The sequence below is a fragment of the Lactuca saligna genome, chromosome 4, assembly GCF_052625555.1.
Source record: "Lactuca saligna cultivar CGN05327 chromosome 4, ASM5262555v1, whole genome shotgun sequence".
NCBI lineage: Eukaryota > Viridiplantae > Streptophyta > Magnoliopsida > Asterales > Asteraceae > Lactuca > Lactuca saligna.
In genome coordinates, this window is record NC_136420.1 from 130,370,961 (window position 1) to 130,443,049 (window position 72,089).

The 72,089-nt window shown below is 37.5% G+C and overlaps 1 protein-coding gene across 1 annotated transcript; it reads right to left on the reverse strand.

Annotated features, from left to right (window-relative positions):
• Positions 1 to 24,162: 24,162 nt before the first annotated feature.
• LOC145042814 (trimethyltridecatetraene synthase-like) lies at positions 24,163 to 26,071 on the reverse strand. Its single transcript, XM_078991296.1, has 2 exons — positions 25,088 to 26,071; positions 24,163 to 24,993 (listed from the first exon to the last, which is right to left on the reverse strand). The coding sequence occupies exons 1-2, from the start codon at positions 26,057 to 26,059 to the stop codon at positions 24,364 to 24,366; spliced, it is 1,602 nt and encodes a 533-aa protein (XP_078847422.1). The 5' UTR covers positions 26,060 to 26,071; the 3' UTR covers positions 24,163 to 24,363.
• Between the last annotated feature and the right edge of the window lie 46,018 nt (positions 26,072 to 72,089).

Sequence of the window (72,089 nt, forward strand, 5' to 3'; positions counted from 1 at the left end):
CTTTAATGCAAGCGTGTTCTGTACAGTATAGACACCAAAAATAATGTATATCAAAATAATAAGATGAGTCTTGAATGCGCTCCATCTTCTCAAAAGCTGGCCTCGGTACTTGTCTACTGATGACCTGAGAATACAAGTTATTTTGAAAGAGTTTATCAGCATTAAGCTGGTGAGTTCATAAGTATTTTAGTGTCGGTATTTGTCATCCAAAAATGTTTGAACATGTATCAAGTATAAGTTTGTAAAATGTATGTAAAGGTTTGTAAGTGTTTGTAAAAGTTTGAATCTCTCAGAAAAACCTATATTTTCTATTTAAGTAGCCTTCTACCAAGGCTTAACTGTTTTGTATGCTCGTTTGATGTAAAAGTGTGTAATTTCCCAAGTGTGACTATCATTTAACAAAATATAGTTTGTACATTAATGTTTAAGTGAGGTTATCACTAAAATATGTAATGGGTAAATCATTGTAGTACTGTAGTTTTGTATTATAAGAGCTACTGCTGTACTAACTACCTTAAACCGGATTTATATTAAGGTATAATGTGATAAATTACACCATGCTATCGACTGGTAACAACGACATAATGAATGGTCGTAATAACGGAATGACGTTTGGCACCCGCAGACCTGCAGGTCCGGCTATAGCTAGCAGCAAGGTGTAGGATAGTCAATCCAGTATAGATCTATACGCAAACTCACGCTCTCCCTCCAAGAGAATTCTGGCTACAACTCGGGCTATGACATTTAAGGCATGCTCCGACACAGTGGATCACAATTGTTAACGTGTTCATGTATATGTAATGTTTCTCGTTCTAGTATAGTTGTATATGTTTTGTTTCTAGTATAGTTGTATATGTTCTCTTTCTAGTATAGTTGTATGTGTTCTCGTTCTAGTATAGTTGTATATTTTCTCTTTCTAGTATAGTTATATAAGTACTCGTAGTAATAAGTATTAACTCATGAATGAACTGACTCATTTATCTAGAAATTGTAGTAGTATGATCCTATGTTACCCCGATGGTAACTTACTGATGATGTATTGATAAGTATGAATATGGAAGTACTTTTATGTCTATATATGTATATTTGATATATAATTAATATTGAAACGAACTTCGGACGATTACCCGAAATCCCACCAGACCACATCTCAATGCGCGAAAAGGAAATAGGGTGGATAGCCTTCCTAAGCCTTTTAAACATTTCTTATATATCTATACATATATGGGCATGCAATTTATAAGAAGTAAAAAAAAGTTTAATAAAAGCATTTGATAAGTAAAAAGAGTTTGTAAAACATTTTGAAGTGAAACAGTTTGATAAACAGTTTGAACATTGATAAAATCATTGGTTTTCTAGTTATTAATCACATGTGATTAATGTAATCACATGTGATTGATGTAATAACTGTAAGTGTTTAACTTGTATCCCCCCCATAAAGTATTTAAAACATTTAAAAGCAATTTAAAGGTTAATTAAAGGGGTATGAACTCACTTGTGGTGAGTAGATTGGATTGATGTATCGGGTACCGTGCTAGGTGGCAAACGGAGACTTGTTCACACGCATGAGCCTAGTTATCATATATGAGCATATATATAACTAATTAGCCAAATAATAACTTAACAAAATAAGTTGAGACACTTAGGAACATGTAAACACTTTGTATAAGTGTTATAGGTCCTAATGGTTGCATCTAAGTTGATACGGGACAAGGCAAAAGAGTTTGAAGCTTCAAAAGACCTTGTATAAGAGTTCACCACCCAACAAACCCCACCTTTGGAGTTTACGGCCGTGAACCCATGAGTTTACGGCCGTGAACTCCTCACTTGGTGGTTTTGGGTGTTTTGAAGTGTTATATTGATCCTAGAATAAGCCTAGCTTTGTTGCAATAATCCTTGAAGTAGTTTAAGGCCTTAGAATGCTCCTTTGGGGAGTTTACGGCCAAAGGACCATATCCCCTAGAGTTTATGGCCGTAAACTCCTATCGGGTGTTGGTTTTAATTCTTTTAGGTCACTTGCACATGTAGGATAGCTTCTATGTTTTTGATTTAGGCTAAAGGGGACATTAGGCACACATTTATGCCTTTACTTGGAGTTTACGGCCCAAGAGATGTTCCTTGGCCGTAAACTCCCTTTAAGGGATGATTTTGATGTCATTTTCTCCCCATTCAAGTTACAAGTATCCAAGGTTATTTGTCTTAAGGCCTTAGGGGTGTTTAGGGCACTCTTAGCCCTTGAAAAAGGGGTTTACGGCCCAAGAGCATATCCTTGGCCGTAAACTCCTAAAACTAGATGATCTTGAAGTGTTTTGGTGTCCAAATTAGCTACAAGCATTAGAGGGTAAATGCCTTAAGCCTTAGGGGTCATTTAGGGCTCACTTTGGCCCTTGGAAATGGTGTTTACGGTCCAAGAAACTCTTGGGCCGTAAACTCCAAAAATGTTGGTGTTCTTGAATGATTTCTAGCCTCAAATGTTTATACACAATGTCCTTAACTAGTTACCTAACAAGGAAACGGGACTAGATAGCCTTTAGGCTTTGTTTTGGAGTTTACACCCCAAGAACGTTCTTGGGCCGTAAGCTCCCGGATCTTGTATTTTAGACATGTTAACGGTGTTATAAAGCATATAACAAGCATTAAAACATATTTAGGAAAGTAGACTCACAATCCGGGATGAAAACCCGAAGATCCGTCAGAGAGAAAATGGCTTTTCTCTAGTTGGAATTGTGAATAATGAATTAATTAAATTCAGAAATCTATTTATAGTCCTGAAATATTTTGACAGAAAATATTTTTGTTCCGGAAGTTGGACTATAACATTATGAAACTTGGAATGTTCAAGTTTCACAAATCCAGGAGCATCAACTCTCCTGATAACTCCTGAAACGTAAACCCTAATGTACACAAACTTGTTTGGAAAAGTCTAAAAATCACTGAAACTGGACTGGCTTCTATTGAATAGATATTGTTCGTACAAGTGGAAATTTCGGGTTGTCACAGACAGGTTGAATTTTGAATCGACCTCATATCGGGAGCCACATCAATTGCCAATTCACCCTATAGGTTAGCTCCCATTGAAATTCAGAATTTATCCAATCAAATTAAGAGAATGGTTGAGCAAAGGATTCATGAGACCAAGCTTTTCACCCTGGGGAGCTCCAGTCTTGTTCGTCAAGAGGACAGATCCTTTAGAATGTGCATTGATTTTAGGGAATCAAATAAGCTCACTGTCAAAAACCGATACCCGCTTCTTCGGATTGAAGACCTATTTAACCAGCTTTAAGGAGCTAGTTATTTCTATAAAATAGATCTAAGAACCGATTATCATCAACTTCGAGTCCGAGAAGAGGCCATTCCAAAGACTGCTTTCCAAACTCGATTCGGTCATTACGGATTCGATGTGATGCCCTTCAATCTATCGAATGCCCCTATTGTATTCATGGACCCCATGAACCAAGTTTTCCCAGCCATTCCTAGTCAATCTTTTAAATAATTTCATCGATAACATACTCGGCTACTCACAAAATAAGATCAAACCCTCCTAACACTTACGACTGGTTTGGGAGGCATTGGAGCCAGAGAATATCGCGAAGGAAGCATTGTGTGGATTTGATAAAACTCTTGAAGTCAACAAGACGAAGATTTTTATTACAAAAGTTGGATTGGGCACTACCTGGGTGATCCTCGATAGATTAACCAAACCTACTCTCTTCCTACCAACAAAAGAATCGTACAAGATGGAAAGATTAGCACAGATCTATACCAAAGAGACCGTGAGACTCCACGGAGTGCCAACGTCTATAATATCTGATCATGATAGTAGATTTACCCCCACGATCTTTGGCAGTGACTCCATAAGGCAAGGGGAACACAAATAGACATGAGCACTGCTTACCACCCTCAAACCGATGGACAAAGCAAATGAACCATCCAAACGCTCGAAGACATGCTCCGAGCTGGTGTGATTGATTTCGGAAAGTCGTGGGATACCCAAATTCCCTTGATTGAATTCTCATACAATAATAGCTATCACACAAGTATCAAGGTTTCTCCATTCGAGGCCTTATATGGTCGCAAATACAGATCGCCTCTATGTTGGGCTGAGGTGGGTGACATCCAACTGGCAAAATGGCAATCACCAAGCAGCACAGTTACGGGACCAAAAATCATTTGCGAAACGACAGAGAAGATAATCCAAATCAGATCTCGACTTCAAGCATCGCAAGACCGACATAAGAGCTATGCTGATAAACGATGAAAGCCTTTAGAATTTCAAGTCGGGTATCGGGTGTTATTGAAGGTCTCTCTCTGAAAGGGAATGATCTGCTTTGGGGAAATAGGGAAAACTGAACCCGCGATACATTGGACCATTTGAGATTCTTGCCCGAATTGGTCCAGTGGCTTATAGGCTGCAGCTGCCTACAAAACTCAGCAACGTACACCTTGTGTTCCACATTTCAAATTGAAAAAAGTGATTATCCGATGAAACTCTCATCAGTCCTTTATAAGATATCGAGATTAGCGTGAATCTCCTATTTATCGAAGAACCGGTCGAGGTTATGGACAGGGAGGTGAAGCGTACAAAGCAGAATCGCATTACAATTGTGAAGGTTTAGTGGAACGCTAAGCGTGGACCAGAATTCACATGGGAATGCGAAGAACAAATGAAGCAGAAGTACCCTCACCTATTCTCTTATTCGTGAACCTATGTTTCAAAAGGATTTCAGGACGAAATTCCCTCTAACGGTAGGATGATGTCACAACTAGTATTTTGCTAGGATATTCTATGCTCATGTAAACGTTATCTATGATAATACTTGTAACTCTAACTTGATGATATGCACTATGTTCATTCTATGACGATAAGATTCACTAGTGAAATTCAATACCTAATACAAATCATTTCAAAGGGTCAATTATGAGTTGAAAACCCTAGATATCCCGGTTCAAGTTCATTATAGACTAGGATTTTCTAATTGATCCTAATGGACCAATAAACTTTCAACTTGACTACTTTGGACCTAGGAACCCTAATTGGGCTCTAAATGGGCCATATTCATAAAAATTTCTCATTTTGGGTCATGTGGTCATAAAATAATCCATTTTATACCTATTAGGCCTTGTTGGGCCATAACAACTCCAATAGCCCTAATGGGCCATAAACTCCACTCCTTTTATTCTAATGGGTTGTGAACTCCCATAACGGGGCCCAATGGGTCGAGAGCTAGTTAATTAGGCTACATAGGATCATGACCAAACATGTAAGGACCAAGCTACTCATCCTTCCTCTCTTCTTAGCCTCTCTCGGCCCAACTAGGTAAAAAAAAGAGAAAATGATTAGTTAACCTAATGCATGACACCTCATTTTTATTTAGAGGGCAACCAAGCTATTCACACACCATGTAACAATGCCTTGTCATGTCTCCATGCAAAATCCCTTCTTCTCCTTTCTTCTTCTACTCTCACCCAAACCACTCATCCCACCACCTCTCATTTTCTTTCAAGCACTTTTAATACTCTCTCAAGAGCTCCTCTCTACTCCTTAAAATTTTGTGACCTTTGGAGGGTGTTTCTAAGAAGTTTGCATCAAGTCCTCATCCATAATTGGTAATTTACTCTTACTCTAACAAGTTTGACTTCAAATTTTTTTTTTAAATCTTGTTACTCATTTGCTCCAAACCATGGATCATATTTCACTAGGACCATCTAAGTTCAAAAATCATCTCAAGAAGCTTGCTAGGATTGAGAATCACATCATCTATTCTTCAAATCGAGAAAAACAAAGAAATGTGAGTTCATAACCCATTGTTTTCAGTTTTTACATGTTTTTGGAGGGAGAATACGAGTATTATGTGTAGATCTAAGTATTTATGCATGTTATGTGTGATTTTCTTGGTTTATGTTGTGAATATGTGGTGAAACTTGATAAATCTCAAAAGTTTTAACAAAAATGGGTGAGAATCATAAACTAAAAAACTACAACACTCTGGTCATCATACTACAAAGATAAAAGTGTTATACATGCTTAAGATGAGAAAAAAAAACAAAAATATTGTATAAGGATCATTTTTGACCAATAAACAGAAGTTTGAGAAAATTGTGTCACTTTCGGTTTTATAAGGATCAAAAAGGTCACATTTGTATAAAAATGAGTTTTTATAATGATCTTTTTCAAAGGGCCAAAAGTGTAAAATTTAGCATTATGGGCCTCAATTTGGGCCTTGCGACTTTTTGGGCCCAAATTGCAAAAATATTAATTTTTAGGGATTTAAAATGCCCTTGTTTTTAATAAATGGATTAAAAATGTTATTTTTTATAAAGATTGGGCTGAAAACGTTACTCTTTTCAAAATAGGATTAAAAATGTGATTTCTTATAGAATGGGCCGAAATTAACAATATTTTATTAATTGGGCCAAAAATTTCCATTTATATGTATCTGGGGCAAAAATGTTAATATTTATGATTTCTGGACCGAAAATGAAAACTTTTAACCTTAAGGGATTTAAATTGTCAAATTTTACAAAAAAAGTGACTAAAACTGTATATATTTAGTCTAATGGGCCAAAAATGTCCCTGTTACAAAAATTAGATATTTGGTTATTTTGGTAAACCTCGAACAAAAACAAACCAACGAAATAATAACAAATGGACGATATACATCAATAACATGATGTTGGGCCTGATACTTTCATTATATGGCTAATGGGCCCTCGGGGCTCATTTAAGTGTATATTGGGCCTAATATTTTCCATGACATGTTTATTGGGTTGGTGGCCCATTTACATGTTAATTTGTGCCTTAGTTACGGATCACATGTTCATTGGGCCTTAGTGACCCATTTACATGCCTATTGGGCCTAACTTACCCTTTTACGTGTCTATTGGGGCTTAGTAGCCCATCTACATGCTAATTGGGCTTGGACCATACATCACTTACTTTTAGATTTGAAAACTTACAACATACACATAAACATTATACATGGTGAAAATCATAACAATCCTGAAAAGTTGAGGATCTAGTAAGACTTGTCGGTTGGCACCTTTGAGTGTACGATCATAGTCTGTAGTTATAACCAGAGTTTCCTAGAGGGAGAGTGGGATTTTTTTGTATAGATCTATATGGGGTGACCCTCCACGCTTTAGTTGTTCGCTACAACTAGATTAAGCCAGTCTAGGGTGACAAACCTAACCTAAATCAAAACCTGCGCCTGAAAACGCCAAGACAGACGAATTAGTCATTATCAAGCATGGTTGTAACGGATCACTTAGAGACTAACTTCATCAAATATTTCGGTATATTTATACAAATCTAGACGATACTAAAAACATACATACATCGATACTCGGTCTTGGAAATTTTATGATTACAATACTTTTATAAGCAGAAAATATCGGATTTTCTAGGATAAATACATTTATACATTACGTTCTACTTACAACAGAAAATACAGGGTTTTTATCTGGATTACATTTTTGTTTATTTATACATTTCCAAAGCAACAAACACACATGCATTAATACTTGATTTTGACACATGACTTTCAAACTACTTTACAGAAAATATCATATTTTCTGGTGTTTTACGAACCATACAAAACTTTTCAATCAAACATGCTTATGAACTCACCAACATTATATATGTTGATGTTTTCAAAATAACTTGTATTCTGAGGGACTCATTAAGCAGAAGAATCAACAAGAATATGGGATTTTGTTTTGTGTACTGTTAAACATCATACATTGAATGTTTTGGTCATGTAATTTAAAAGATTGTACTTGATGTAAACAATGATAGTTGTATTATATTATGCATGGTGATGATGATGTTATGTTTCATTTATATACACTGTAATGATATTTAAAGATGAAGTCACGCTTACGTCCCCGGACATTGCCGTGGTCTGGTTAGGAGTGTGACACATTCGATCGATCTTCACAGCCCAAGTTGAACCTCCTTCGCTTCTTCTTTTTCCCTTGGTCCACCGCCTCCATCGCCAGCTTCTAATCCTCACACTCTTTAACACTTACGATTTTTAGTCCTCAACACACAAAACCTCTGTTTCTCCCTCTTCCCATTTCTTCAGTCTTTGTTTGTTTGTTATGATGACATCTTCAAGTAATGATTCCTAATTTGCTTGAAAGAAGCTAACACTAAATACCATAAACTGTGAACCCGATTAGGTCAATGTTTATTCTAGAATTTATGAGACTTACATACAAAGTAAATTGATGCATACAGAAGAACATGGTGTAAAATTCGTTCTTAGCAAATTGGTGCATCTATATCATGGATTAGGACATCCGACACCGTTTCCTGTGACTTCTTCTTTCAATATGAGGGCCAATTTCCCGTAAGTATTCACCATCATCCCCTTTTCGAATTTGGAAGCAACTATTGTCGAGTGCTAAGCGTCTGTGGTTGCCGACTATGTGTACAGAACTGTTTGAATTTGGAAATTGGATGTTTGTTGATTATCCCCAGATTCCTCCAAAAAAAAAAAAAAGGTTCGTCCATCAACACCGTCGACGACTAAACCGTTCATCGACCTTTCAAATTGTGTAAAAATTTCAATTTCAAGGTTAGGTTTAGATGAAATTCGATTTTTAATTATGGCTCAATTTTCGATTTCAGGGTGATCTACCAAATATACCCTTTATTATGTATTATTATGATCTTTGTGGTGATTATTGTTGAAATTTGGACCGAAAACACCATCATGTCTGCAGCCACTGACCGTAACATTTTTTATGTCCCTCAACTGTAATCGATGTTAATGGTGTTGGTGAATGGAATTTGACTAGTTTTGTTGACATTATATTGTGGCAAACTTCAGTGGGAATAGTTGTTAAAATAGAAGATGATGAAGATGAATCATTTTATGGCTTTTTATTTGCTTTAAATTTACAAAGATATAAGGTAAAAATATTCATTTACATCATTCTTCATTTATCAAGATTCACAGTCCACTTTTCTTTGATAAATGATTGAATATATGGTGGTTGTTTAATCCAAGATTGTAATTGCATGATGGAAGTCAAACTATTTCTGCTATCAAAGTGTCATTAAAAAGAAATAAAAGAAAATTTAAAATCATATTTAGGGGAGAAATTCAGACAGTTTATCAAAAAAGAAAGAGATTTTGTTTATACAATACTTACTCTAGATATTGTGTATATATTCAGTCATTTTTTTTTTCAAAATAGAAACAGATTTTGCTTATACAACACTTACTCTAAACATACCTCATCCCAACAACATTCTAAACAGAAGGGTAAAATGGTCGTTTACTCACATTCAGACAATTTATAAAAATACACACTTTGTGTATACGACACATACTCTAGATATTGTGTATACAAATAGATATTCTAGACAGACGTCATCTCAAAATCACTCTAAACAGAAGGGTAGAATGGTTATTTGTTCTCATTCAGTCTAAAAAAATAAAGACAACTTATTCATTCCAAAAGTGAAACAAAATTTGTTTATACAACACATACTTTAAACATGCATGATGCATCATTCACTCACCTCAGCATCACTGTAAACAGAAGGGCATAATGGTCTTTTACTCATATGAATAACTAGAATTATTAATAATTTAATACCTTCTTATCTTTTTTCTTATGAAATATCAATTTCTAATTTTTGTTTTATGTTGACAAGAAATAGAAGGGAAACGGCTCAAGTGAAGAAGCTATAATTTACCTGAAACCAGAAGATGAAATATTTCATAATGTACCGTTGTCTTTTTCTAATTATCTATTTAATTTTTTTAACTTGAGGAATTCTGATTTTTTTTATTTGTTTTTTATTTTTATAAATCCATTAACTAAAGTGCAACATGGTCCTTCTGCTTTCCCTTGCGCACCCAACAGGTCACCACCAATGAGGTAAGTTTTAATATAATAAAAATTAACTTATTTAAATATATAAATAATTTATATTAATATTTCAGATTTTCAACAATGCAAGGTGGTTCCTTTTTTTCCATGACATCAATGACTAGATTCCATTTTGGAGAAAATAGAATGTTTATTATGTTAGTAAAGATGTTTAAGAAACGGATATTATGAATCGTAACTTTTTTTGAAATAGTTGGTGTGACAACTCGAAATTTCTATCTTGTGCATCCATTCGAATCAATCAAAGTCAGACTTGTTTTTGGCTATCTTTTAGCCTTGTTTAAGGTCTGTTTGAGTGGTATAAGCCTAGTACCTTCAAGCTTAAAGTGTTAGGATGTATCGTATAAAGTTCAGTATGCAGCAAACAAGCCGGAAACTCCATTCATAAGGAGTTTACGATCGTAAACTAGAGTTTACGGCCGTAAACACCTCTTTGGCCGTAAACTCATGCCCATATATGAGTTATGCCTTCATTTCTAGTCATTTCTTACACTTCCAAGTCAAGAAAAGTCAACTCTCTCTCAACTATCATCAAGCTTTCACCTTGATCTCCCAAAATATAAGAATTCCTTCCATTTTAATTGTTTTTATCCTTCTTAATGTTGTATCACCCATTGATTTCATCCATACAAATCATGTTTTTGGGTAGATCTTCAAGTGTTCATCACTTTCACCAAGAACAACTACTTGTTCTTGGACCGTGAACCCCCTCAAAGCCTCCAAAGTGTAAGTATTTCTTCCATCTTCTAGTTAGGCTTGATAAACACCTGATTTTTGGCCTTAAAACATCATTTGGAGCATGAACACCAAAATTTTATGGTCGTAAACCCTTGCATGGCCATAAACCCTTGTTGGTTCATGTTTTGGCCTTCAAACTCATGTAAGTCCAAATCTAGGGTCAAGAATAATTAGGGAATGCTTGTTAGGGCTTTAGAACACCTCTTTTGCAAGCTTTTCAATGAGTGTATAGCCGTAAACTCCATGACCGTACACTCATAGGGCAAAAAGTCTCTTTGGCCGCAAACACTGGTCGTGCACACATGTGGCCGTACACACACTAGTGTGGCCGTAAACCTATTTTATGCAACATTTGGTACTTGTAACACTTCAATATGAGTGTTTCCTAGTCCCCAAAGTGGTTTCCTTGTATGATTAGTTGTTTACACACTAATTATACACATATATGTGTTAATATATGCTTATTAGCATCCGTTGTGCTCAAGACTTCACTTAACACGTAGCATCCTACAATCAATCTTTCAGTTAAACCACTCACTGCAGGTGAGTTCATACCCCTAACTAACCATTTTAAATGATTTTAACTGCTTTTACCGGGGGGGGGGGGGGGGGAGGGGGGATACAAGTTGAAACATTGTAGTTATTATATCAATCACATGTGTTTAATAATTGTCAAACAAATAGATTTCTTATACTTCAACTGTGTTATCAAAACAAACTATTTCAAAACTCTTTTATATGCTAAATTCTTTATCAAACTCTTTTAAACATATATATTTTCAAACTCATGTCTATTCAGATATAGTTATATAAATAAGATTGAAAGGACTTAGGCCTGTTAACTCGCTTTATTTCTTGTTCCTTGTTTGGTTGTGGACTTAGGGTAACCGTTGTTTGTCCGAAGATCGTTTGAATTTTAGATATATATTATGTATATTTGTATAGACATCAAGGTTTCTTACATCATTTCAATATCTTTGAACATTCGAAGGTGTACAAACATAATCAGTTATTCACACAACATCATGAGTAAGCTATAATAGATATAGTTTAGGAGAATTACAATTCATTATTTCTAGTACAATAAAACATACAAAAGTCAGTTCATAAATGAGTCAGTTCAAACATACTATAATGAGAAACAAGGAGGAACATACTATATACTATAATGAGAAACAAAGAGGAGCATACTATATACTATACAAAGAGAACATACTATACACTATACAGATAGAGCATACTATACATATACAAGAATACTATAACATTAATGTGAGCTACTACTTCATGGCATGGTAACATTCAGCCGTGTCATGTTTTGTAACCAGAGTCTCCTAGAGGGAGAATGTGAGTTTGTGTATAGATCTATACTAGATTGACCATCGTACACCTTTCTGCTAGCTATAGTAGGACCTGCAGGTCTACGGGTGACAAATGTCATAAAGTTTTCGACGTCTTCGAGCGTCTTGTTTACTACTAGTCGATCAAGTATGGTTACAATCATATCACATTATAGCTTAATTAACAGTTGATTTAAGGTAGTTAGTACAACAGTAGTTACTATATACAATACTACAATACTTTATTATTTTTCCCATTGCATTCACTTTGTGATCTTCTCACATAAACGATAATGTAAAACTATATTTTGGTAATGATAGTCACAGTGGGAAAAACACTCACTTTTTCTAAGGAACAAACATACAGAACAATCGAGCCTTGGTAGAAGGCTACATTTAGTAGAAAATATAAGATTTTCTAGGAGAATACAAACATTTACTACAAACTTTACAACAAACTTTCATTACAAACATCTACAAACCTTTACAAACGCTTTTCTTCAAACTTATACATCATTGACACTAAATACTTATGAACTCACCAACGTAAATGATGACAGTCTCTTTCAAAATAACTTGTATTCTCAGGTCACCAGTAGACAAGTACAGATGATAGGTTTTGAGAATACGGAGCACTTCCAAACTCGTCTTTATTTTGATTATTCATTTTTGGCGTCTTACTATTTTTTGCACAGAATACACTTGTATTGAATTATACTATTAATGCAATGGATGATGTTGTTGCTTGTTTTCTATTATGCATTGTTATGATACTGTACATTACATCCTCCGCCCCTGAATGTTTCCATCTATTCGGTTTGGGGGTGTGACAGATTGGTATAAGAGCATTGTTTATAGTGAATCGAGTATATCAACCCATAAAAGATATACAAACTATAAAACATCGGGATTAAATTACTCTGACTAAGAGTTTATACTTTTAAATAATAAAATATTTAATTAAGTATACATACCTACATTCATACTAAAAATGGTGTTGCTAGGACAGAACAAAAGTATTGCGATTGTTGGGCAGAACAAGTAGGCTTAGAGACATATAATATGATTTGGGAGTGATATAGCCTGATCAACTATATTTTTACGAGAAGTGATTAGCATGTGCCTAAGAATATTTGTTTTATTGCAACAAGTCTAAAAACTTACCAACACTACTACAATGAAAACATTAGAAGAGAACATAAATTTAAAAATACTATAGCAGTATTTTGTGTTACTATAATTACTTATTTAAGAACTAAAAAGGTCTTTACTAGTAGGTCTATTGTTGCTAAGTGAATACGCTAAGGTTATATGTGACTAGGGTGTCATAGACATAGAATCTGTGATCTTTGCTTTATTTCCTGTTCCTTGTTTGGTTGTGGACTTGGTGTTAGGGTCACTTATTCGAAGGTCTATTCTATTTTTGGTTACATATGACTGGTATACACTACGCAAGTATTGAAGTAACTGGTAAGAATCATTCTATAATTATCTTCCGTAGTACGTCTATAAACTATTTCTTTTATCCGTATTCTTGTAACATCCCGAGTCTAGGAGTGCAAGTTCGGGGTTCAAAGTGTAAATTTGAAGGTCAACTCGGCGAGTTCATGGGTGGACTCAGCGAGTAGGGTTGCAACTCAGGCCGCGTGTTAAGTGGCCAACTTGGTGAGTCCAAAGTTGTACTCGGCGAGTAGGCGATGTGCAAAGAAAACCCTAATTTTGGGGGATGAGCCCTATATAAACAACATTATACCCTCTCCCCAGCCCCCTTACCTTCCCTTGAAGTCTAGAAAACCCTAGAAACGTGATTGTGAAGGATTTGAGTGCATTTGAGCCTTGGAGAAGAAAGTTGGAGGAAGATCTTGGAGAGTTAGGAGGCTTGGAACAAGGGGCTTTGCTTAGATCCATATTTCCTTGCTGTTGGGGGCTTCTCTTTGAGGTATTATCTCGTTTTTAGGCTTCTATTCATGTAGATTCATCATTTTTGGGTTGTATGGAAAGTTTGGCTTGTGGTATTTAGAGTTTGTAGGTTAGATCTGTGGTTGCTACCTCAAATTTGGAATGGAGAAGGTCTAGAGTGCATTAAAGTCTCGGTTATTGAGTGATTGGTGAAGCCATCTTGTCCCAAACCCTAGCCCTAGAGTGTAAAATGCCTAGATCTCTTTGGATTCACGTAAAGTTTGCCACTTTACGTGATGGAAGGGTTGTAGAAGGGTAGATCTACGTTTTGGATCAATTGCATGGCCTGAAAGGCTTCTGTATGGGTTAAGAACAAGTGGTACTCGGCGAGTCACAAGGGTGTACTCGGCGAGTTGCTTGAAGGCGGGTAGGAACTCGATGAGTTTGAAGAACAACTCGGCGAGTCGGTTGAAGATAGCCTTGGACTCGACGAGTCTGTTCTTGAGGTCTTAGCCTTTCTTGGTTAAGTTAAGAATTGGTGAGTCAAGGGATGACTCAGTGAGTTGAAGGAGGGTCCTTTTCAGTGTTGGGGGACTCGGCGAGTCAGCGAGCTGACTCGACGAGTAGGGTCAGCCAGAAGGTTGAATTTGACTAAGAGTTGACCAGTTGACTTCTAAGGGTATTTTGGTAATTGTTGGCTTTTGTTTTGAGTTCAGTGTGGGTGCTAGCCAGTGGTGGAGATCGTGTTAGTGGTCGGAGCATCTTGATCTTATCTTTCCAGTCAGCAGTTGCGAGGTGAGTTATCCTCACTATATCAATAGGGTCTAAGGCACCAAGGCCGGCCCTTTATTGGATTGTAATCCGGGTATTGTTGTTATGTTGCTGTTTTACTATGTTTGCATCTTGGTAGTTAGGATGGTATTCGTTAGAGACCTGGTTAGGGTCGGTATCCTGGTATATAGGGTGATGTTATGCTAGTGACTGGTTAGGTCGGTATCCTGCTTAGGGTATGTTATGTTACCTGCTCTGCTAGATCGGTTGATTGAATATGAATTGTTATATGATTGTTTGTTTATGTGCACATGGTTGTTGACTGGGTTGGGTTGAGGCGGGACCTACTTTGTGCTGTAGGCCAACATACCCAGGGCGGACCGGTTATTCCGAAGGCTCAGCGAGCGATCCAGATAGGCTGTAGTCCCCACGAGGGTGGACCAGACGTGCCGAGGCTTGGAGAGTGGACCAGGCCGACTGAAGGCCTGGTGCGGGCGGACCAGTCATACTGTAGACTCAGAGAATGGACCAGGTGGATTGAAGGCCCGGTGTGGGCGGAACAACCACCCTGCAGACTCGATGTATATGGCTAGACGCAGAGGGTGGACCAGGTGGAGTGTTGGCCGGTGCGGCGGACCAGTCACACAGTAGACCCGATATGCATGGCAGTTCTGTGATTCGATATGATATAGCATGTTATGTGTGTGGTATACGTGGTTGGTATTTTGGGGGCATCTCACTAAGCTTTCGGGCTTACAGTTGTGGTTTAATGTTTTTCAGGTTCTTCAGGAGACCGTGGCAAGGCAAAGGCGTGATCGTACTGCTCCTCGTGTTTATGTTTTATGATATGGACCTGGGAATACTCTGATAATAAATGTATTGAAAACCTTTTTGTAATAACATGATTAAAATGGGTTGCTTTTGAAAAGTTAAATTTTGCTGAAATTTTTGGTCGTTACAATTCTCGTGTAGATGACATGGATGGATTCCACCTCCCCGGTGACCCTTACTTCCCAAATCAAGGAAATGTTGGTTGGCTCAATGCCGAAACACAAGAAGAGCCTGCAATCCCCTTAGATGATGACTTCACCAAGAACTTTTCGGAGGATTCTGGTTCGCAGGGTCCTGCCCATCCTGGTTTGCAGGATTGCTTGCAATATGGAGTAGGGAAGGGCAAACGCTGGCCGAGTCATGGAAGTTGATGCCGATGCGGGGGTCAATACAGTTTTCATTTGCCATCTGGAGACTGCTTAGGGAAGGTCCCTGAACTAGAATGCGGTATTTCAGAGAGAACTTACCGCGACTGAGGATGAAGTCAGGGGACTACGAGCCCATCAGGCGACCTTTGAAATGCACATGCGATACATGGAACATCTCTTGGCAAAATCGAGGACTCGTCTGAGCAGCTCTCGTCGCAGATAGAGCCTACTCTATCTTCTCTTTTGGATATAACTTAAATCTATGTAAAAGCTTTAGTTTTAATTTCCTGTCTATGATAAGACTTTGAACTTGTTAACCTAATATGTCTTAGTAGTGTCAAAATTTCCCTTTTATGGCTTGATGTAAGTCCTACCCCTAGGTCATTTTTTCCAAACTTATTATATCATTTTTTCCAAATGCTTTCATCTTACTATTGTTCGGTTCTATTTCAATCATACTCTCATCTGTTTTGTTGGACTATGGCGATTTAGTCCATGGACTACTCTCATTATACTCTCAATTGACTCTTACTATCATCAGCATCTTTATAAACTTTTAGATAAACAATGCCTCCACGTAGAGGGACAAGGCGTAATCCTTTGATAACTCCAACTCCACCTCTTCCTCAATATGATTCTGCAGTTCTTCAAGCTGCGATATCTGTGGCTGTTTCGGCAGCTGTAGCGCAATTCAACACTAGCGGCGGTGGCGCTGCTGCTCAATCTGCATAAGGTGATGCTCCAGTGCGTGCTAGGTAGTGCACATATAAAGACTTCAGCAATTGCAAGCCCATGTCATTTAATGGGACCGGTGGAATCATTTCGCTCTCGCAATGGTTCGAGAAGATGGAGTCGATCTTCGAGATATGCTCCTGTCCGAAGGGGATCAAGGTCAAATTTGTTGCCTGCACTTTCTCGTACAGAGCCCTCACATGGTGGAATAGCCATGTCAAGTCACTAACTCTAATAGTGGTTAATGTTATGGGCCTGGAAGATCTAAAGAAGCTCATGATTGAGGAATATTGCCCGAGGGGCGAGGTTCAGAAACTTGAACAAGAACTCTAGAGCCTAACCATGAAGGGCTCTGACGTGGTCTCCTACACCGCCAGATTCAACGATCTGGTGGCACTATGTCCGGGAATGGTCCCAATCGAGGGAAATAAAGTCGAAAAATATATTTGGGGGTTGATGGCTCCATTCCAGGGGAATGTCCTAGCTTCAAACCCCACTACTTTTGATAATGCCAAGCGACTGGCACAACGACTTGTGGACCATGCAGTCTGCACCTCGGCAACAACAACAACAACACTGGCCACCGCAAAACCTTCCAAGCCCACTGACAACAAGCAGAAATACTGGGGTAACAAGAAGAGCAAAGTGGCATAGAACCCTGCCAAAAAGCAGCTGGTCGTGGCTATTCATGTTGCAGTAATACCTACTGCCACGACGCCTGTTTAGGACACACATTGCGTATTATTAAAGCCCCTGCCATAAAAGAATATGACACACATTTGCGTATCATAAGTCAAACAGGATGAAGTTTTTCCATATATACCAACATCTTTCTATCTTGACTTTCTCTATAAACAAACAATCAAACAAGATGAAGTGATTTCAAAGAGGTCATGTGAGTTTCATCTTCATACTAGACTATGCTCGAGCTATCTGATTACTATCTAGAAATTAACATACACACACACACACACACACACACACATATATATATATATATATATATATATATAATCAAAAACGAAAATCAAATAAATGGTGAATGGATCAATGAATTACCAACATAGGGTGCCCTTGGTTAATAATGGAATTACTATTATCGAAGGAAGGGACAACGTTGGCTGGTAGGATTTCGGTGACAAGGGAAGAGGTTCCGGTGGTGGTTATTTATGCAATAATTCTCTCAAATCAAGGAGACTGTTTCAGTGACACAGATTTTAAACAAAGAAAATTAGGGTTTGTTTATCTTCTAAGAAAGGGAAAGAGGAGGATGTTAGATTACCAGACGGAGGTTCTTGGTGGTGAAGTCAGAGAAAGGGTGCGCGACGATGAGTAGATAATGGTTCCATCGAAGACGAGGCACATGGCCAATGGTTCCGGCGAAGGCAGACTTGAATGTTAAGGTTTTGTTGGTTGATAAAGATCATTCGATGATTCTTCAGGTCGACGACTTGTTGGTGTAGATGATAACTTGATTTTGTAGAAGATAGACTCAAGAATGAGAGAAATAGATACATACCGGTGGCGGTGGATCTTGATTTCTGTAGTTTTCGATGGCGTGAAGGTTGTCTAGGGTTTGAGCATACCCATCGTCCCAGTCTTTCTTTGTCTTAATGAAGACGAAGGCCATGGGGCTTTTCTTTGGTAATTGGAAGAGGCCCAGGGGGGGGGGGGTGTTAATTTTTGGGATCCAATAAGCGGGTGAAATCCCGCCTTAAAACGCACGTTTCATTTAAAAATTATAAAGCGACACACTTATATGACATATATTTTATGAAAGGTGCCGTTAACATTTCCTTTTTTTCTTTTCTGACACTAATTTTAGGGCATACACAAATGCGTGTCCTATATCCTTTAAATTTTGCAAAACCGACACTATTATTTAGGGCACGCACAAATGCGCGTTCTCTTTCAATGCGTGTCATTGTTTGCGCGTCATTAAAGAGCTGTTTTCTAGTAGTGCAAATTTAAAAAACCCAGCTATACCGAGGCTTTAGGAACCAAAAATGTAATTAACTGTAAATATTAACTACAACAATAATAATATATGATTGTTGAGAAGTGAATGAGAATTATCTATAATGTTTTTTATATGATTGTTATTGTAGGAGTTCCAACTGCTTCTTAAACTTCCAAGGGGTCAACCATTTATTGGGAAAGTCAAACTTCATAGTGTGGCTTTTGTTGATGAAGCCCTTTATATAATTATGCATTTTAGTTTATATATCATCTCCAAACTCAGAAGTGTTAATACAAAACACACAAAAATAGCAATGTACTTTCTGTTCTCTGTTAATCATAATATCTCACTTTTAATTTACCTTCTACCCCCTGCAACGCAGGAGGAATCTTTTCTAGTTACAATTAAAAATATCTAAGGTGTTGTTTGTTTTTTTGAAATCAAAATGTCTGCAGTCTGTGGACCACATCTGCAATCCTCTGCGGCAGAAGAGGTGGACCAAATGTCTGCAGTCTGCCATAAGAAGAATGTTTGTTTTTAATGTCTGCGGGTTGTTAAAATAAATTGAATTTTTAAACTTAATTTCATGTCATAAATATTAAAAATGCATTCCAAAAAATGAAACTGCACGGTGGCCCATGTTTTTTTTTTTTTTTTGGTTTAGGGTAAAATGAGGTCTGAAGATATTTGAAGACAGTGACCCATGTCTGCGCTAAGAAGACCTCGCGCAGACGTTTTCTGATCTGCGCACTTCCAAAAAACAAACAATATGTGAGGGCATATGTATGCGCGTTGTCTGCACGGCGCAGACAAAAGTGGTTGCGCAGATCTTCACACAAAAAACAAACAACCCCTAAGTACATGATAGATCATTAGATATTTAACATAATTAATTAATTAGTAAACAAATATTTAAAATCAAAATATAATTAAAAGGATAAAATCAAATACAAATGAATGATGAGGGATTAATATATTAGTGTGCATGGTCTCAACAACCCTACTTATGACTTGGTAGTTAAGAGTCTATTTAACATTGTTACGTCTTTCTCCAATTTGTCATCCTTCAAACCCCTGTTAAGTGTTTGGATTAACAAACTCAAGTATCGTAGGATATAGAAAATGAAAGATTTAAATTTTTAGTACACTAAAATATCTGACATCAAAATTTAAAATAATTAAGAAACAACAATTTGAAATTAAAACCAAAGTTACCCCATTTCACATATTTATCTCATTTCAGAATCCATGTATTTTGAATGGAAAGTACATTTCTATTTTTGCATTATTTCACAAACAAAATAATAGGTTGCTATTTAACGCCAAAAAAAAAAAAAAAAAAAAAAAAAAAACTTGCTATGTGTGGATCAGATCACAAAAAGTAGACAATGATAAGTATCGTAGGCTTTTGGGAGTGGTCACAGCCAATCCATCGAAAAAACGTTGTCGCCTCTGCGCCACGTCAGTTTTACCATCAAACCACTAGACATTGAAAATGCTTATCACTCCACATCATTTATATTTATATTTTTTAATTTTTTAACATTAGATTAAATAAAAAATATAATTATAAACTTAAATAATTATTTTACTAATTAAAACTTCAAATAAACATATTATTAGTTTCTAAAATTTAATAAACATATATAATTATATATATTAGAGGGTTTAATTTAAATCAAATAAATGTGAAAGCGTATAACAAGATTAAAAGAGATAAGTTCAGGGACCAAATTTGTAATTTAAATTAAAGAACCCATTTGTTTTGGTCATCTTCTTACACCCGTTTTCTCAAAAACGGGTCCATTTTTTTTTTAATATTAAAGGGAAAGGGATACAAATACAAAATGTTCAAAATAACTGCTGACATTTTACTCATATCCCATTTGTTGTTTTCTTCTGTCTTCTGATTCACGTCACACACAAAACACCAGCTTTTGGGACGGTGTTCACGCGTCTTCGATCACGCCACCTCAATATCACGCGTCTTCAAGGACGTCCACTCCGGATAGTCTTAGTTTGACAATTGACAATTCGACACAAAAATATATGACAACGGAGGGTATAACATTGGTTTAACCTCTGATTAATCGATATCTTGAAATGTTAACCACTTCTAATAGTTTTATTTATTATTATTTTTTTAATAAATTTAAAATTTTATTTAAAATGTTCTATAAAACTTTTTTTATTTAGTTAGTCATTTTATTTAAACACACGTCATATTACAATTCGTGTGTTTAAAAACCTGCAATTCCTATTTTGGTTTAATTAGATTGGACATTGGTTTAATTGGATTAGACAATTCCTATTTTGGTTTAAATAGATTAGACAATTATGTCAACCGTTTATTATAAATGAAATATGAAAAAGAAATGAATTATAGTTATGAAAAAAAAAACATTGAAAATATTTTATAATCGTTATAAAATTTATGTTTTATAGCTGAAATATTATTTATCTAACCTAATTAATTAGTAAAAAAATAACAAATATTTAAAATTAAAATAAAATTAAGAGGATATTAATCATGATATTTTATTATATTGGAATACCCGACATCAAAGGGTATAAACTTTGATATTTCAGAAATACCAGATACTTGATGGTATAAAGGTTGGTTGCAGAATTAGAGATTGAGATTTCGATATACTAAAATACATGATACTAGAGGGTATAAAACTTAACATTTTAGTACCTTGGAATACTCAACATCTGATGGTATATAAACCTTGGCGTTTCAATTTATTGAAGAGTGTTGCTATTATGACACTCCATAAACACCCTATGAACACTTTTATTAAAAGTCAACCTATAATAAACTGTTTATATTTTACTTTTCCGAAAAAAAAATACAAATTCAATAAATAAAGCAATCTTAAAAATAAAAAAGATGTTTATATGGAAAAATAAAATATCTTTTTAGCAATCCTTTATTGAAACACTCAATATTGGGTCGTAAAAAGCTTTGCTATAATATCACGAATTGAGATTTTAGTATGTTGAAATACATGACACTAGAGGGTATAAAGCTTGAAATTGAAAATACCTAATAACAATGGGTATAATAAACTTTAATTATTATATATATATATATATATATATATATATATATATATATATATATATATATATATATATATATATATATATATATATATATATATATATATATATATATATATATATATATATATATATATATATATTTGGGCAAGTCACATAAATAACCAAAAATAGGAGGCAGTATAGAAGTGTAGTTTTTAGTCACTTTTTTATGTAAAAAATGATAGACATTTCAATATACTGAATACCCGATATTATATGGTATAAACCATTGGCTGTAGAATGAATTTTTGAGATTTCAGTATATTAAAATTAAGGGTGCTAAATAGTATAATTGTGTCGTGTTTTTGTCTAACACGACACGACATGACACAATAGTGTTCTATGTTATACGATACGATACGATGTTGTGTTTATTTTCATTAACACGAAATGATTCAATTAAAAAACGACAATACACACACCACAAAATAATTAAATTATTAGTTTATTTAATGCATACTTAATCATCTATACCACGACAAACATGAAAAACATGATAACCACATGCTAAATCGTATTAATTTTGTGTAGAATTTTGAATACGAACACGACATGATACGACATCTTATTTTTTAAACTTGATACGAAAAAAAAAAAATGAACACCAACACAAATTTGTATTTTGATTTGTTCTTAATTTCATTTTTTTCATTTATTTTTATCATGTCCTGTCATTGTCATCGATTGACATTTCAATATACAAGGTAGGACAAAATATTCTATCGTGTTTGTATATGATGTAGTTCAGAAACTAAGTTGCCCTATATGTAACAAAATATTAAAAAGAAAGTATGTTGAGATTTACCGTGAAAAAATGAAACTAACATTTCCTTTTTGTAGGTCATAAAATTATACAAAGGAAAATACATAAAGTTTGACATTTCAATATATAGAAATACATCACACCGGAAGATATTGCACTATTTAAAATAGTTCAAAAAAATGCAAAATTTCTTTTGAATACTAGTCTTAACTCTTAAACACATTTTTTCTAATGTTCTTGCTATAATCAATTTGGTGGGTTTTTTGTTAGATGCATATCTGTATATATTTTATATTTAGTTTGTATTTGGTTGGACTGTTCAATATTGTATTTAGCCCATTATGTATTATTGTGGTATTAATATTCGTGAGAGGCTCAATGCCAATTCATGGGAAAATATTCACTCTAATCTTTTTAATTTTTGAAAATGTAGGAGGGATCCTAAGAGGCCTTATTTTCTGTAATAGAGAGATTATTTTATTTGTTCACTAACGACCTTTCTTTTGAATTGTTAATAGTTCATCTATTTGTCGCCTTTGTGTTTTGATTTCAAGAAAATAGGTGGAATAAGGTGATGGGCAATTGTTAATATGAAGCTACAAATGGACGGTAATTCTATTAACAGTTTTGAACAAAACTAAGTTTTCCCTTTTACATCATATATCAAAAAATATACGAACATTAGTATGCTGTTTTGATAACTCAGTACAACTTTATACCCAACAACAAGGGTATAACACTAGTTAAGACTGAGAGCGTTAGGATCCGACCTATTCATGTTATTTCCCCCACTATCTTCGAGCTAGCCCAAAGCAACATTTTCTTCATGGTTTCCTATCTTTGAGAGATTAGCATAATCTTAATCGTCATCAACATTTACAGATTTCATATTGCAAAGTGCTACACCTTAATAAGAAAAAAAATACAATGATATGTAAAATGAAAGCACGATGTTATACTACACATGACCTGTAAGCATGGATACTGGCTAGATATTTTGTTGCAAATCTTGTTCGATAACATCGAGGTGATAACGAGGAAGTTATTGATTTTTATTTTCCCCCTTAATAGGTAACCTCGATTGGATTAAAAAAGTTCCATAGAAGGTGTTATGCTTTATCTGGAGAGAAAAGTTCCGTAGAATGCAATTTACAACAACTCTTGCTAAACGAGGTGTTTGTATTTCATCGACACAGTGTTCACTTTGCGATAGAGGTGAAGATGAATAAGCGTATCATCTCCTAGTTAGTTGCTTGCTTTCCACTGCTTCTCTCGATTTGATTTTCGATTGGTGTGATATCCCTCGACAAATATTCTCAAATGTTAGTGAATTATTAGACTTTGGAGCGAGATGGAAGAACTGTCCAAAAAAATGAAAGAAATTATTGACAATTCTACGATCATCTCTTACGGTGAATTTGAAGAGCCAGAAACAATAAAATTTACATCCCTACACATACATTTTTGCTACATCAAACAATTTACATTATATATATTATATTCAATATTTTTACTATAAAAATATCTTCTTCAAATTCTCAAAACATTAAAAAAAACATCAACTAGAAACAACCCAAACAATTCCTAATTAAACATGTAGTTTTGTATCTATCTTATTATTATTACTATTTCCTTAAGTTTTAATTTAATGTTAACGAAAATTTTAGTTTTTAGCTAACTTAAATTGTTTAAATAAAATAAAAAGAAATGTGTCATGACAAACCTTATCCTTTGCATGGCCAAAAAAAAAAAAAAAAGATACGTTTTGTAAGTTTTGCATCGAGGTAACTTACAACGAGGTGGACATCGGGACCACGGCGTCACTCCACCGGCCTAATACATGCGACTCCTATAAAAACTAGGTATGCAAGTGACAAATGCATGTAATTATAGGTGTATACTATATAGCTACAGGGCAATATATACACACTTAAAACTAAAAGTTGATCACAAAGAATACATTTTGAGTCCAAGCCTTGGGTGAGCGACGATTGAAAGTGGGGTCTCTTTAGGTGTCGAGAGCCCAAATACTTCTTTCATCTGCAACTCCTCCTTCGTCATTATACCCGGCAGTTTCCAATCAAATCCATGGAGTAAGTTAGCCAAGTTTGTTTCGATAATCTTCAGCCCTAAACTATAACCAGGACACATCCTTCGACCTGCACCAAAAGGTAGTAGCTCCAAGTTATAACCTTTCACATCGATTTCACTCCCAATGAATCTATCAGGAAAAAAATCCAAAGGTTTATCCCACAACTCTTGATCTCGTCCAATTGTCCAAACGCTAACGAAAACTATAGTATCTTTTGGAATGTCATAATCAGCTACTTTACAATCTTCTCGTGTTCTTCGTGGAACTAATAGCGGGACAACCGGATGCAACCTCATCGTCTCCTTCACGATTGCCTTGATGTAATGAAGGTCTGACATGTCCTTCTCTTCCACCCATCTTTCTCGACCTATAACCCGATCCAGCTCTTCTCTCGCCTTTTCAAGTATTTCCGGGTTTTTTAGAAGTTCTGCCATCGCCCATTCTATTATTATCGTCGAACTTTCGGTTCCACCTGCAAGCATATCCTGTGAATGTTTAAGATTATTATTAACTAAAATGCGCATATTTCAATGGGTTTTCTTTGAAGTTTTTGAAGTTTGTATCAGTTATATACGTTACCAGTGTAAACGCTTTGATGCCATGCCGCTCAAGCTTAACTTCGAGAGCTGGATCATCTGCAATCTGCAACAGCAAATCAACCATGTCTGCCGGAACAAAAGTCTCCGGTGGCTCAGCCTTCCTGCGTGCGTCGTGCTCGTTTAAAACATGTTCGAGAAACCCGTCGAAGTTCTTGCTAACTGTTTTCATCCTTTTCACGTATCCTTGAAGGTCCATGAAAGACATCCATGGTATCCAATCCCCGATGTTAAGCACTCCGTTCAACAAGAACATTTCTTCGAACATCGTTTTAACTTGTTTGCTGCTCATGGTCAAGTTTCCGGCCACCGCTTCTTCCAAATAACGCTTCCCCAACGCCATCCGACTGATTATATTGAAACTCACCGTCCACAACAAATCTTTCAAGACAATCGACTCGCCTGACGACTTGTGCACCACCTTCAAAAGCGACTTCATCTCCTCCACTCGAATGTACTCGAATGAATCCAACCTTTTTGCACTGAACAGCTCCACGATACACAGTTTACGGGCTTGCTGCCAGTAGGAACCGTACGGTGACCAGACGATGTCGGAGTAATTATAGGTGGTGTATTTCCCGGCGGCCATTTTAGGTCGGCAGATGAAGTTAGAGTCCATGGTTTTCAGGAAGACTTTTGCCATCTCGGCGGAGGAGGCCACGACGACGTGAAAGGAACCGAATTTGAGGTGCATGATGTCGCCGTATCTATGAGTGTGTTCATGGATGGAACGGTGAGGAAGTGATCCCATGAGGTTGAGGTTTCCGATGATGGGCCAGGGTTTGGGGCCGGGAGGGAGGTTGGGTTTGGTTGGACGGCGGAGCTGGCGAGCAAGGTGAAGGAGTACTACCGTGGCTAGCCCCACAACTGCATAAATTAAGGAAGATGCTTCCATTGATGTGATGAAGGTGGTTGTTTGATGAGGGTGTTTTTTTATAGTTGAGTAAGCTTCCATTGATGTGATGAAGGTGGTTGTTCGATGTGTTTTTTTTATAGTTGAGTAAATGGTGTATAATTAAGTGATTAACTCAACGAACAAGTGAAAAGATAATATATTCAAATATCTATAAACGGCCAAAGTACTTTATTTAAAAAAACAATTTTTGTATAGTTAACATATCGATCACTATTGTGAGAGTATTTTCAATACGTCCTTATGATTTGGTTAATATTACATTTTTTACTACTAATTTTTTTATTCAAACCTTTTTATAGTGTGTTTTTGTTATGATTTTAGTTTCCCCTTACATCTAAAAACCTAAATCTCCTAATCCTTCAATCGGAGATTCGCTTCATCATTTCTTTACTGCAACCACTCTCCACCCTCAGTCCTACATCAAAAATAGTGGTCATCAATGCTTGTCGGGAAACCCATAATCCCGCTAAGATTAGTACATGAAACATTTGTTGATACGGTTAAAATGATTAATTGGTGTGAGTATCGAACAATACCAATAAATATCACATCAAAAAATGTCATAATTTAATAGTGTGGTTATAAAATCGCACCAAAAGACAACCAAAGTCGCACCGACAAACATTACAACATTACAGGAAGAATACATAACCTTACAAACAAACAAGGAACCACACAAGTAAATATTTGCACCATAAAATATGAAACCACACCACCTAGGAAAAAAAAAAAAAAAAAAAAACTATTATTCACCACACATGTGGGACGACTTATGTGTCCTTCTTGGAAAGGTAGAGACAACATTTCTTCTACCTCTAGTGGAGATTAACAACCACTGGTTTTGCCTAAACCATAAAATCTCAATATAGATATTTTAATCTAGTTAGTTAATAAGAAAATCAAAAAGAAATAGAAAAATACCTTTTGGATATCGAATTTTGATTCTTTTTATTGTTGGATAATGAAGTAAAAGAGATTTACCTAGAATACGAGCGACAAGAAAACATGTTTGGGAATTTAAAGCAACTTATCGGCCATAACGATATATAGACCTAAATAATAGTGTCACTCATAGAAATCTAAAAATCATATTAACTGAAAAAAAAACCCCACAAACCAAGAAACTTACAATGGTTAAGTGTCACAGGAGGGAAGGATCGTCGTAGTTTTTGGCTAGGGTTTCTCTGTATTGGAATATTGGGAACGAGAAGAAGATGACTATTTTTGGAATCGAGCGACACATATATTGCTTTATGTTTTTGAACTTTGGAAAGTCTAACAAAAAAAATGGATAATGAAAATTTTGAACTAAATAATGCATTTATCGGTACGGTTATAGGAAAATCACACCAACAAATGCATTTGTTAGTATGGTTATAAGAAAACCAGACCAACAAATAATTGGCACGGTTTTCATATGATTGCACCATTAAATGTATTTATTTGTGCGGTTACGTAACATTCTAATTTTCAACCCAAATTTTATTCTTTGAAAACTAATAAGTAATTCCTCCAATGTCTTTTTCATGAAGACCAGAGTAATAATTTAACATTGTAAAACAATAGTGTTAAAATTGCATCAAAGTCTAGTTTTGGAAAGACTTAGTATTAGACGGGTTTGAAAACCAATGAAGTGTAGGCAATGGATCCAGAAGTTTGAATGAAAGAAAAAAAATAGTATTGTTCCTAAAGGGGCCTTACATTTAATATATTATATAATATCATAAAACCTTATATAAATAAAAATAATTTTATAATAAATAATAGAATGGTTAACATTATCTTTTTGAAAAAGCTAAAAAGTGCTACAAATAAGTTATATATTTGTTAATTTATAAATTACTTAAAACAATAATAACTTCATATAACAAATGATGATGTGTATAAAATCTATGTATTTGTTTTTTTGCTTGGTTTTATTAAAGATTATAATATATTAGCATGTTTATTATCAAACATAAATAAAAAAGAGTATCAAATAATTAACTCATGAGTTAATGACTAAAAATATTAAATTCTAATGGTAAAAATATAATTGCTTAACTTTGAATCATAATACTTGAATTATCTAAATTATTATATATTGAAGTATAAATAAGTTAAATGACAATAAGACTAACCAACAATAAATTTAACATTACACTTAATACAACATTTAAGTATTATTAGTTAAAATCCTTTTGTGTAACACCTGTTTTGTATTGGAAAGGATTTATGCATGGACTCGACGAGTTGGGAGGTCAACTCGTTGAGTAGGTCGTGAGAGTAGGAAACACAGAACAAGACCGACTCGACCAGTTGAAGGTCGACTCGGTGAGTCCGAGCTGTTTAAAGAAAACCCTAAATTTTAGGATTGCCCCCTTTATAAACGTCATTATCCGCCCCAGTAGCCTCCCTTAGCACCATAGAAGAACGTTTACGGCCGCACACCCTCTTGTGAGTAAAGTAAGATCAATTGGGAGCTTATCCTTGAGTCTTTGGGTAGGATTCCAAGCTTGAAGAAGTATCAAGGGGGAAAACACTAGATCTAGCATCTAGTTCGTCTTGGGCATTGATTTGAGGTATGAACCTATTACCTTAAGCATAAATTCTATTTGAGAGTTGTGGCCAACTTCGAGGAAATGGAAGAAAGCTTAAATCTATCTATCACAAGGATATGGTTCCAGATCTGGACCTTCTTAGGCCCCAAATATCATAAAGTTGCATCTTTTATTGAGCTCATTCCCTCTCCATGCATAAGAACCTTGTTTGAAGGATAGTGTTGTCGTTATGGCCATGTGAGGTTATGCATGCACATAAAGTTTGCAACTTTACGTGATATCTTCACTAGGAGAGTATGGATATGTAGGCTGAAACCTTAAATGTCACTGGAAATAACCGATTACGTGAGAACTCGTGAGTCCCTCTGGTAACTCGGCGAGTCGAGAGGGTTCACGGCCAAGCGTTCACGATCAAGAGTGTACGGTTGGTGGTTTACGGTCGTAAACATCAAGGAACTCAACGAGTCCTTCGGGTGAATGGCGAGTCGATGAGTTAAGAAGGGAACCCGATGAGTGAATGATTGTACACGACGAGTCAAGGTTAATATGGATTGTTGACCTTGACTATAGACTTTGACCTTGACCAGGGTTGACCCTGGGGGTATTTATGGAATTTCGCTAAGTCATTTACTAGACAGTTTGTGAAGAGCAGCATAGGACACACCTGAATTCAGTTTCTGATTCAGCTTTGTGAGGTGAGTTTTCTCACCATACCAATGGGTTTAAGGCACCAAGGCCGGCACGTTTTGTGATAGTTAGTTTACTTGTTACATAGAGGTGTGATATGTATGTTTGCATGATATGTGGTCGAGATAGCCTTTGTGGCTAACGGTAAAGATAGCCTTATGGCCAATAGTATAGACGACCTTATGGCTAATGGTAGATGGTAGAGATAGGCTTTGTGGCTAATGGTAGAGATATCTTCATGGCTAATTGACATGTGATATGTGATAGAGGTAGCTTTATAGCTAATGTGGTATGTATTTTGTGTGGGGTATGCTCTGGGGGACTCACTAAGCTTTCAACTTACCATTTGTGGATTTGTTTCATGTATATCAGAGTCTAAGGGTAAAGGCAAAGCATGATGATGCGGTGTGCATTGTATCTCTCTCTTCCGATATAGTTTGGGAGACACTTAGATGTTTTGAAATTTATGAGGATGTAATGTTGATGGTTTTGTAAACAAATATTGGAATCTTCATTTTTTTATGAATTATGATCGATTAATTAAAATTGAAAATTTTCTTTGTAAAATTTGGGTTGTTACAAGTTAGTATCAGAGCCTTGGTTTTAGGGATTCGGGCATACCCTCAGGTGTTTCAGGACTCAAACTAAGGATATGGTAAAATTGTTTTCAAAAATAACATAAAAAGCTTTTTGAAAGAAGGGAAAAGATGAGAGTGTGACACGCGTGATCATCCGAGCCGAGTAAGTAATTCCCCAATGTGCTAGCCATGTTATTATGATATTTGAGCCTTGTTGATTATATGGAACTTGCTATGTGTATGCTTTTAAAATTGTATATGGTTAGGAGTTTATAGCCTCAGAATGATTAATTTGGCCTTATTTCTTGTTTCTCGTTTGGTTGTGGTCCTAGGATAGAATCTTTTATTCGAAAGTCTATTTGATCCACTTCTGTGTATAATTTTCATGTATAAAGGCAACCTGTTATGATTGGTCAGTTTGATGTGGGTAGAGAAAATCTTAGAACATCCTAAGATTTGGGTTATGCGTTGGGTAGTAGTACATGGTATATTTGGGGATGAATTGGAGTTAGCAGGTCTAGTCTTGAGGAAAGGTACAGGTAGGTGTGGAAGGTAGTATTGGGCCCGTACTACTGGAAGCACAAGACCTGTACCCTGGCCAATGTTAGATCTGACGACTTCAAGGAGGACCGGTGTGAAGAGATCTGTTTTTTTTGGAAATCCTGATAGCTATGATTTGTGACATTCCAGTTCATCATGTTGGTGACATGTTTTGGGGCGGGAGGATCAGGATCATGATCTGGATCCATGAATGGATCGGGTGACACTACGGACTCCATAGATGAGAGGTTGCGTAAGCTTATTATAGCCGAGCATACCAGGGGTATCCTTGACGCTACCCAATCATTTTTGGGACGGTCAAGGAGGGCATAATGGAGATCATGGAGGAGAGACTCAAATCATTCAGGACTGAGATTTTTGCAGGCCAGTTGGGGTCCCGAGCTCCTTCGTTTCGGGAGTTCAAGGTGTGTGGGGCGCCGAAGTTTTTCGGGGTCAGGGACCATAGTCAGCCAACATTGGGTGGCGGATATCGAAAACGCCCAACGCACGAGTTCTTGTCCGGATGTGGCAAAGGCAGGTTTTGCTTCTTGCATGCTGAGAAACAGAGCCTGAGATTGGTGGGGCGAAGTTACTAGACAGGTGGGACTAACCGGGGTGGCTAAGATGACGTGGGCCGAGTTTGTTTGGCAATTCGATCTGGAGTTTGCACCACCCGTTGAGGTATAACGTTTAGTTCGAGAGTTTCATGATGTGCAGCAGACCACCGAGACTGTGGCGGAGATCACTACCAAGTTTTGGGAACGAGCTTTGTTGATTCTAAAATACGCTATTGATGAAGAAATGAGGCGGACCCGATATCATTCCATGCTGAGGGACGATATTCGGGAGTTTGTGAGCTTTACGGGGTGTAAGACCTTGAATGAAATGGTGGAGAAGGCTTGGGAACGGGAAATGGAGCTGGAATCCCGTATGAAGCGGAAGCCTGAGTAGACTCAGGCAACGGTAGGGCATGCTAAGAAGCCTAAGACGTCAGAGGCTTCCATCAAGGGCCAACAGGGTCGGGGCCGATATTCCAAGTGTAGCCGGGTACACAATGGAGCTTGTAGTATCGTAGGATCGGGATGTTATGCACGTGCCCAACACGGCCATATGAGCAGGGACTGCCCCACGAAGGGCTTAATCTATTTTCACTGCAACCATACTGGCCACAAGCGAGTCAACTGTACGAAGTTGCAGGGGGAGATGAGGAGCAGTGGCGGGGCTTGCGCCCGCTACAATGAGGATTACCGATGGTTGCCCTGCTAAGGTAGAAGCTCCAACAGTGAAGATTCGTGCATTCCATCTGACTACCAAAGAGGCACGTGCATCGCCAGATGTCATGGATGGTACGTAATTACTATTCCCTACTCTATGTATCTGTTTCACTTATACATATTATATGCTTGTATAGGGACCTTTTTGGTCAATGGTATGTCTGCTCAAGTCTTGTTTGATTCGGGTGCAACCCGATCATTCATATCTCTTGCGCTTAGCAAGAAGTTCTGGGAAGCTTCGGTAACTTTGGATTCCCCGCTCGAGGTGGAGATTGTGGATGACCGCACCGTTAGCGCTACGAGGGCATATCGGGACTGTGTCCTGAATGTACTTGGTGAGAGATTTCAAGTTGATCTCGTCTTGATACCGTTGTGAGGGCTGAAAGTGATTATCGAAATGGATTGGTTGGTGGCCAACGGGGCCATGATTGACTGCGAGCATCAGCCGGTGAGGGTTCAAACCCCAAGTGGGGGAGAAGTGGTGATACATAGTGATAGGGCATCGCAAGGCCCGATCCTCTATTCGGCTGCAAAGGCCAGGAGGTCCCTACAACAGGTTTGTTCGGGATTTATGGCATATATCTCGGATACAAGGTTAGAAATCATGAAAGATGTAGGCAGTGTGCCCGTTGTTCAGGAATTTTGGGATGTTTTCCCCGAAGAATTACCAGGGGTACGTCCGGAAAGGCAGGTGGAGTTTCACATCGACTTGGTGTCAGGTATCGCCCCGGTACCAAAGGCACCATATCGGTTGGCACCAACCGAGATGCAAGAATTATCTACACAACTTTAGGAGCTATTAGATCGAGGGTTCATTCGTCCGAGCAGTTCCCCGTGGGGAGCACCAATCCTTTTTGTGAAGAAAAAAGATGGATCCCACCTGATGTGTATCGATTATAGAGAGCTAAACAAGCTAACGGTGAAGAACCATTATCCGTTGCCAAGGATCGATGATTTGTTCGATCAGCTGCAGGGTGCGTCTTGGTTTTCCAAGATTAATCTTCGGTCTGGATACCATCAGATGAGGATTCGGGATGAGGATATACCGAAGATGGCTTTCAGGACTTGGTATGGGCATTATGAGTTTGTAATGATGCCATTTGGGTTCACCAATACCCCAACAACGTTCATAGACCTCATGAATAGGGTGTGTAGACCAATGTTGGATCGTTCGGTGATCGTTTTCATTGATGATATCCTAGTTTATTCTAAGACTAGGGAGCAACACAGACAACGCATAAGGGAGGAGCTGGAGACCCTAAGGGCAGTGAAGTTGTATGCCAAGTTTTCCAAGTGTGATTTATAGCTACAAGAGGTACAATTCTTGGGGCATATCATCAGCCAGGAGGCTATTTCAGTTGATCCAGCCAAGGTTGAGGCTGTGATGTGGTGGAAAGTACCAAAGAATGCATCAGAGATTCATAGCTTCTTGGGTTTAGCGAGTTATTATTGGAGATTTATTCAGGACTTCTCCAAGATTGTTGTGCCATTGACACGACTAACAAGGAAGAATATGATGTTTCGGTGGGGCACAGATCAGCAGTTGGCCTTCGAGACCTTGAGGTGGAGATTGTGTGAGGCTCAAATCCTTGTTCTACCAGAGGGATTAGATTATCTAGTGGTGTACTATGACACATCGATTTCAGGGTTAGGTACAGTACTGATGCAAAGAGGGCACATGATAGCATTTTCCTTGCGACAGTTGAAGCCACATGAGGCAAATTACCCTACTCAAGATATGGAATTAGGGGCAGTGGTGTTTGCCCTCAAGATTTGGAGGCATTATTTGTATGGAGTACAGTGTACCATGTACACCGACCACAAGAATTTGAAGTATTTGATGGACCAGTAGAACCTCAACATGCGATAGAGAAGGTAGTTGGACGTGCTGAAGGATTATGATTGTGAGATCATTTACCATCCGGGGAAAGCCCATGTAGTGGCTGACACTTTGAATCGTAATACGGCGGGTTCCCCGATTGGGAATGTGTGTTTGAGAATAACGGTGATCTCTCCAATGTTGGAGATGATCAGAGAGGCGCAAGTTAAGGGTGTGAAGAAAGAGAATTGGAAGATAGAAAGAATCCAAGGACAATATCCTTTGTTTGTTAAGGATAGTCATGGTCTTTTGATGCAATGTAGCCGGGTGTGGATACCAGTGACTGGGGGGGGGGGGGGGGGGTGAGACAGAAGATATTAGAGGAAGCGCATAAGTCCAAGTTTTCTATACATCTAGGAGCTACGAAAATGAATAGGGACTTGAGGCTGAGTTATTGGTGGCCCTGCAGGAAGGTCAAGGCAGAGCATCAGCGGCCTCATGGTAAAGTCCAGGTGCTACCCATTCCCATGTGGAAGTGGGAGGATATCACAATGGACTTCATTACGAAGTTGTCAAGGATGGCGATGGGTGTGGATGCTATATGGGTGATTGTGGATAGACTGACGAAGAGTGCCCATTTCATTCCTGTATCAGAAAGTATATCCGTAGAAAAGTTGGCGGATATTTACATGCGTGAGGTAGTGGCTAGACATGGGGTTCCTGTGTCGATAGTATCTGATCGTGATGTTTGGTTCACATCCAGATTCTGGAAGAAATTCCACGAGGAGTTGGGCACTCAGCTACATTTTAGCACAGCGTACCACCCCCAGACCGACGGTCAGAGTGAGAGAACAATCCAGACACTGGAGGATATGCTACGTCCATGCGTGTTGTATTTTGGAGGGAGTTGGGATACATATCTCCCACTGGCAAAGTTTTCGTAAAATAACAGTTATCATGCCAGTATCGATCGAGCACCGTTTGAAATGTTATATGGTCGGAGGCGTAGGACCCTAGTTTGTTGGGATGAGGTTGGACACTGGGTCATGGGAAGAACTGAGGTAGTGCTCAAGACTATGGGGTTGATTCAGCAGATGCACGATCGTTTGCGGGTCGCATAGAGCCATCAGAAAAGCTATGCTGACTGACAATGATCAGATCTTGAGTTTCAGATAGGGGATTTCATGTTGCTGAAGGTGTCACCTTGGAAAGGGATCATTAGGTTTCAGAAGAGGGGAAAGCTGGGTATGTAGGCCCGTTCAGGATCACGGCCCAGATAGGCAAAGTGGCATATCGCTTGGATCTGCCAGAAGAACTTAGACATATTCACAACATGTTCCATATGTCGCAACTTCGGAAATATCTCACAGACGAAGCTGCGGTTGTCTCATTAGGTGATATCCAGGTGGAAGAGAGCTTGAACTACATTGAGAAGCCCGTTGGCATCTTGGATAGGAAGATGAAGGCTCTTCGAAATAAGGAAGTAAGACTGGTGAAAGTGAATTGGCAACATCGGAAGGGCTCCAAACGGACATGGGAATCGGAAGAGGAGATGCGAGTACATTAACCCAATTTGTTTGAGCTAGAAGACTTCGAGGACGATGTCTAGTTCAAGTTGGGGAGACTTGTAACACCTGGTTTGTATTGGAAAGGATTTATGCATGGACTCAGCGAGTTGGGATTTCAACTCGTCGAGTAGGGTCGTGAGAGCAGGAAACGCGGAACGGGACCGAATCAAAGAGTCCAAGCTGTTTAATGAAATCCCTAAATTTTGGGATTTCCCCCTTTATAAATGTCATTATCTGCCCCAGTAGCCCCCCTTAGCACCATTTACGGCCGTACACCCTCTTGTGAGTAAAGTAAGATCAATTGAAAGCTTATCCTTGAGTCTTTGGGGAGGATTCCAAGCTGGTCGAAGAGGTATCAAGGGGGGAAACACTAGATCTAGCATCTAGTTCGTCTTGGCATTGAACTGAGGTATGAACCTGTTACCTTAAGCATAAATTCTATTTGAGAGTTGTGGCCAACTTTGAGGAAATGGAAGCAAGCTTAAATCTGAACCTATCACAAGGATATGGCTCCAGATCTAGACCTTCTTAGGCCCCAAATATCATAAAATTGCATCTTTTATTGAGCTCATTCCCTCTCCATGCATAAGAACCTTGTCTCAAGGATAGTGTTGTTGCTTTGGCCATGTGAGGTTATGCATGCGCGTAAAGTTCGCAACTTTACGTGATATCTTCACTAGGAGAGTATGGATCTATAGTTTGAAACCTTAAATCTCACTGGAAAGAACCGATTAAGTGAGAACTCGTCGAGTCCCTCTGGTAACTCGGCGATTCGAGAGGGTTCACGACCAAGGGTTCACGGTCAGGGGTGTACGGTTGGTGGTTTACGGCCATAAACATCAACGAAATCGACGAGTCCCTCGGGTGACTCGGCTAGTCGATGAGTTAAGAAGGGAACTCGACGAGTGAATGATTGTACACGACGAGTCAAGGTCAATATGGACTGTTGACCTTGACTATAGACTTTGACCTTGACCATGGTTGACCCTGGGGTATTTATGGAATTTTGCTAAGTCATTTACTTATTGTTTATAGATAGTTTGTGAAGAGCAGCATATGACATACCTGAATTCAGTTGCGATTCAGCTTTGTGAGGTGAGTTTTCTCACCATACCAATGGGTTTAAGGCACCAAGGCCGGCCCATTTTGTGATAGTTAGTTTACTTGTTACATAGAGGTGTGATATGTATGTGTGCATGATATATGGTCGAGATAGCCTTTGTGGCTAACGGTAGAGATAGCTTTATGGCTAATGGTAGAGACGACCTTATGGCTAATGGTAGAAACATCCTTTATGGCAGATGGTAGAGATAGCCTTTGTGGCTAATGGTAGAGATATCTTCATGGCTAATTGACATGTGATATGTGGTAGAGCTAGCTTTATAGCTAATGTGATATGTGGTTTGTGTGATGTATGCTATGGAGGTCTCACTAAGCTTTCAACTTACCGTTTGTGGATTTGTTTCATGTACATCGGAGTCTAAGGGTAAAGGCAAGGCGTGATGATGTGGCGTGCATTCTATCTCTCTCTTCCGATATAGTTTGGGAGACACTTTGATGTTTTGAAATTTATGAGGATGTAATGTTGATGGTTTTGAAAACAAATATTGGGATCTTCATTTTTTTATGAATTATGATCGATTAATTAAAATTGAAAATTTTCTTTGCAAAATTTGGGTTGTTACATTTTGGGTTGTACTACTTAATAGATAAGTTGAAAACTCATACTAGTTTCTTATGAATAAGGCTCAAGATATGAATTTAGCATATTTAATTCCCTATATAAAAATATATTTTGGTATACATTTATGATGAATAAACTTTTTACAAAATAAATCACAAAATACAAAAGAATTTTATAGAAATGGTAAAAAAAAATCACATTAATCCAAAACTTAATTGTTTTTATAGATTTCTAACGATTAAATGACAATAAGACTATCCATCACGAAATTCAGCATTATATTTAATTCACTAGTTAAGTATTATTAGTTACAAATCTTTTGGATTGTACTACTTAATAGATAAGTTGAAAATTCATAGTAGTTTCTAATGAATAAGGTTCAAGATATGGATTTATCTTGAATCACATAAGTTTACAGATAACGATTATAAAAATATATGCATTTACACTTGGTTTATTTGATTCATACTCTCTTGAACACCAAAAGTTCATTCTTGGTGGTTCAAGCTTAAAAGGTAATATTATCAAGAGTTGAACTAGCATTCATCTAGTGTTGGAGCTTGTTGGTGAACTTTCTCTAGATGGAATCTACTTTGGGTTGTTGCCATCATCATCATCGTTCAACCTCTTGTGAGGACCAAAGGACAACAAAGGTTGTTAATCTAGATATTTCATGTTCATGTAATATGATGCTTTGTCGAAATCTATGTTGTTCAAATTTTATTTTAAAGTCTTCCGTTGTGAACTCAAAAGTTTTATGTTTTGAAACTTGATATTGAACACCATGTTTCCATCAAGTGGTTTGAAAGCCTTATTTACATGCATGCATAGATTTTATTGATGAAATGAAAATATTTGGTTTTTGGAAGCCATTAACAGTTTTGATGCTTGTATGAAAAGTTCGTGCGTGGCTTCTTTGGCAACATGCAATGCTAGTTTTAAGAGAGAAAATGTGATCAAGTTTTTTTGACTACATGAATTTGACCACATTGATGTTCCCTTAGAAAAACAAAATATTATTTGATAATTTTTGTATGATTGTATGTGCATAAACAAGTCATGAACCATGCATTGTGTGTTCGACTTTTGATATGGTTGTAATATTATTTATTCATTCAAATGGTTTGTAATAGTAAATAGGAAACTCTTAATTTTTTATCTTTCAAATATTAGATTAGTTTTTAATCTAGTATAAGTACTTTATGATTTAACAACAAACAAAGATGAAGCTATTTTGAAGATCGAAAAGAGTTGAAATTTATTAATTTTAATAGCAGTGGAAAACACAACCTTTTTGTGAAGTGTTGCATCAGATTCTATGAAGATGAAGCAACTGCCCCAAATGCAACCTTTTTGTGAAGTGTTGCATGTTGTTGGAACGTGTTAAAATTAATTAAGGTTGTAAAAGTCACTAGGTGGAAGTAAGGTGGTTGACTCGTTGTAAAAGTCACTAGGTGGAAGTAAGGTGGTTGACTTGGGTTATGTGACTAATCGGTCTAGGCGGGGATTAATTGGCGCTCAGGAGGGGACCCTTAATTTTATAGAAATTTATTTTTTTAAATTAAATATTACTTATATCCTAAAAAATATTAAATATGACAAATTTTTATGATTATTTACTTATTTTGTTATGATATATAAAATTTATTCAAAAATTATTATATTTTAAGAAATAAATATTTGAAATTTTGAAAATTTGAAATATTTAAAATTTTCGGATATTTGAAATACTTTGAAAAAATTTTAAATTTTTAAAAAAAATTCAAAGATTTAAAAAGTTGAAAATTTTGATAATTGTGGCCGTCTAGGAGCGCCCAGGACCGCCTACGACCGCCTAGGACCGACTCCGCCTAACTTGACCGACTAGCATTAATCGTAGATAGTAAGAGGGTGTCGAGCGCCTAGGCGGCCGCCTAACTCAATTTATACAACTTTGAAATTAATAGAGAATTCATCATCTCGCATAAATTGGATGTCTTCTCAAATGGGAGCTTAAACAACAAAAAATCTTGAAGATTTTTGGTCCCTAATGTCCCTTAGGAAAAGGACTTGATATTTCATGTATGACTCACATGAAATATCAAATAGTTATGGCTTTGTTTATGCACCCATGTTTGTGTGATGTATATTGTTATATTGTTTGTGTGTGATGTATATTGTTATATTGTTTGCATGGATGAAATACGAATTTGCATGCTAGATAACCAAAGCAACTATATACATATCATCATGGAGTTTTTTTTCAAAGACAATAACTTTAAACATAAGATGCTAAAAATGGATTTTCAAATAAAAAGATTTTATTCTAAAACTCTTCATGTCTTTGAAATTTATCAAAAAAAAAAAGGGATAAAATAGAGATTTTAAAACTCATGAGAAACTCCATGTTTAAATAATAAAGGATTATTAAAGGACTAAAATTGGTTCCTAACACACTAACTCAAAAGTTAATACAATATATTAAAAGTTGAACTAAAACGAACCAATAAAATAAAATGTCATTTTTCTAAAATGTACAATGTATTATTGAATGCATTCAATATACATGATACAATATGCTTTTAAAACTATAATTATAAAACATATAAATCCTTTAAAATGCAAATCTATGTTGTCCTCTTAAAAGACACTCACTCGTTACTTATATGGTCCTTGTAGGATAAATGTCACCTAACCGCTTGGATTTATCCTTTGATGTGCAAGGTAGTTTTGCAATTCTAATTGAGGTAAATGTCACCTAACCACTAGTGATGTACTGATTCTACATGCCTTTTAAGATGGATGACTTGATCGAGAATCTTTTGTGACAAATGTCACCTAAGCATTAGAGACCCGGTGCATAGATGAGATCAAACATGCCAATTAACTAAAGGTTGCTAAGGATCCCATGCAACTAGGAATTGCATTTGGATGTAATTGGTAATCGATACCTACCTTGTTTAAATAAATAACAGGATAAAGGTCACCTAACTGATTATTTGATTTGCAACGTTGGATCCTAGACTTTAATTAATAAACGTTTAGATAAACAAAAGGGTATTGATTATTAAAGAGTTGAAACATCGAAAATATTAAATGAAATTTGTTAAATTTTATGGATGGCCCAAAATTCAAACCACTGCAATGATTACCTTCGATCAATCCTTGAGAAAGAGAAATTTAACCATACGAGTTTTCTTGACTGGCACCAAAATTTGAGAATTGTTCTCATGCCAAAAAAGAAGGTGTATACGCTTGATGCTCCTATCCCTGTCGAGCTTGCTCCTACTCTCAGGGATCCTTACAATACTTGGTTAAAAAATGTAGCTGATTCAATCAAGATTATGAGCCTTATTCTATTCACGATGATACCCGACCACCAAAAGGATCTGGAACATCTCTCAGTATAATACATCATCACCCAATTGAATGGCATGTTCGGATAGCAAGCAAGGATGGAACGTTTTAAGACTATCAAAGCATTACATGGGTGTAAGATGGGAGAAGGAAAAAATGTGAGTTCACATGTACTCAAGATGAAGATTCATATTGATCATCTGGAGATACTTAGTTCTCCCACTTCCAGTGAGTTGGCTACGGACTTGATCCTCAAATCATTGACGAAATCGTATTAAACCTTCATCATGAACTAAAACATGAATGGTTGGGAAAAACCTATCTCAGAGTTACATGTGATGTCGAAAACTACTGAGAAGAACATTCCCAACAAAGCCACTCATGTTCTCTTAATAAGTCAAGGAGGAAACAAGAAACCCAAAGCCAAGAACTTCAAGGGTAAGGGTAAAAGGTTGCCCAAACCCCATAGCCTAAGAAGAAGGAGAAAGTGGTTGAAGAAGACACATGTTTTGAGTCTGGTCTCATTGGCCATTGGAAAAAGAATTGTCCTACTTACCTTCCAGAGTTGAAGAAGAACAACATTGAGGCATGCTCTTCAGGTATCTATGTGATAAACTTAGAACTATATAATTTTTCATCTATACTTGGTCATTTGATATTGGATGTGGAAATCAAAATTTTAATTTGTTACAGGGGTTCAGAAAGAGTAGACAACTGAAGACATGCAAAAACGTGGGAAATACAGAAAGTGTTCACACTCAAGCTTTAGGAAATTATGATTTACTTTTACTTAATGGCCTATATTTCACATTGAATAATGTTGTTTATGTACCTAGCTTGACTAGGAATATAATTTCAGCTGCATGTTTGAAACAATCTAGTTTTAGTTATCGTTTTAATGACGAGTTTTATTTTGTTTATAAGAATGATATATTTTATTTTGAGGCTAGACCTATTAATGGGATATATGAAGTAAAACTATATATTTCATTAAACAATAGTTCTATATATCGTGCTAACACTAATAAACTCAAACATGATTTGAGTGACTCTTATCTATGGTATTTTCGTCTTGGACATGTTTAATCATAAAAGTGACCCTCTTAAACTTGACCTACCACAACCCCTTGAAGATCTGCAGTCAAGTAACGTCAACAACCGCATCTGAAGTCATCATCATCAGCAGTTCACTATCTAGTTTTTTCTTAGTTTAGCTTTGTATCTACTTTCCTTAGAATACTCTCTTTTATCCAGTATGCCTTGCATGGCTATGTTTAGATGGATGAACAAGTGTAACCTTTGAGTATCTATATATATAGAACTCAATCTTTCTCAAAAATATATACATCTTCTGATAACACTTCGCATCTTAAATCTCATATCTTGTGTTATTACTCTCATCTCTTTCTTACTCTCCAAATTCACCATATCACAACTAGATATCATCTGTCTTTGGAGCAAGTCATTATTGGCTTAATAATTAAGTTTGATCTCATTTACTAACTTGGTTTGAATGCATTCCTTGTTAAGAATCAACTTATGTGTATACTTGATATAACACCCGCTGTCATTTATATTTCCTTACATTTCCACACTTAACTCTTTGATTATCTAACTCTAACTTATTATTATTGTTGAGCTTTTATGATCCTTTGAGATAAACTATTCCGCAACTATACTTGTTCTAACTTTTGTTCAAGTGTGTCTCAAGTTTTTCTCTCAACAATCGGTATCAGAGCCAAAGTGGTTCCCTTTTGAAGAAAAACTTTGATTCTCAAAAAGCCTTCTATACCACTAAAGCTCACTTCTTAAATAAAAAAACAAAAATTTTCAAAACAAGGAAATATGGCACATGAAATCTTTTAATGTATCAAACAGTGTTGGTGGTTCAAATAGAGCACCAATACTTGTGGCAAATGAATATCATCATCGGTCTCAAAGAATGGAAAGATATTTAAGGAGACTTGGAAGAGACATATGGAGATCTGTAGAAGAAGGGCCTCATGTTCCTGTTCTTACTCCAGTACAAACCGATGGAGCCATAGTCAGACTAGGTGGAGGTCAACCAGTGTTGAATCGTCCCACCAAGGACGATCTTGACAAAATGGAAAATGAAGCTATTGCCTTTTATGAGATTTCTTGTGGAGTTGTGCCTGACAACTTCGACATAATCATAAATTACAAATCTGCTAAGGAGACCTGGGATGTTCTCAAAAATCTGTATGAAGGAACTGGACAAGCACAAGACAAAAAGCTTACTACTGCACTCAATGAGTTTAACAACTTTAAAGCTCATGCATGTGAAATTTTGGAGGATTCCTTTAAAAGGTTTAATCTGATAGTCACAAAGCTATCCAATGCTGGCACGATCCGAAGCAACCATGAAGCAAATCTTCAGTTTCTAAACGGTCTAGGAAGACACTGGACAACTGCCAAAATGATTGTCCAAGGGGATAGAAAAATATACAGACACACACACACACATACATACATACACACACACACACACTCTCTCTCTCTCTCTCTCTCTCTCTCTCTCTCTTTATAAGCTCTACGATGAACTGTAAGCTCAAGAGTCTACGGTACTCAAAGACTGTATAGACTTCAGTCGTCCACTCGCTCTCATGGCTCAATCTACTCACTCTCAATCATACTCCACTACGTATGACATCACTCTGCAGTCATACAAAGCAGACTCAGAATATGATGACGAAGAAGAATTTTAGAATGCAATTGCTCTCGTCATCCAACAATTCAATCGGTTACCACCTTCATTCCAAAATAACCAACAGTACAACAAACCACCTTTCAACCGAAATCCCAACTCTCAAAACAATCACTCTCGGTTCACTAAAAAACCTTACCCACTATCGCAGTCTCAAAATACACAACCCAAGGAGGCACCGCAGTCCATTCAAACTACGGACTCTGGTACCCATTCAGAAGATAAAAGTGATGTTGTGATATGTTGTAAGTGCAACAAAGAAAATCATTTTGCCAAAGATTGCAAGGCAAATGTAGTTAAAGATAGAGCATTCTATCTCAGGATGGTTCAAGAGTTGGAAGAAAGAGAAAAAGGAAGAACTTATGTTGCTAAAGTGAAAAGAGACCATCAAGCTTGGTCCTAGGGGGATAAAGATGAGAACATTAGCAGCATCAAAGGAAAAGGAAAGATCTGTATGATTGCAACTGCTGATGAGGATGGATCCACAAAGACGGATAAGAATTACTGCTATATGGTTAAAGATGGGACACTCAGCATCGTCGAACAGGTAAAACTTAAGATCCAAACTCTAAATTATAGCATGCATGATTGTTAGCCCTTCATAAACAACCTTAATGACACATGTGTTGCCGTCCTTACAGAATATAACGAAGCATTAGATGAGAAGAACATTGCAACCCAGGAGATGTTTCACGTAAGAGGACCACTTGACAACAAAAGACTCAAAATGGCTATGTTAGAAAAGGACTTAGGTTTAGAGAAAGATGCAAGAATGTTGAGTGAAACACAGTTAGAAATAGCTTTGAATCAGAGAGATTTAGCTTAGAGTGAGATTGTACACTTAAATCTTTTAATAGAAAATTTGTTTAATGAAAGTGACGCCATCGAAAATCTTGTTAACAATGGGACTACTGATAATACTTACAATTGGAGTTGGTCCAATCGGTACTCTACCACAACAGACTCGTCACCCCGATATGGACCATCCCTACATCCCTCGTGATCGTGAGTTTATGTTTCCGGTCAATAACAAAACATTTCCTGAAGATATCAAAGTTCACTTTGGTAGACTTCATGATCTGAGTAACAATTGTGTTATCGAAGAAATTCTTCCTGAATTCTCTAATCCTATAGATAGCACAATTATTCCCAGTTCTCAGACTTCATCTATCGCTGATGAGGAAATTGTCTTGGAAGGTTCCGAAGTCTCAATATACTTCCCATCTATGTCGCCAGACCGCAGTCTCCCTTACTGCAGTCATGAACAATAGTCTGCCCATCTATCTTACGTCAATTGTCATACCAATGTACCCTCTTAGTAATATTTTACGGTTGTTCAAGTCCCCAAGAAACAGACCATTCAAGAATACTTTGACCATTCAATCAATTCATCAGGAATTACCAATCGAAAATTTTGAAGTTGGTCAATGTTCCCTGAATCCTTAACTACCTAGTTCGGATGAATCAAGTCCTCGTTTCTCAAAATTACCAACTGTCTCAAGGAAACCGCAACTTAATGTCACCGACTGTGGTTCTCCTAAAACCGAGGCCAGAAAGGCTTTCAAGGAAGAGATTCAATCTCGTAGGAAAAAGCGGGAAAATCTTTCAAAGCAAAAGCAATTTGTCAAAATTCCTAAGTCTAGAAGTCCAGAAAAACTTGTTTTCTCAAATTATCTGTCTACAAACTCTGCAGTCAAGAAAATGAAGAAAAAGGAATGTACAGTTTCTAAATCCATTCCAAATCCATCTGACACAACAAAAAAGAAAGTTAAGTCTTTTCGAAGTAATGGTTTTCAAATATATTCATTAGATTATCCAAAATGGAAGGGTATTTTGCCAACTCCAACACTCTTAAAGTCACATCAAAGTTTTAAGAAACCACTTCACAAAAGGTCTATGCGTGCTCTTACATCTGCAAAAGCCACTTTTTCAAATCATACTGTCAGACCTCACAACCCTCGGACTGGACACAAGCAGATTACCTTACAAAGACCACTGACTAAACAAGAGGTCAAACCAAATGACCAAAGTCTAGTTTGCAAATGTCAATCTCAAAAGTTTTCTTCTCATGTCAAATCACGCTCTTTTCAAAAATCTCGTATCTTTTTGCAAACACACAAAAATCCAAAAAATCTCAAACACCCAGGACTAGGTCTAAAAGTTGACACAAAACCTATCCCTGTAACCTGGTATCATGCATCAATTAAGAATTATTATGCTACCCCAGGCTCCAAACTCGTTTGGGTGCCTAAAATAACTGTATAATTCTCAGGCTTTGTGCAAGGAGGACCAAGAAGAAGAATGGTTGATCGATAGTTCCTGCTCCTTGAACATGACCCGAAGGTTAGAATACATTCGGGATTTCAGGCCAATTTGTAACGGGGGTAACATTACATTTGGCAACAACGCGAATGGGATCATCCGAGGTTACAATGTTCTTACTACTGGAAACTTTTCTATTCAAAAAGTAGCCTATGTAGAAGGTCTCAAACACAATCTTATTAGTGTTGGCCAACTATGTAAGGCAGGCCATCAGGTTGAATTTGATAACCAATTATGCTACATAATGACAAGTGATAGAAGCACTTGCATGATCAAGTCCAGATCCGAAGGTACTATGTACCCTTTGGATGTTTCTATGATCATTGCAAACCGCAACTCTGCTTCCTAGCAAAAGCCATATACGAAGTTAGTTGGCTCTGGCATCACAAGCTTTCTCATCTCAACTTCCGGTATATCAACAACCTGGAGGGGGAACTTGTCAGAGGTCTCCTTATTCTTAAGTATCACAATGACACTCTCTGCCCATCTTGTGAATGTGGCAAACAGTCCAAAGCAAGTCATCCTATGGTTATCGATTCCTCAATATCATAAACACTAGAACTTCTTCATATTGATCTCTGCGGTCCATCCACCGTAGCCAGTCTTCACCATAAGAAATTCATCCTGGTTATAGTAGATGACTTCACTCGTTTCACATGGGTTTTCTTTCTTAGACTCATGTCAGAAATGCCACAAGTACTCATTATTTTTATCAAGGAGATAGAACTTCAAATCAAACTACCGGTGCGTCGCATCCGCAGTGACAACGAAACTGAGTTCACTAATCATCATCTGAATAGTTTCTTGGTTTCCAAGGGCATAAGTCACAATTTCTCAACTTCATACACCCCACAGCAGAATAGAGTAGTAGAGTGTAGGAATCGCACTCTGGTAGAAGCAGCCAGATCTATGCCCAGTTTTGCCAACCTTTCTCTCTACTTCGGGGCCGAAGCAGTGGCCACAACCTGATTTGTGCAGAACCGAAGCATCGTATGCAAACGCCCCATCAAAAACACCATATGAGAGCCTCAACAACAGAAAGCCTAATGTTTGATTTTCCATATATTTGGGTGCAGATGTTTTGTGATTAACAACAAGGATCATCTCAACAAGTTTGCACCAAAATCTGATGAATGCATCTTTCTTGGCTACTTAATAAACAAAGTAGCCTATAGGGTTCTCATAAGACGTAAGAGAGTAATAATCGAAAGCTTTGATGTAAAGTTTGATGATTATTATGTCCGCAACACTGCTCCTTCCACTGAAACCAAAGCAATCCTGGAATGTGATGTTCCTTACTCTTCGGGTCCATTGAACATAGTTGATGTTAACTATGACGATCTCTTTGATCCCATCAAAACTGCTAAGCTATCTGAAGTTCTCATGTCTTCTGAAGCTCAAATGCAGCATAGTGAAGTATCTGGTGCTACACCATCTGATGAGGTCTCACTTAATACTTCCACCTTTCCGGTTGAGGGGGAAAACTCAACCCCGGATCGTTTTACAACCATCGAGGTTCCAGTATCTGATCACTATCACTATGCAGCATTTATGTCATCGGTTGAGCCTCGAACGATCAAAGAAGCATTACTAGAACTAGACTGGATATCCGCAATGCAAGAAGAACTAGAAGAATTCAAAAGAAACAAAGTGTGGCAAATCGTTCCAAAGCCGCAAGGTCACGCTTTTATTGGTACCAGATGGGTGTACAAAAATAAGTTGGATGAATCCGGTGCGGTCGTCAAAAACAAAGCAAGGCTCGTTGCCAAGAGATATAGTCAACTTGAAGGTATTGACTATGATGAAATGTATGCTCTGGTGGCACGAATAGAAGCCATCCAAATTTTCTTAGCATACACAGCTCACAAGAACATCAAAGTACATCAAATGGATGTGAAAAGTGATTTTCTCAATGGTGAATTAAAAGAGGAGGTTTACATTCAACAAACTCCGGGCTTCTAAAGTATTGATTTCCCAGACTACTGCTACAAGCTTGAAAAAGTTATATATGGTCTAAAGCAAGATCCAAGAGCATAGTACGAGACACTTTCTAAATTTCTTGTCTCGTCCAGATACAAAAGAGGAGTGATTGATCCCACTTTATTTAGAAAGGCTAATGGTAATCACATTATGCTTGTAAAAATATATGTGGATGATATGATCTTCGGATCAACTGATCAGGGATTGGTGGATAAATTTGCTAAGCTCATGATCAACAAGTTCAAAATGAGCATGAATAGAGATATTAACTTCTTTCTAGGGCTTTAAATAAAGCAAATTCCTCAAGGGATATTCATTCATTAGGAGAAATACACCACGAAACTACTGAAGAAATACTCATTGGACAATTTCTCTTTGGCGAAGGTCCCCATGGCCTCCGGATATAAGATATCCACTGATCCTTCCGGTAAATCAGTGGATCACTAGGCTTATAGAGGAATAATTGGTTCATTGATGTACCTCACCGCAAGCAGACCAGACATTGTCTTTGCCACAGGTGTATGCGTAACATACCAGGCTAATCCAAAAATGTCACACATGACCATAGCAAAGCAGATTCTACGATAGTTAAAGGGTAGTATGACCCTTGGTGTATGCACTACTAGAAAAACAGCCTTTTACGACGCTCATTGCGCGTCATAAAAGGCTCAGACGACGCGCAAATGCGCGTCAAGGAAGGCCCTGTCATAAAGAGAGACGATGCGCTTTTGCGCGTCGTCTATAGACGACGCGCATTTACGACACTCATTTACGACGCACAATTACGACGCGCGTTTACGACACCCAATGCGTATCAAGGAAGGCCCTATGATAAAGGAAGAAGACACACATTGGCGTGTCGTAACCTTACGACGCGCGTGTTAATGACACGCAATGCGTATCAAGAAAGCCCCTGTCAAGAAAGGCCATGTCATAAATGAAGATGACACACATTTTTGCGTATCATAATTTTAAATGTTTAAAAAAAGTATTATTTGTAGATTTACTAATTTTTAAATTAAATAATACATTAAAATTCTCACAATACAAAATAAAATACCATAAATAACAAAGATAATTCATTTCACTAATATGTCATACAAATAATTATTCCAAAAGTGAGTAAATGTTATAAAAAAATGAACTCATTTATATACAATTGCATCATCTAGCTTACTATGTGCCAACAACTCTCTATGTGTTTAGTTTTGCTTGAGTCTCGTTTCTTCCAAAGCTTCCAAATCATCTGGAGTTAGATGGATATCAGATATGGATAGTCCTTTACTAGAAATAGGCTTCACAAAGTCGCTAAGACTGTGCCTGCAAATTGCAAATCAGACATCCATCAGGTTCATATTAACTGTCTATCTATGTAAAAGTCTTATAAATGAAATAATGTGCTCTCAGCCTAAAAGATTAGAATGTCCAATGAAGTACTTATCTACCTACTTGATGGGCTATGCTGAAAGTCTACTTTCGACTGTAGAAGTATCAATAAGTGATTGTATCACAAACATATAAACTTCTTAAGCCTGCCTGCTACTGCTAACAAAATAACTGTTTAGGGTTTAAGATTTTATTGTTTATAATTATACATGCGCAAGATAAGACCTATTACCATTGTTTCTCCACTTCGTGACTGATCTACAACCTAAATGTCATGTGTTGTTATTGTAGAGATGTAACTTCTAACTTTTTTTTCTTTAAGGGAAGAGGAAATGGAAAATGACAGACATACAGGGAAGCCATTGTGACTCTTAGTCCTCATAATAGCGGCTACATCAGCAAATTTCACCACACGAGTGAAGTGACAAAGTTACAAACCTGTCAACTTTCACCAACAGCCTAAGGAAGGTAAATGGTCAAAACTCAAAACTCAAAACTAAAACTTGTTGTACTCATCAATTTAATTCTAATTGTAACTTGTAAGAAAAATAAAAGAAAAAACTTACTTTTGATATGAGGAGAACAAGCATGATAAGAGGTAAGAGATTTAAATTATTTGTAATTTCAACCATAATAACACAAAGTGAGACTGCCATTCTCATTGAACCTCCTAGAAACGAGGCAGCTCCAAGCAAAGCATATCTGTCAGGTGTCAATTATAAATTATCAACTGGAAATATATATATATATATATATATATATATATATATATAAAGAAAAGATAAAAGATGAGTGTGAAGTGAACTCACATTCCTTTTTCAATGTTGAGCTTTTCATAGAGTCTAACAACAAACCTGCCAACAAGGTGTCCATATGTAGATCCAATCATTATACCTGGAACAAATTGGCCAGCTGGAACAGCAGTACCAAATGTCACCACAGCTAAACCATAGAACATAACCTGAGGAGGAGCAACACACATGCAAAACAATAACATATTTAACACTCTCATCTTTTAATTTAGTTAGCATTGTATTTGTATATCATCAATCTTAGATTTGTAATTTCTTTGTTTGGTTACTTTTTCTCTTTTACTTAAAATTCAATACTTTTCATTCAAACTTATTTTTTAAATGTTAAAACTACAAAACAAATAGAAACTGTCTTTCACAATACCAAATACAACAAGAGCATAGAAGGGACATCCTTCATACAAGTTGACAGTGTGGCAACCATTCACGAATAGTAGGGTAGCAGTTCCAGAGATGTTCTGGGCACGTTGAACAACGTGCGTACGAGTTTTTTGCGGGAAGCTTTTGAGTTTAAATAACAAAATTCCACCTGATTTTTTTAAAAAGTAATTATAATTAAAAAAACAGTTAAAAGAATGGAAGTAGAGAGAGTCTGTAAGGAAAATTTATGTTATGGAGGGAAGAGGACTTACAGTCAATTGGTCAATTAAGTCACGGATCACACAGCCACGAAGCCTCTGTATTAAGCCATCGAAGTTGGTTCCTTCAGGACCACAAAGCTTCTCTTTTTCAATTTCAGTTTTTATTTCACCATCTTTTTCTTTTTCTTTTTCTTTTCCTTTATCTTTTTTGTCATCATCTTTCTTTTTCTCACTTACAGATGTCTCTGCAGTATCTTGGGCAGCAATCTGACCTTGATCAGACTCAGGTGTTGTTGAGTCCTGCATAATATATTTATTTCATGTCAATTAAAAACTTTGTTACTATTTTTTTGTTAAAAGAACTTACACTTGGTTGATCTGATGCTTTTGATCACTGATCATTCCCTTTTTGCTCTGCTTCTCCCAATAACACAGCAGGAACAAATGCCCTAGAAACAAAAAAAAATGTTTTTTTTCTCATTATTACAATTTGTGGTTTTGAAATGTATTATAGTAAACACTTGCATACCTGAGATCAGGTAAACATTCATAAAAACTTTTTTGTATCTTCATCATCCCACAAAGCTTGAGCAACAGAAGCCTCTTTTCCAGTACTAGGAGATGAGACATCATCACCTGTTGTGAGCCTCGTGTGACCATCCTCTGGCATCATAGGTGGTTACATATCAAGTGCTTCTGCTTACCTAATCTCACCAAAAATTTGAACAAAATTAAATATATATCTGTAAAAAAAAGATATATAAATAGTAAATATTTTATTTTTTTACGTACAGAGAAACACCTCGATAAAGTTGGTCATAATGGATATCATCAACTATAGCATCTTATGCAAAAACTTATCCACAAGTTAAATGCATGAAATAGCAACACTGCATTTTTAATTCATTTAATTGTGTATTATAACAAAACATCATACTTTCAATTATTTTCTTATCAAGGCAATGTGATTGAAAAATACATGTAATCATAACATTGTTTTTTTTATTAGGGCATCATATATTGAAGTACTCAACCACACATAGGGACTTTCATTTATTTTTCCTTCTTGGGTAACACAAAAAGTTACAATTTTTTTTCCCTAATACATGATGCGTCTTCAGTCTTCACACATACCAAAGTGATAGAGATTTTAGTTAGAATAGAATCTCGCAGTTGTATATGCAATAAGGTAATGAAATGCAGTCCAGGCAGGCATCATAGGGACATTACACTAGTTGAATGGAGCTCCACAGAACCTGAATCATTATTGGCCTGCTGCATATAAAAAGTTGTAATTTCTCATAAAAAAACTCAATGGCATAATAAATATATTACATATACAAAAGTTAGATTGAGATACCTCAAATATCAAGTCCTTTCTGGTGATCATGCTAATCACATGAGAAGTACGTGGATTGTAAGGATTTTGTAAACCAATAGCAGGAGGTGGGGAGGTTGCTAATCAGGAGTGGTTCTTCAGTACGTGGGTTATAAGAGAACCCAATTCACAGGTTGTCAAGTCGAAAACTGCTACTGGTAGTGGTTCTTCAGTATCTAGACCACTTGGATTACAGACCATGGAACTTTCAAGATTCAGCTGAAGCTGCAGATGTGATACCCAAAGAACTTGTGTTCTAAAATAACACATATTAAGAAAAAATCAGAATTTCTAAATATATAATATAGAAATATAATACACACAACAATGTATAACCTGATTAGATTCTCATTTAGCCTTTGGACTAGAGACTTGAGCATTAGCATTGGCCACCTCATTAGCAAACATGTCCTCTTAAATATTCTTCATATTGATAATCATAGTTTTTTTAGTTAATCCAGAGCTTTTTTAGAAAATCGATTCCATGGTGGAATTAGAGACATTTCCTTGTCCATCTCCTTCAATGCCTAGAGTGACCATACCCCAGCTTCAATAACATGACAAATAGAGTTCCTGCTTTGGTTGTCAAACCTACAGCAACAACAAAGAAAGATGTCAAACTTAATAACTAAGGGTATCCTTAATTAAAACAAAATACATTTCACCATCTTTGATGAGATTGTTAACAAGTTGAATAGCTGCTAACCAGCCATCACAAATAAACATTGATTTAGTAGTAAAACTGAACCTAAATTCCAAGTCTTGTAGTTCAATTATCTTGTTCTCGAGTCCTTTTGGTGCATATCGACATGAAAGGTAGCCAAAATTAGTCTCATCTGAGTGAAAAGCTAACATAGACATTATGTCAAACACCTTGTGGGCATGCATCAATAACTGACCTAACAGAGACTGATTCGTGTTCATGGCGATACCCTCCAAATCAGCTTTAAGAGTAGACAAATTAAGTGTGTGATATATCACCAATAGTTCTGATATTACATAAGAAAATGATAAAGTAAGAGAAAGAAACCTAGAGTACATACATGGAGAAGAAGAGAATGATATTCAAACCTGGGGCCTCTTCCATTTTTGCTTCCTAATTTCCGATGCTTCCAATCTGACCATGAACCTCCGACTTCTAATCCCAAATCTAAACTTCAACTTTCGATTTATGATCTTCAACCTCTAACTTAATCATATAATCTAATGCCATCATGAAGCCTGATTCCATCTGATCAACTTGTTTTCCAATCACGCTTTGTGCAGCCAACATCACCCTAACTCCTCAGATTCTTCATCCATTTGGTCATCTTCCAACTGTTGTATAAATAGACATTGGGTTGAATTTCAATTAGGATGGTTATGAAATGCAATGGTCTCCAAATCAATTCTACGAAGTCAAATGCTTGACGATTTGGGTAAAATCGAAACATAAGTATATTTTTTTCATGTGCCCACCAAATGACTGATGAAATGCCACAACGAGAGAAATTCAATAAAGTAAGGAATTTGAAGTTGGAGTTAAAGCATGTCTTAGAAGGTTAGCCATCTCTTCAAGAACAGACATAACTTGTTCACCTCCTTTAAGGAGAGCTTCATACTGAGCAGGAGTCCAAGTACTCCAAGTACACGTTTTTAGCTTAAGACCTGATGCAACAAAACGGATTACACGGTTTATCGGATTACACTAGATGCAGCAAAATGGAGTAACATATAGAACTATGTTTCGTGGATCTGGGATTCAAAAACACAAACCCAATGTTTCGTTCTTTAATCTTGTGGTATAATGGGGCTTTATTGGTGGTGGTGGTGAACCAGAGAGAAGACGAAGGGTGGTGGGTGCCTAGGTTGTTGTCGAACAGTAGGGGGTAGAGAGAGAGAGAGAGACTTGTAGTTGGTCGTGTATTACCTGCATCAAATTGAAATTAAGGGAATGTTGATTTTATAAGATGACTTTGAATCGACCTAGGTTTTCCCTGACTTGTGTTCGAAAAACCATTTGTTGTGGTTAATGGAAGAGAGAGAGAGAGAGAGAGAGAGAGAGAGAGAGAGCGAGATAGAGAGAGTGAGATTTGTTGCAGATATGGCGAAGGCGGTGAACGAGATGTTTGATGATACTGATAAGAAGGAGATCACGTAGATGTTTGATGATACTGATAAGAAGGAGATCAAGTAGATGTTTGATGATACTGAAGATGAAGATGAAGGACCTAGGGATTTTTCTTGCTAAGTATAAGAGGCGGGGGATTAATTTTTGGGATTCAATAGGCGGGGGTAATTTTCGTCGATTTTATTTCCCGCCTAAAACATGTGTTTCACTTAAAAATTATAAAGCGACACATTTACATGACGCACACTTTATGAAAGGCGCCTTCCGCATTTTTTTTCTTTTCTGACACTAATTTTAGGGCGCCCACAAATGCGTGCCCTCTATTCTTCAAATTTTGCAAAACCGACATTATCTTTTAGGGCACTTACAAATGCACGTCGTCTATCAGCGAGTGTCATTGTTTGTGCGTCATTAAAGGGCTATTTTCTTGTAGTGATGGTATCCTGCAAGAAATGACTTCAACCTACAAGTATTCACTGATGTGGATCATGATAGATGCAGACTAGATCAAAAAAGCACTTCAGGTGGATGTCTATTTCTGGGTGGAAGACTCGTCAGTTGGTCATCAAGAAAACAAAGTTGTGTATCACTGTCTACCGCAGAAGCTGAATATGTGGCCGCAACCAGCTGTTGTTCACAAGTCTTATGGATGAAAACACAACTTATGGACTACGGATATAGAATGTTGTGGATACCAGTTTATTATGACTCGGAAAGTACTATAGTGATTTCTCACAATCCCATTCATCACTCCAAGACAAAGCATATTGAACTATGGTATCACTTCATCAAAGACCACATCCTGAAAGGTAACATTAAACTAATTTTTGTTCACAATCATGAAGAGATTGATGATGTATGCACAATGGCACTTGACTCTACAAAACTTAACAATTTCTTACAAATGTTAGGAATGATGAATCCGGACACACAATTCTTTTTGAATTGATAGGTACCACAAACCACTCTCGGTCCTTGATTGCGGTCCTAATGAAATTTATTTATGATAGATAATTTTGGTGTATCCTAGATACTGCAATATATTCTATGTACCACAGTATCCTTCTTACACCACAAATATATATCATATCTATCTTTCAATGGTCCTTATTGATTGTTATTACTAATTTTTGTTCAAGTGTTTTCATCAGCTCTTCTACTGCCGTCATCGAACCATCCATCCATAATGATAAAAGATTCATCCGCAATGAAGTTTCAATTTCTCATGTACTTCATAAATTCTTGAAACATTGTGTGCTATTTAATGATCCTTTATTAAATAAGAAAAACATTCTTGGTGCAGCACATAATCGTTTCAGTTCTACTTTTCAAATAAACTTTGTATCAGACCTATTTAAGGCATGATGACAAAAGGAACAGTTTTCCAAAAATATTTCTTTTTAAGAAATCCTTTTCCTCTAAACCGTCGCTTCATATTACCCCAAAACGTCAAATCTGTTACATAGTCCTCCTTTATACAATGGATTAACCCCCTCACCACATGTTCCTCAGACGTGATGGTTTAGGGACTGACAATTCATTACCTTTTAAAGAAAAATAAAAAATAAAAATAAATCTTTTAATGATCTGTGGCTGAGATTGCCTTCATATAAAACAAAAAAACCAAACGTTACTATTTTACCCGAATCTCTTACGGTAAAATCAATTAAGTTTTTAATCCGCCACTATAAAACCCTCTTTTTCTTCCCAAGAAAGGTTTACGCTTTCTAAAAACACTCAAGACGAACTTTATCTTCTTCATCTCCTTGCACTCTATTTTTCCGCAAGTTCTTCAAACATTTTTCAAAATGGTGAAATCAGGTGTCTCAAAGAAACAATCCAAAGCATCTGGCTCTGTTCACCCCACTGGTTCAGACTCTGACTCAAGAAACCAAATGCCATCGATTGCTTCAAGAAATTTTAGGGTATTGTTTGATGTTCAAGTTCTTGTCAAATCATCCATTGTTTGGTCCATTCAAAGCCTTTACCGACGCAGTACCACTTTCAACCCTCTACAAATGTGCTTTCTCTTCATATCAAACTCTCAACAACCTTCAAGAGGTGCATTTGCATCTAATGAATGATTCTCTAGTGATTATAACCAAGGAAAAGTTTCTCAATGGCATTAATTAGTTAGTTCATCCCTCAACCAAGGTCTTCACTCCAAGCACAGTTGATATCATGTCTGCACCTTACCAAATGGGTTACCAGAAGAAGCTAAATGGCATAGGCAAATTCAAGAAGAGTTAGTTGCCTGCGGTGTGGCAGTTGGTTTGTTACTTCATCATCTGCAGTCTGTCTGGCAGGACCGGAGGCACTGATAACATGGGCCTTAAATTATTAGAGTTGGTATGGAGTATCTTCACTGGCCACGATGTCAACTACGGTCAGATTCTGTGCGATGACTTCGTGCAGTACATACATAAGGAGAGTCCAAAAGAACACCCTGTTGAGCTCACTTTTGCAAGATTTTGGTCTCTATGTATCTCCGCTCTTCATGCTGATGCAGGACTGAGCATGGGCAACAATATCAATCTATTCATCACCAAATATCTTAAAAGGTACAATCCCTCTAAAAATCAATCTCCTTTTGGACCCATTAGATGACTAGCAGTCCACATTCTATCCACACTTGGACTTGAAACTACTGATGTTTTAGATCATATAGAGGCTATAGAAGGGATTGAACCATACCTTCCTACCCCACCTCTCCCTAGTCTAAACATACTTGCCTCAACCGCACCCATCAATCCTGGTAGTACCGTAGCTCCATCTTCCACCACTCTATCCAACTTACCTTTATCCCAAAGAGTCAAGAAGATTGCCTCGGCCAACCATGGCCCCCGCAACATCTCTAAGAAACATGGAACCCCAAAGAAGAAAGATGGTGCCAAGCACAATGAACCATCAAAGAAAAGGAAACTCAAACATATTGTGCCATCATATGACGAATCCAATGAAAATCAATCTTAATCTTCCTCCAATGATTCTGATGATGACACGCAACCCAGTTCTATCCTCAAGAAACAAAAAACCTAATCCACAGACCAAATGTGTGATCGGACTGATACCGTAGCCTCTAAAAAGGATATGGTAGTCCTTAGGGTGGCCGCAGACCCATTCAACACCACAATCGAATTCCACTTAGACATAGAAAGTGTGTCTATTTCACCTAATCGTGGAGACTCACTCCCAGCTCAATCCCAAGAGGATGGAAATGGTTCTCGCCCTAAGGTCTCCAGGGCTTCCCGTCTCCATTTCTTTTCTCCTGAGGAGTTGAACTCTATCCTTTTGTCTGTAACCCATACACTTCAAACAACTTCCCAAATGCAGGGCAATTCTTCCGCCCTTGCCAAAACTGAGCCGAGGCCAGACTTGGCCACGAGTCAAGGAGACTAAGGAAGCTTAGGAAATCCTACTCCGCTTCCATCCTTTCCAGGTGGTTTAGGTACGGTGAGCATAATGGTGCAAGGATCCGTGAACCCGAGGGACACATCGGTGTGATTTCAAGGAATTGACGATGTTGATCTCAATGATTCATGGAGTACTTACAAGCCATCAAATGAAGCTGAAGCAAAGAAATATGACGCTTTCTGTAGGGAATTTCAAGCAAGAAAGGATCGTCAAACCAATCAGCTTCAATGAAAACAGCAAGAAATTCAAACATTGGCTAAGTACAGGGCAGACACAATTAACAACGCCAACACCGTAACCACTATTCTAAAAGTGCAGGAGTGGATGTCCCACGTGGCTGAGATAGTCCGCAACACTCAAACCACTCCCTATAATCAAGGTACTTCAAGAATCCCTCCAAATCCCAATGTTCAAACTTCTCAAGACGATGGCACCACAATCGAAGTCAGCTCCACACCTACATTCGAAATTGATGACTTTGATCTCAATGAGGTAAATCAGCCTACCCCTTCTGATGTTGAATTAATGATATTTGATGAAGAAGAAGCATCAGGTGGTTCTCAACACTCCGCTTCCAAGCGCAAAGGAAAGAAGAAGAAGAAGAAGATTGTTGTCTCAAGGAAAGAGTTTCTGAGTCTACAAGCTAAAGTAGATCATATTCTTGTTGCAGTCAATCCCACTCAACCGCAACCTGAAGACATTCCAACTATGCAGTCCTTAATCAAAAGAATCGAAAGACTCGAAACTCGTGAACGACTGGCTGCTGAGCACATTTCCCTGAAAGTTGAAATAGGGATTCATTCTTTGGATACAAGTCGCAAGGCTGACCATCAACAATTTATGGCTACTGCGAAGTGCCTCATCTCTGAGGTACCTGCAATCAAGACAGGCCTTCAAACTTCCATTGCGGATCAATCAACACACTCCAAGAAGCTAATAGATGAAACTCACACTGCATATAAGTCCACCATCTCCGTCCTTCAGTCTACGATCAACAGTCTTTGACGATCACTATCTTTAAACTTTCATGGTCCAGAGATCGTTCAACTTACAAAATAGATTCATCGCTTACTCTTCAACACCACCATTCGCAACAATCAGCAACTAGATGATGCGCTTAAAGAACAATTCGACAATATATTTTCCAAATTTGATGGTCTTAGGTAATCGCTTGAGGAATCCCCTACTCTGCATTCCTCAAGAGGAGGAAGTGATGAAGACCATCATTCAAACAACATCTCTCAGAAACATAGAAGCTCCCCTATCTTGAATGAAACAATTCCTTCACTGCAACCATCTCCTCACAAGACTCCAAGCCATCAGACTCCACCGCAACATCAATCGCCACTGCAACAGGAAAAAATTCAAGAAGATGATCCTAAGCGACCGGAGACTCCTCCCCACTTCAAAAATTTAGCATCCAATATGTCATCTGAACATTCCGATGACTCGCCCACAACGAAACAAAAGAAAGAAGGTTAGAAAGCAGCCAAGCTTGTCAAGCTAATCTGGAGAGAAAACGGATTCTACGTTACCATGGATGAATCCTTAGTCAATTCTTGGATCAATCCTCACCGCAGATTGGTAGATGATGACTACAAACCCTAACTTTCCTTCACTGAACCCCCATCTGACGGATACTGGGATATTCCAACATCCCCCAATGCAAAATACTTCACTGTATTTGAGCAGTTTGACCAAAGCCTACCTGATCACAAGAAACTGCCCATGGAATTCGAAAGACTTAATGGATTCCACGCCAAACATGCTTCCTCAATAGAGAAAATTTGGTCTAACGATAGACCATCTGCAGTCAAGAACTTGAAACCCCACAAATTCATGAAAGCTGACTTCATTCAGTATACTATCACAACAAGGAATCAGGACTACGTCCTCACCCAAGCTGACTTCCCATGTATGACTCCAGAAGAAATCTTCCTAATAGCGAGGGTGTTCCAAAACAAATCCGAGAAGTATCCAAAGATGATGAAAGCATTTGAAAGGGCTAGCATTTTTGTAATGGAAACTCTCTGTGACTTTGCAAAAATTGATGTGGATATTCACCCTGCTCTTGCCAAGAAGTTCTATATACAACCACTTGATCCTTCACCGATGCTTACTAAAGGCTATTCAGAAAGATCTCTAGGTGCAACAAACATCCGTGATCTCGGTGTCATCTTCAAAAGGAAAATCAATGAAACCAATTAATTCATTCCTTTGAAGTCTGTCGAACCGCAGTTCAAAGCTCAAAACATACAACTACTGAAGTCATGTTCGAAATTTTAAGAAGGATCACCTGGTTGGAGAATGTCAGAAAATTTTGGTGGATCCTAATCAAGTTCCTAAAGCTTGATAACTTAATAAAAGGTTGAATAGGTCACTTAGGGGGAAATTGATAAAAGTGACCCTCTTAAACTTGACCTACCGCAACCCCTTGAAGATCCGCAGTCAAGTCACGTCAGTAACCGCATCCGAAGTCATCATCATTAGCAGTTCACTATCTAGTTTTCTCTTAGTTTAGCTTTGTATCTGCTTTTCTTAGAATATTCTCTTTTATCCAGTATGCCTTGCATGGCTACGTTTAGATAGATGAAAAAGTGTAACCTTTGAGTCTCTATATATATAGAACTCAATCTTTCTCAAGAATATATACATCTTCTGATAACACTTCGCATCTTAAATCTCATATCTTGTGTTATTAATCTCATCTCTTTCTTACTCTCCAAATTCACCATATCACAACTAGATATCATCTCTCTTTGTAGCAAGTCATTCTTGACTTAATCACTAAGTTTGATCTCATTAACTAACTTGGTTTGAATGCATTGTTTGTTAAGAATCAACTTATGTGTATACTTGATATAACACCTGCTGTCATTTATATTTCCTTACATTTCCGTACCTAACTCTCTAATTATCTAACTCTAACTTATTAATATTTTTGAGCTTTTATTATCCTTTGAGATAAACTATTCTACAACTATACTTGTTCTAATGTTTGTTCAAGTGTGTCTCAAGTTTTTCTCTCAATAGGACATATAAACAAGAAATGTATATCCCAACTTCAAAAGAATTCTATTTTAAAGGTAAATGAGCTTGATTAATTTGATATATGTGAGTCTTGTTTATATGGAACTATGACTAAGGCTCATTTTACTAGTTCAAGTGAAAGAGCTAAGGATTTCTTAGGAATCATACATACTGATGTATGTGGACCTTTCAAGACCATATCTAGAAATGGTGAAAGATACTTTATCACCTTCACGAATGACTTGAATAGTTATGGTTATTTTTATTTGATGAAACATAAACATGAAGCATGTGAAATGTTTAAACTATTTCAAAGTGAATTTGAAAATCAACTCAATAAAATTAAAGTCCTTCGTTCTGATAAAGGAGGAGAGTATCTAAATGTTGAATTCTTAAATCATCTAGAGGATCGTGGGATTATCTCACAACTCAGTCCACCCAGAACACCACAACATAATTGTGTGTTAGAGAGGAGAAATATAACCCTACTAGATATGGTTAGATTTATGATGACCGGAAGCACTCTTCCTTTGACCATTTGGAGTTATGACTTGCTAACATCAGCTCGTATCTTGAACTTGGCTACAACCAAGAAAGTAGACTAAGCACCTTATGATATTTTCCATGGAAAGGTTCTATCCTTATCTTACTTAAAGGTGTGAGGATGTAAAGCTTATGTAAGATTATAAGCTTCTAACAGATAGATCCCAGATCTACTGAGTTCATTTTTATGGAATATCCTAAAGATTGTATAGGATATTACTTCTACAATCCCTATGAACACAAAGTGTTTATTTCCAGGAAGGATGAATTCTTAGAAAGCAAGTTTATAATGGATGAAGCTAGTGGTAGGCATGTGGAACTTAAGGAAGAACCATAACCTAATTTACAAGAGGTTGGAACTAGTACCCAACAAGAAGTTATTGAACCTGAACAAGTCATTGATTAGGAACTTAATGTAACACAAGGTGTTTGCAAATCTAGTAGAGTTCATTTAGAACTAGTTGGGTACAAAGTTCTCCAAGAGATGACTAAAAAAGGCTTGGCTTGAGAAGACCCACTATCATATGTGGTTACTAAATCCTTGTGACATGAGAGAGAGAGAGAGAGAGAGAGAAAGAGTAGTTGTAGCACCTTTATAAATTGTGGTTTGCATATCACTATTCAAGTGTTCTTGAGAGATGTAACATTCAGAGTATGAGTATGAGTTATTTATTTTTCTAGATCTATCTTATACTTATTTGTGACTCCTTACATAATTGAGTACATCTCTTAGACACCCAAATCACCATGTCTATTGTGTTCTTTGCAATTCCGCATGTCAAATAAAATGCTAAAAACACGGCAATTGGTATCAGAGCCTACCCATGAAGATTCAAGCTATCATTTAGTGGAAACATTTCTGAATTTAACAACAATCAACACTATGTGAACGATCTAAGGTGAGTCTTTCGTAATCTCTCATAAACTTTCAGAATCGTGTTCTTATTATCGATTTTTGATCACTTTGACTTATTTGGATCAAATTTGTTTTGATATTTTTTGTTGATCCACTTATATTTTGTTGATTGCATTCACTTTTCAATCTTAAATTCAATTGAAAGTCATATTATCCGATTACTTAGCCCAAAACCATATAATTTTTATCGAGTCCAATTTTCATATATTGAGCGAATCAAAATCATAATTTCATTACTAGTCATGTCTCTTTTGAAAAAAAAAATCAAATCATTCACATTAGATTATCTTTATTCTTGAGTCAAACTAATTCTCAATTTCATGACTTCAAGTTATAGAGCTTATGCAAAATTCAACATTAGATGTTTGTCATTCTTATGTAAAGTTGATTTGCGATATCTGCTTTATCAATCACATAGCTTTCAAAATCATTTGTCGATTCACAGATATATTCAGATTATTCATAGAGAGATATTGATTTCACATTGATGAGATTTTTCTTATAGATTCTGATGATCCCATAAACTACTGGAATGTTTGTTAGATTCTGAATCCAATAAATGGCTAGAAGCCATGAACACTAAGATGCAATCCATGCATGAAAATTAAGTATGAGATTTGGTTGATCTTCCTCTAAATATTAAAACAATAAGTGGTAAATGGGTTTTCAAGATGAAAACTGACATAGATGGATATCTACACACATATAAAGCTAGGCATGTGACGAAAGGTTACTCACAAACTCAAGGTATTAACTATGAGAAAACCTTCTCACCTATGGTTATGATTAAGTGTATACAGATATAATAACACCCCATCTTTCAAGTAACTTCAAATTCATCCCTTGGGTTTTAAGTATCTCACTTTTGGTCCTTGGAATCAAATGAAGTGACCATGGGAATCCCTAGTGGAAAAAGGGTAACTATGGAAGCTTAAGTAGTACGTTGGGCGTATATGTGAATACGCTAAGCGTACCAAGGCATTCTCTAGTATGATGGACATACATATATGTATGTCGGGTGTACTAATGTCCGAGAGAAACCCTAAATTTTAGGGTTTGGAGGGTATTTAAGCACCATTATGGATCTTTTGCTTCACTCTTTCAGCCTCCAAGTCTTTGACCCGTTCTTAGCAAACCCTAGTCCATAAGAGAGACTTTTGGAGCCAAAAGTGTGTTGTTGCTGTGGTTGTATGAGATGAAAGAGCATCAAAAGAAGTCAATGAAGGAACCAAGATTGTAGATATGGGGTTTTCATCTTCTATGGAAGCTTCAAAAAAAGGAATAAAGCTTCTACCTTTATGCCCAGATGGTTTAGATCTTATTTAGGTTGCTTTTTAGTATCTTTCTTGTCCCAAGAATGTCATTTGGTGCATGCCTTGTTTTGGTCGATATGGGCTATCCTTTCAAACCCAAGGATGGGTCGTAAGACATAAAAAATGAGCTCCCTTGAACTAGTTTGGTCCCTTGTTGTTTGTAAGAGGCTTAATGGATTAAGACCATGCATTAAGCCGTTTTGGTCGACCAAAGTCTTAGAGTTTGAGACTTTATGGTTCTAGATCATATTTGAGTAGTGAATCTGAAGTTTAAGCTTAGGTGCTTGATATATTAAGCACTTATTGGAATTTTAAGACCTGTGAGGGTACGGTCTACGTAAGGTTGCGTACGCCCCACATTCAGAGTCAACCCCCCCATAACTAGTCAATGTGAGACAAGGTACACCCAACGTACCGAAAGGGTATGCCCTGCATACACCATCTATTGGGCTTCGAGTATTGGCCATCTGTTGGGCCTTGACACTTGGTCCCTAATGGTCTATCTGGATGGGTGTGTCTTGGGCTAAGTAGAGGGTCGAACTTTTGGATAAGGCCCAATAAGGAGTTGGGCCTAATTTTCAAGTTTGGACCTTGAAGTATTTTGAGCTTTTTGGATCAAGATTCGGGTTTGGTTTTCATTGGGCTGTGTTGGGCCTTCTGGGAATTTATGGTTTGGGCTTTTGCTTCATAGATCTTATTGGGTGACCGCCATGAAAGGAATTAGGTCCAATTTGGAAAATTGGGCCAGAATCGGATTTAATGAGTTTATTTTGATGTTGGGCCTTTCGTAATCTAGTTTGGGCCTTGGCTTTGGGCCAAGCTTGAGGAAGGGTAAAAAGGTCTTTTAACCTGAATTGGAATCAAAGTATGTGTCAGTGGATGGATGTTCATGGATTGTCATTTTGGAATCTGTTAGCGCGGATGTGATAGCGGATCTACAGTCAGAGATTATTTCTGGAATTAACTATTGATGGGGTGTTGTCTTGATGATGGTGGTTCGAGATCTGGCAGTCAGCAGTCAGGGATCGTCTGCGTGCTTCGGCAATGCAAGGTGAGTTTTCCTCAATATACTTACGTGTTGAAGGCACCAAGGCTGGCCCATTGGATTAGATACCCTGTTATGTGACAGTATGTTATCGTGTTGTAGTGATATGTTAGATTTGTATCATGGTATATAGGATGATGCTATGCTTACGGATCTGTAGATCTGTCTGATTAGTGGTTGACTAATTATCTTCTTATCTATTATATGTGCACATATTTGCTAGTGGTTGAGGCTTTACTGCTATGTGTGTGAGCCAACAGACCGAGGGCATTCCAACCGGATGGTTGATTGGGCCCGAGGGTAATCCATCTCGTGGATGACTAGACATGTTATATATATATATATATATATATATATATATATATATATATATATATATATATATATATATATATATATATATTGGCTTCCTAAATTGGGGTATTCCATCCCGATAGATGATTGGACTTGGATGCTGATTGGCCTGGGGTATTCCAACCTGATGGTTGATTGGACCCAGCATATTTGTCAATGTATACGGTGAGACTAGACTGCTTCATTCATTAGTTAACCGGCGTGGGGTATTCCATCCTGATGGATGATTGGACCCATAGTATGTTGGCATTTCAACCCGATGGTTGAGGCCATGGGGTATTCCATCACGATGGATGATTGGACCCATAGTATGTTGGCATTCCAACCCAATAGTTGAGGGTCTGGCGTATTCCATCCCGATGGATCATTGTACCCATAATATGTTGGCATTCTAACCCAATGGTTGAGGGCCAGGGGTATTCCAACCTTATGGTTGATTGGACCCATAGTATGATGTTTGTTGGTATATGTTTTCTGTTTGTGTGGTGGTACTTTGAGGGAACTCACTAAGATTTATGCATACAGTTTTAGTTTATTGTCTCAGGTGCTCCAGATGTTTTTGGCAAGGAGAAGGCATGACTATACACATCATTGGTTTTACAATTGATTGGATCTTGAGAGACTCTGATTTTAAATCATGTTTTGGAACCAATAGTTTGCAAACACTTTTATTAATAAATGGGTTGTTTTGAAATGTTTAAATTTGCTAAAAATTTTGGGATGTTACAAGTTGGTATCAGAGCCTTGGTTTGAGTGAATTGGAGGAATGTTCATGTGAATCCAATCTTGAACTAACAAAAAAGGTTTTTAAAAAAATTTCGAATATTTTTAAAATGATTTTAAATAGTTTAAAAAAAACTTAAGGAGGATGCGATGTGTACGATCAGCTGGAGCCAGTAAGTAGACCCCAAAATACCATATTTTATTTGATATTGTGATATGTTAGAACAACATGCTAGTAATAGGCTAAGGATCTTCAGGAATTGCTTGATAGAATTGCCAAATTATGTGATGCCTTAGTCATATAGAGTTCCCTTGTTTGGCTATTGTGTGACTCTTTCGCGTGTGAACTGGCTATTGAGTGGATACGCTAAGTCACATGCCACATGGTTTAAAGGATCTTAGGTTGTAGGGTTTGGTCCTGCTTTGCAGCTCTCTTCTGAGTCCAACCATTGTGGGATTGAATCTTTTATACTAATATTGTTTAAATTATGGTGCATATGGTTGTATTCGATAGTCATCTGACACCAATGGAGAGTGGTGTGGAAAGTGTGTTATGGATGAGTCGTATGGGGTTAGCTGGCTAGTAGCGTTATTGGATGAGGTAGCAGTGGTTTCCTTGGTTGAGCACAACTTATAGCGAGTCAGCATAATAAAGTATTAGCCACTCTCGAGAGAGTGAGGGCAAGGAGAAGATGCACTCAATGTGCTAGAAGTCTGAGATCGAGGATTTCGTAGGAGGATATGTCTGATTTTATTGCATCTTCGTACTAGTCAGATTCTCTGCTTGAATGCTGCTTGCTTTGTGCTTTGTGGGACCCATGTTGATGAGAGCTACCCATAAAATGAATACATTAAAATTACATGCTATGAGGGTTAAATAATCTTAGTATAAAGGACTTGAACCTATTGCGCAACTCTCGTCTGAGTCCAACCGTTGTAGGGCTGGGTCCTTTAGCCGAAGGATTATTTAAGCCTGGTTGCATGTAATTGTATTTTTGAACTGGTTAGCTGGCATTGGTAGGGGTTCTTCAGCAGCTGGTGGTAGAGGAGGTGTAGTGAGTCCTAGGATAGCCTAGGCAGTATTCAGTGTGGTTGTTTCGCCAAGGAGCAGGTTTCAGGAGTATTTGGTGACTAGGAGATAGAGGACCTGATATAATTCTTGAGGAAAGTATGGATAGGTGTGGAAAGTAGTATTGGTCCCATACTACTGAAAGCACAGGATCCATACTTGAATCAAGGAAAATCTTGGGGATTCTAAGGGCTGGTCAGGAAAGATAGCATGGTTGGATACCATGGATCGCGGCAGTGGTTCTGTTCTAGTCAATCTTTTGGTTATGGATGCTCGGGCATGAGGATAGACCGAGTATGTGTTTTGAGCCAGTGGAATTATGGGTTCAGGTTGTTTGGTGCAGACCTAGCGAGTTTTAGTTTGAGGCCTCACGGGTTTTGCTTGAGTTCAAGTATGCATGTCGCGAGACCCCGGAAGGAATCATTGATTATGATCGGCTGGAGTTTTGCAATCGGTGCATATGGTTGATTATGATCGGCTGGAGTTTTGCAATCTTTTATACTAATATTGTTTAAATTATGGTGCATATGGTTGATTATGATCGGCTGGAGTTGATTATGGTCGGTTGCTGGATTGGAATGTTGTTACCTATGGCAAGGGTTGTACTCTTATCATTTTCCGAGTCCGAAGGAGTGAGCAGGCTTGTGACCTTCAGGGTTAGGTTGTCTTTTCAGCTTGGGGGCTGTTGGTCGCAGTGGTTGGTGGCATGATTTTAGATCTGGGGTGTGTAGGAGGATGGAGGTGGCATGAGCACCCTGAAATGGAGGCAAGGGCCCTATTCTCAGGAGATTGGAAAGCCAGGTGTCAGATTGCAGTTGGGCTGCAATCAAGGAAGGTATGTTTGGATCATAAATCGGTAGTTGCCTATGCTTTGTAAGTGGTTATTATTGAAATATCAGAGGCTTTCAGCTAGAATTCAGTTTCTCTTGGGGTTCATTGGATCCATTCTTTTGAGGTCTATTATGTGTATGTTATTTAATCTATGGCCAAGTATGGTTGTAATCGGATGTGGTGTTTATTTTATGCTTGGTTTCACCACCAGTGGGTGGTGATTTGAATTCTAAGTGGGGGAGAATTGAGATTCTCAGGTTGAGTGTCAGTCTTTGAGGGTTTTTTCAGTTCGTTGTTTGGTTGTTGCTTTCTGATGTGTTGGGAAAATGTTGACCGGTGAACACTTCCTAAGCAGGTAGCTTCGACTCCAGGTGGGTTACAGTTTCTCATGTTCAGGTGTCAAGGAGTCTTAGACCATTGGTCATTGAGTTCATTATTCAGTGGGAATTCTTCGATGGATTTGAGTGGTGGTAGTTAAAAGTTAAGGAACACATTAGCTACCCTCCTATTCAGTATATTCTATGTTCCTTCAGTCTTCAGGCGTGCTTATCCTCAATGGTAGAGTGGGAGCTTGGTTCATATCAGACTCAAGTTTTGGTAACATTCATGATCATCTTAAAGGTCTAATCAAGATATTGGTGTAGTGATGGAATCCGTTCAAGTCTCACAAGTATGGGGTCTTGTTTGACCGATCCTGAGGATATTTACTATTTTGATTAAGGGGGCCTTTTCGATTATCTCTGCTATTTCTTTTCTTTTCAGATGAGATTATGGGTTTCTGAAATATGTGTATGGGGGTGCTCCTCATAAGCTGAGAAAGAGAGCATTAGGACTCTTGCTTCGAATTATGTGCATGGTTCTCTTGGGTTTCAATTTCTGATGTGGGATCAAGCGCGCAACTATTATCCTATCTGCGGGTTGTGTGTGACTTTGTTTTTGTAAGGTTTTTCTTGGTAGGCATTCTGTAGTGCTCAGTTGGCATTGTAAGGGAGGCAATTAGGTCCTTTCGAGGTATCAGGAAGTCACTGTGGTAAGTACGCATTATTTTTCCGGTTGTTCGCAAGTTGTTGTTAGGGTTTTGATTTTCAAGACTGGAAATTGCTTAAGAGGTCACAAGTCATAGAGCTCTTTATGATTTCTCGAGTGGTTGTTCAGGTGGGGGATAAACCTAAGCTTATAGGAGGGGTTGTAACGTGGAAATTTTTGGTTGATCATCTTTGCTCGTCGTAGCAGTGGATAGTAATGGCATAGTAGAGAGTCAATGATTATTAAGGTATTAGTACATCATATGGTTTGGTTCTAGGTGAAGTTCTCAATCGATATGTTTTAAGGATCATTTATGGATGTTTCTAGTAGTGTCTCAAGTCAGGGACTGGGGTTAGATTTATAATTGGATGCTCATCAGTTTTAAGGAAGGGTCTTCAAGAAGATATTTTGAGGTGGCAATTCCGAGTGGGTTTTTGGAGGAAACTCGCTTCGGAAATCAAGAGTGTATCCGTGCAAGGTCTATAATCTGGGAGACTGTGAAGTAATTCAAGAACCTTTTGGTTCAAGGTGCAAGCTGTGAGTTCCAAGCGAAAGGTGCAAGGTCATCACGATGGTGTAATCAAAGACTGTTTTGGGGTAGAATGTCCCTGTTTTCTAGGTTCTTGGAACTAGGTGGCTGGACCAGGTGTTAGACTGGTAGTCTCAACAGCGGTTGAGGGAAACATTTGTATCCAGGATGGGAGAGAGGTTGCGATGACTCAAAATATTTTGGTTGGAATTCCAGGGTAGGTCCTTGGATCTTGGGGTATGAGCTTAGACCCGGGTTATGTATATATAATGGTATTCCAATCTAGGGTATTCCATCATGAGGATGACAGGACCCTATGACCGATTGGACTTGACATGTTTGGTATTCCAACACGAGGGCTGATCGGGCCAAACATGTGTGTGATACGAGGGTATCCTATCCTGAGGGAAATATTTGAGTCACTTTTGTCTAGTAAAGAGTTGTCGGCAATAGAATATGTTCTGTGGTTCTGTTTTCTGGTAGGAAACTCGGGTTTCCAGGTCTGAGTAGTCCATTTAGGGAATAAAGGGAAGGTAATTAGCGATGGTTAGTATAGACGGTCTGTCAGAGAGTCAGACCAAATCAAAGTTTCAAGATCGTAGATTTTCATGTGAAGTAGGGTTGTTATGCTGCGGGGGACTATGGGATCATTTTCTTCGGAATGGAATTTTCCGTTGAGTTTAGTCTCCTTAGAAGGTCGTCGTACGTCATGGTTGTGGATATGCCCATCAGGATTTCATGTTTCCGGGGATGGTAAGGAATGATTTTGAGGACGAAAACGAATTTAAGTGGGGGAGAGTTGTAACACCCCATCTTTCAAGTAGCTTCAAATTCATCAATTGGGTTTAAAGTATGCAACTTTTGGTCCTTGGAATGGAATGAAGAGACCGTGGGAAGCCCTAGTGGAAAAATGGTAATTATGGAAGCTTGAGTGGTACGTTGGGCATACATGTGAGTACGCTAAGCGTACTAAGGGACGACCTAGTACGTTGGGCGTACACATATGTACACTGGGTGTACTAATGTCCGGGAGAAACCCTAAATTTTAGGGTTTTGAGGGTATTTAAGCACCATTATGGATCTTTTGCTTCACTCTTTCAGCCTCCAAGTCTTTGAACCATTATTAGCAAACCCTAGTCTATAAAAGAGAGTTTTGGAGCCTAACGTGTGTTGTTGGTGTGACTGAATGAGAAGAAAGAGCATCAAAGGATTCAAGGAAGAAACCAAGCTTATAGATCTGGGGTTTTCATCTTCTAGGGATGATTCGAAAGGTAAAAAGCTTCAACCTTTATGCCTAAATCGTTTAGATCTTATTTGGGTTGCTTTTTGGTATCTTTCTTGTCCCATGAATGTCATTTGGTGCATGCCTTGTTTTGGTCGAGATGGGTTGTCCTTTCAGACCCTAGGATGGGTCCTAAGGCATAAAAATGAGGTCCCTTGAGCTAGTTTGGTCCCTATTTATTTGTAGGAGGTCTTCATGGATTAAGAACACACATTAAGCCCTTTTTGGTCGACTAAAGTCTTAAGGTTTCATACTTTATGAGTCTAAAGCACATTTGAGTAGTGGATGTAAAGTTTTAGCTTAGGTGCTTCATCAATTAAGCACTTATTGGAATTTTTAGACCAGCGAGGGTACGCCCCGCATAAGGTTGCATACACCCCATGTCTGGAGTCAACCCCACTGTAATTGGTCAATGTAAGGCAAGGTATGCCCAACGTACTGAAGGGGTACGCCCCGTGTACGCCTTTTGTTGGGCTTCAGACTTTGGGCTTCGTGTATTGGGTCATCTGTTTTGCCTTGCCACTTGGGCCCTAATGGTCTATCTAGGTGGGTGTGTCTTGGGATAAGTAGAGGCTCATGCTATTGGATAAGGCCCAATAAGGAGTTGGGTTCAATTTGGAAAATTGGGCCATGTTTGGACCTTGAAGTATTTTGAGCTTTTTGGATCAAGATTTTGGTTTGGTTTGCATTGGGCTTTGTTAGGCCTTCTAGGAATTTATGGTTTGGGATTTTTCTTGATGGATCTTCTTGGGTGACGGACATGAAAGGCATTTGTCCCAATTTCGATAATTGGTCCATAATCGGATTTAAGGAGTTTATTTTCATGTTAGGCCTTTTGTCATCTAGTTTGGGCCTTGGCTTTGGGCCAAGGTTGAGGAAGGGTAAAAAGGTCTTTTACCTTGAATTAGACTCATAGTATGTGCCATTGGATAGATGTTTATGGATTGTCATTTTGGAATCTATTAGCGCGGATGTGATAGCGGATCTACAGTCAAAGATTATTTATGGAATTAACTATTGATGGGGTGTTGTCTTGATGATGGTGGTTCGAGATCTGGCAGTCAGCGGTCAGGGATCATCTGCATGCTTCGGCAAGGCAAGGTGAGTTTTCCTCAATATACTTACGTGTTGAAGGCACCAAGGCTGGCCCATTGGATTAGATATCCTGTTATGTGACAGTATGTTATCGTGTTGTAGTGATCTGTTAGATCTCTATCATGGTATATAGGATGATGCTATGCTTACAGATCTGTAGATCTGTCTGATTATCGGTTGACTAATTATCTTCTTATCTATTATATGTACACATATTTGTTGGTAGTTGAGGTTTCACTGCTATGTGTGTGAGCGAACAGACCAGGGGCATTCCAACGCGATGGTTGATTGGGCCCAAGGGTGTTCCATCCCGAGGATGACTGGACCGATTATATATATATATATATATATATATATATATATATATATATATATATATATATATGGGTAAAGTGAATATACCTAACAAACTTATATAAGCTTAGGTACCTAACCACATTATACTACATTGTTTTGCATTATATTTCCATTGCAATCGTCTAAGGTTCTTAAACTTCAACCCTTAGCTTGATTAACTTCCAAGATTTTCAGACATTCACCATTATATCCCTCCTACACCATTTGATTTGTAACGGTAATATATGAAACCCTCCAGGGGGTCTCCGATAGAAAGACGTCATTTGAAGGAAGATAATGGTGAAAGTCTAAAGATTTTGGAAACACTCAAGTTATGAGGTTGAATTTTAAGAACTTTTGGTGATTACAATGCAAATATGATACAAAATTACATAGTATAATGTGGTTATGTACCTAAGCTTATATAAGGTTGTTAGGTATATTCACTTTACCCTATATATATATATATATATATATATATATATATATATATATATATATATATATATATATATATATATATATATATATATTGGCATTCCAACCTGGGGTATTCCATCCCAATGGATAACTGGACCCGGAGGTTGATTGGGGCTAGAGTATTCCAACCCTATGGTTGATTGTATCTGACATATTTGTCATTGTATACGGTGAGATTGGACTGCTTCGTGCATAAGTTAACAGGCATGGGGTATTCCATCCCGATGGATGATTGGACCCATAGTATGTTGGCATTCCAACCTAATGGTTGAGGGCATGGGGTATTTCATCATGATGGATGATCGGACACATAGTATGTTGCCATTCTAACCCAATGGTTGAGGCATGGTGTATTTCATCCCAATGGATGATTGGACACTTAGTATGTTGCCATTCCAACCCGATGATTAAGGGCCTCGGGTATTCCAATTCGATAGTTGATTGGACCCATAGTATGTTGTTTGTTGGTATATGTTACATATTTGTGTGGTGATACTTTAGGGGAAATCACTATGCTTTGTGCTTACGGTTTCAGTTTATTGTTTCAGGTGCTCCAGATATTTTTGACAAGGTGAAGACATCACCGTACACATCCTTGGTTTTACAACTAATTGGATCTTGGAAAACTCTGATTTTAAATCATGTTTTGGAAGAAGTATTTTGTAAACAATTTTATTAATAAATGGGTTGTTTTCAAAAGTTTATATTTGTTGAAATTTTTGGGATGTTACAGATATTATTTTCCATAACAACATATTATGAC

Excerpts from the sequence above, each read along its gene's own strand:
- LOC145042814 (XM_078991296.1), bottom strand. The coding sequence starts at position 26,059 with ATGGAAGCTTACTCAACTATAAAAAAACACCCTCATCAAACAACCACC. Across the intron at positions 24,994-25,087 it reads GCATCAAAGCGTTTACACTG|GATATGCTTGCAGGTGGAAC; the intron begins GTAACGTATATA and ends AAACATTCACAG.